At 43.1% G+C, this 59,412-nt stretch overlaps 2 protein-coding genes across 3 annotated transcripts; one reads left to right on the top strand and one right to left on the bottom strand.

The window, feature by feature from the left end:
- The first annotated feature begins 11,744 nt into the window (after positions 1–11,744).
- On the top strand, positions 11,745–15,984 carry LOC146220124 (E3 ubiquitin-protein ligase DTX3L). The gene is made up of 4 exons (XM_084694813.1): positions 11,745–12,337; positions 12,649–13,641; positions 13,893–14,110; positions 14,660–15,984. Exons 1-4 carry the CDS (start codon positions 12,314–12,316, stop codon positions 14,727–14,729), a joined length of 1,305 nt encoding a protein of 434 aa, XP_084550939.1. The 5' UTR covers positions 11,745–12,313; the 3' UTR covers positions 14,730–15,984.
- On the bottom strand, positions 14,992–45,111 carry parp8 (poly (ADP-ribose) polymerase family, member 8). Of its 2 annotated transcripts, XM_084694812.1 has the most exons (26): positions 44,696–45,107; positions 44,033–44,087; positions 35,941–35,978; positions 33,325–33,414; positions 32,763–32,833; positions 32,463–32,531; positions 30,790–30,884; positions 26,891–26,951; positions 26,607–26,697; positions 26,236–26,302; positions 25,906–26,034; positions 25,007–25,622; positions 24,818–24,871; positions 24,506–24,601; positions 23,132–23,224; positions 22,247–22,372; positions 21,702–21,767; positions 20,986–21,053; positions 19,756–19,804; positions 19,274–19,386; positions 19,060–19,132; positions 18,831–18,900; positions 18,056–18,132; positions 17,894–17,963; positions 17,694–17,778; positions 14,992–17,456 (listed from the first exon to the last, which is right to left on the bottom strand). In XM_084694812.1, the coding sequence occupies exons 1-26, from the start codon at positions 44,784–44,786 to the stop codon at positions 17,354–17,356; spliced, it is 2,616 nt and encodes an 871-aa protein (XP_084550938.1). In that variant the 5' UTR covers positions 44,787–45,107; the 3' UTR covers positions 14,992–17,353. The 2 variants fall into 2 exon arrangements, 1 of the variants encoding a protein (XP_084550938.1); XR_014751031.1 differs by lacking the exons at positions 14,992–17,456; positions 17,694–17,778; positions 17,894–17,963 and having other exon boundaries at positions 18,831–18,968; positions 44,696–45,111.
- Positions 45,112–59,412: the final 14,301 nt, after the last annotated feature.

The raw sequence follows: 59,412 nt of genomic DNA on the forward strand, positions 1-59,412 counted from the left end.
GCCAAATCCTTTATTACATTGGCCCTTTCTACCATAAATTGTAATGGAACATCGGGGCAGTAAAATGCTGGGCTCCCTTTGATGTGTGTAATTTGATTAATATCTGGCCCCATCATGCCACAATGCACTTTGCCTTATGCATTTTAAATGGTGGAGGCAAAGTAGTGTTGCATTGAGGAAAACAAACACTGCGTTTTAAACAAACAGGCTTGAGAGTGCATTATGAAATAGCAAAAGAGTGTGGAGACACATTAAAATAAGAACTATTATATTTGGTGTTTCTAAAATGTCCACTTTTTTGGTCATCAAATCAGTGCGTTGTCAATGGCCAGACCTTCAGTTCTGCCTCTTGAAGAACAAAACTAAAAAGAATAATCACTGTAAATATTTATACCTTAATGTGTGTCTATATTAGTACTGTTTGAGTATTAGAAATAAATATACTTCACTTTCAAATACATGTGTGCGCTAAGGGAGAGTTGATCATAGTGAGATTAAGATATAGGAAGGTTTTGTAGGACAGTTGGTGGAAAAAAGTTAAGTAGTCTCCTTATTCTGACGGCAACTTCAAATGTAAACTGTCACTCAAAAATCAAGCAATAAGTGTGATAATTACTGTTATTAAGATGCTCTCGCTGTATTGAGATTATTTTAGAGATCCAGCACAGTTTTTCAGGGTAGTTTTACACTGAGTTATTTTCACCCCTCCAAGACTAATGCATGTACTCGATGATAGTCTCGCCTTGGGGGGAAAAAGATTGTAAACAAGGAAAAGCGTATGTTCAAAAAAAGAAAAAAAGAGAAAGAAAAAGCAGCCCTGTGTGCCTGGTCTGGTGAGTCCCAGGGAGCTATTTTAAACATGTCTCCCAGACACCAGCAGCTGGAGCGCTGACACAGGTCTTGTGATGTTAAATAATTGAGTGCACACCGAGTAGAGAGCAGGAGTGGGGAGGGGAAGGAGAGGGGAAATAAATGTACAGGAGGAATATAGGAGGGGAGGGGGGCATATACAATACTGACATATGGTGCACTGGTAGCAACTTCAGAAATGAGTCTTTGCCCCCATCACCCCCCCCCCTCCCCCACCCACCTCACAACCCCCTATCCCCCACAACCCCTACCCTGATTATAACAAACTCATGGGTTGGGATTACTATTCCTTTAAAAGTGCACATCTGGAGGGCTGTGTGTGTGTGTGTGTGTGTGTGTGTTTGTGTGTGGGGTTAGTCACTCCTCTGTGTGTGTGTGTGTGGGGGGGGGGTAGCTACTCGTGTGTGTGTGTGTGGGGGGGGGTAGCTACTCGTGTGTGTGTGTGTGGGGGGGGGGGGTAGCTACTCGTGTGTGTGTGGGGGGGGTAGTTACTCGTGTGTGTGTGGGGGGGGGGGGTAGCTACTCGTGTGTGTTTGTGTGTGTGTCAGCATTAAAGTTTCAGGCGGCGTGGGCCCCTGGCCCTGATGCTGCTCCTGTTTGACACGTCTGTTTCCCTCCTCGCGCCGAAGCACATGCAGCTGGAAGGCAGCCATGGGCAAAAGCATGTCACAGACACAGACCCCCGTCTCCAGGTGCCTCTGTAGCAGATCCCCCTGTCTGTAAATGCCCCTGCACAGACCTCCCTCTCTGAGTGCCCCTGCACAGACCTCCCTCTCTGAGTGCCCCTGCACAGACCTCCCTCTCTGAGTGCCCCTGCACAGACCTCCCTCTCTGAGTGCCCCTGCACAGACCTCCCTCTCTGAGTGCCCCTGCACAGACCTCCCTCTCTGAGTGCCCCTGCACAGACCTCCCTCTCTGAGTGCCCCCGTACAGACCTTCCTCTCTGAGTGCCCCTGCACAGACCTCCCTCTCTGAGTGCCCCTGCACAGACCTCCCTCTCTGAGTGCCCCTGCACAGACCTCCCTCTCTGAGTGCCCCTGCACAGACCTCCCTCTCTGAGTGCCCCTGCACAGACCTCCCTCTCTGAGTGCCCCCGTACAGACCTCCCTCTCTGAGTGCCCCTGCACAGACCTCCCTCTCTGAGTGCCCCCGTACAGACCTTCCTCTCTGAGTGCCCCTGCACAGACCTCCCTCTCTGAGTGCCCCTGCACAGACCTCCCTCTCTGAGTGCCCCCGTACAGACCTTCCTCTCTGAGTGCCCCTGCACAGACCTTCCTCTCTGAGTGCCCCTGCATAGACCTCCCTCTCTGAGTGCCCCTGTAGCAGATACAGACCTCCCTCTCTGAGTGCCCCTGTAGCAGATACAGACCTCCCTCTCTGAGTGCCCCTGCACAGACCTCCCTCTCTGAGTGCCCCTGTAGCAGATACAGACCTCCCTGTTGCTAGGCGCCCCTGTGGCAGGTACAAGTGTTCAGTTGGAGCCGTGGGGACTGCGTGTACCAGCGGAACACATTCCCTACCCGTGTCAGACCGGATGTGTGGTGGGTCTCCTGGGGTTTGTAGAACACCTCGAAGCAGTCCTTCTGAATTAGCAGTGGTGACACAGAGTTAACCCTAGCCTGGTCCTGTTGGATCTCACACACAGGGACCTGTACTGTACAGAGGTTAGTGGAACTGTAGCAACTCATCGCACATCAAGAATGGACATTTATTTATCAGCTGCCTCCCTATTCAAGTCAAGGAAATTGACCAATTTGTAAAAATGCATCAATGCACTGACACAAACATGCACGGATTTCATGCATTACGTTGAATGTTCCCAGAAGAAATGGATCTGATGTGCTTTAAAATAATCCTATGTCACTGAATATATCCAGATAGTTTGAGTGTACCAGTGATTTCTGAAAAAGTGTACCTTTAAGAGTTTGTTTTTTTTTCCTTCCTCCATTGAGGCAGCTAATGGCACTGGCCAGGCTGAGAACAGTGCCTGAAGCCCAGGCCAGCTCGACATGAGTGTACTAGCTGTACACACACTAAGACCATGCCTCCTCAAACACTGTAGTCAGTAATAAGTATGACCCTCCTCTTTCTCTCTCTTTCTCTCTCTCCACACACACACAACACACAGACACACACATGCATACATCTCACACACGCCACAGGAGAAAATATGAATTATATCGCTTCATTAAAAAATTTTCTTTCTAAATGTACAATACCAGCCTCTATGAATAGGCCTCGTCATAACATCACCGTCGCTGTATAATGACAAGGAAGAGAGGAGAAAGTGTAAAACGCCTAAAATTGCTACTTCAGTCACCAAGAGCTCTGAAGTGGTGTTTTCATCCAATTCTGGCCAAAATAAACATGTATTTTCATTACGCTTCGTGTCGGGAGGTTGCTAATGGATTCGGAATAAAAGAAAACATTTCAACGAGCCAAGGCGCTAGTGGCACATATACCTTTTTACTTCAGCGCATTTAAAAGCTCGACCGCGCGCTTGTGCTTGCCTCGGGGCTCTGCCATCGCTCCCCTATCATTGGTTGAATGAGTCAAAGATGACGACCCCGGTCTGTGTCTGCGCTTTGTCTGCAGTTACAAGTGATTCCCCAAGCTGAACAAAAAGCCTCGCTCACTGATATTCCCTCTATTCAGGGACTGGGTGAATGGAAGAGTGTCTTCTCTGTATGTTTTTGGATCATATGCCAACACGTCCAGTTAATGGTGGAGTGAGGGATGGCCAAGGGTGGCTTTTTCCTCAGGAAGAGCTGCCGTGTTTGTGATGCGTCTCTTTGTGAGAACCCGAAAAATTCCCCCATTTACCATTGGTGACAAATCAAGATTATACAGTGAAACAGAATCAAGGTGACAGAAAGGGGTTTTTATGAAATCAAGAAAGGCCTAGAATTAAGTCGTAGCCTACACTGAAAAAATATTTTGGGTGGTGGAGGGGGGCGAATGCAGCAAAAAGCTGGAACTGGATCTATCGTTTCTCTCAGTCGCTTGTTTTACTACATGAAATAGACCTACTTTCAAGAATCCTATTAACAGTATTTTAAGTACATTAAGGATGTGTACTTAATAATTTAACAGATTAATTAATAACGGATTCTCTCAATTATAAGTAGTTTTTTCCCTTGCTGAATATATCAGTACATCAAGGATGGATATTCCTTCCTGCCCTGTGACTCAACCAGGCCCCAACAGGCAGGACCACACGGCATGCAGCTGGCCAGGGGTAGCTTTCGCTCTGCACTGTTGCGTTTAATTTAAATCACTTTTTCAGGATAACACAGTCAACTTCAACTGTGTACGTTACATTTCATAATAAATGTATTTCAAGGCTTAACTTTACAACAATATTTAAAAACACATTTAACTTTTTTTCCCAATTTGGCTACCCTCAAAATGCACATTAGTCAGTGCTGGTTCTGTGTCCTGCTAAATCTGTCGTTTGTATGTTGTCATGCCTCAACCCAGCTTTCAGCTCGAAGACTTCCAGACTGCACTGCAGCTTCACTGGGGTGTTCTCCACCCCACCCTCCTCGTGTCACAGTCTGACATCCGGCTTGGCTTCATGTCCAAGCAACGATACACACAACGTCTTAACACCTCATTAATAAAAAAAGATGATTTCTTGCTGGGGAAACAGCAGAGCAGCTATAGTGACACAGAATCCACATCACAGAAAATATATTTCCCATATAGAATGATCCTGTCTAAATCGAATAAAGAATTAGGACATGACACGGATATTCTAGCTAGCTGTTCCTTCTACACAGGACTCGGTACTTGAAATATGATTTCCTCTTTTTCTTTGTTTTCAAGTAGAACTAGAGGCTGAGTAATGCAATCATTCTAGTCTCTTGATAAACATTTATACACACATATGCAGCCGAGCAGGGAAGTGTTGGAGAATGTTGTCTCCTTTCTGGGGGGGATGTGAACATTGAACATATTGATGGATGAGTGCTAAATGCCATTCGCTGGAAGTTGTAAATGTGAAAATGACATGAAGGCAAATGTGTACTTTTAAGACGAACACGGTTCCCTGAGTAATCTGAGGATAGACGGAAATGATTAATGATAAGGAGCGGCCGCAGCGAATGTAAACAACTTAGACGTTTTCTCTCATGGAAAACAATATTTGCCCTTTAGCTAGCCAAACCGTGGTTTGTCAGGGAATAGTATTTACACAGTTCTCAAAACTTCCCATTTCATCTGTCTGAGTTTGAAGAGCTCTTGAAGACACACCGTGTCTGTCCTGATGAAAGATAGTAGAGAGTCAAAGCTTTCCTCAAGGCCTCTGAAAATCTGTTGTCTTCATTTGTCACTCTTGGCATCTTTATACACTGCCGAAGGTTGACATGTAAAAAGTAACCTGAAAAGTGACTTCCTGTGCTCGACCACCATTAATATCATACCTTTTAGAGAGGAAACAGGTGGTGGGTAGAGAGCCGCCCCCTCCTCCCTGCTCATTTGAGGGATTTAATTTATGATGGTTACCATAGCAACTATCTCCTTCACCGGGCTTATCCCTACCCTGAAACAACCAGCAGACAGACATCCATTAATAACTCCATCCTGCTTGTTGAGGGAGCGTGGATCTTCCTATCCAGGGCGCGGTCCTAACTAGCAGTCTAAACATAGCATTTGTCAGCCATGTCATTTCACCACCTTTAAGTGATGGCTTCAAGTTTCCTTTTACATAAATGTATCACAGGAGAGTGAAAAATGACTTCACTTTAGCTTGTGGGAAATGGTGTAACGAGTAAAGCAGGATCTGGTTTGCATCAAAGCCGGCGTTAGCTTGATAGCTAGCAATAGGGAATAGTGCATCCAGGCATTAGTAGGCCGCAGTCACTGCTCAGTGAAGGAATTAGTTGGAATGACATTGAAGATTGATAGTGATGTCTTGATATAAAACCTGCAGCAGGGAAGAATGAATCACTTTGCCACACTGCAGCTGTCACCAAAAAGCTGGAGTCACACTAGTAACCGTCACTTTTGTAGAGAAGCAGTATTTCAGGGAAATGCTGAACTATAGAAACCAAAAAGAAATGTATATATTCTGTTGATTGTTGACTCTTGAAAATACACCACCCGGCCACCCGGCCATTAGCTTTAGGCAGAGTTTGTGGTGGAAGCTGTTGTACAGGTCTTCAAAACCTTTTAAAATGCCTGTACATGTAAGAAAGGTTCAGATTGTGAGTATCTCAGATAAAAGCCTTGTACCCCTCCCCCAACACACACTCAGAAACCAACTTTGGAGATGACTGTTGTTCTCTTTTGAATTTGTCACAGTGACAATATATCCGAAATGTCAATCCATTTATGGTCCCTCAGGCACACGTAAATTGGTTTGAGGTGCACCTCTTTCTCTGGAAGTTTAAGGACTTTGCCCAGACTTTCAAATGGCCCATTCCAGCCTTCAGAGGTTACTGTTGAGGAAAAAGTCAAAAGAAACAGCGTTGCGATTGTGAAGCCACCTTTAGTATGGAGTGGACATTGAGGGCTGGCAGTGTTTGAAATCCCCATTAGAGTACTCACATGCCCTCATATTGCTAAAAGAGGGTTAAGTTGGCCTTCTCAAAAAGTATCAATCAAATCTGGTTCAAATTCCATGAACATGTAGGTGACTGTCTTAATATGAGCTGAACATGTAGGTGACTGTCTTAATCTGAGTTGAACATGTAGGTGACTGTCTTAATCTGAGCTGAACATGTAGGTGACTGTCTTAATCTGAGCTGAACATGTAGGTGACTGTCTTAATCTGAGTTGAACATGTAGGTGACTGTCTTAATCTGAGCTGAACATGTAGGTGACTGTCTTAATCTGAGCTGAACATGTAGGTGACTGTCTTAATCTGAGTTTAACATGTAGGTGACTGTCTTAATCTGAGCTGAACATGTAGGTGACTGTCTTAATTTGAGTTGAACATGTAGGTGACTGTCTTAATCTGATCTGAACATGTAGGTGACTGTCTTAATCTGATCTGAACATGTAGGTGACTCTGTAGCTTTCTCTGTCTGTCTGCCTGTCTCTGTCTGTCTGCTGCCTGTCTTTGTCTGTCTGTCCGTCTGTCCGTCTGTCTTTCTGCCTTTCTCTGTCTGTCTGTTTGTCTGCCTGAATCTCTTCTGCTTTAGTTGAAGGCTGTACCTTTGTAGTGTATGAAGCTAGTTTGTGGGAACCTGCATGTCACCGCTCAACACATACAGCATCTCTCCATCTACAGCCCTTTTCTGCCAAAAGGTCATGCAAGAGAATCGTCCATTTGAGAGTATTGTGGTTGCGTTCATTGACTTTTAATGAGGAGTCACGTAAACTATCGACTGCCAATACAGTGACGTCTCATGCAGCTCCAGATCTGAGCCCATGTGTGTGGATGTTAGTCGTGCCGAGTCTGTCTGTCACCGCTCTGCAGGCGGAGCAGGGGAGCTGTGGAGGGGGCTGTCACCGCTCTGCAGGCGGAGCAGGGGAGCTGTGGAGGGGGCTGTCGCCGCTCTGCAGGCGGAGCAGGGGAGCTGTGGAGGGAGCTGTCACTGCTCTGCAGGCGGAGCAGGGGAGCTGTGGAGGGGGCTGTCACTGCTCTGCAGGCGGAGCAGGGGAGCTGTGGAGGGGGCTGTCACTGCTCTGCAGGTGGAGCAGGGGAGCTGTGGAGGGGGCGGAGCATTTGGCATAAAAATATATTTTTTGTACAGTAAAATGCAAGATTGAATATCTGAAATGTAATGTTGTATTTTTCATCTTTCGAACTTTTGATTTGATTTGTTTTACTGAGAATGAGGTGGACGTTGGTTTCCTGATCATGTTAGGATGATTTATTATTAGTGTATTATTTATTGTTATCTGTAATTTAGGAAGTTTTTGTATTAGGGTTAGTATAGTCGATTATTTATTGCTATCTGTATATTTAGGAAGTTTCACTTATTTAAGATCAGCATAGATGTAAATTATGTTCTGTGTACTTATATGTTATGTTATGCCAGGTGCTTGCGTTGTCTTGTCTTAAGAATTTCAGTGCCCAGTCTGACCTTGTGTTGTTCTGTGTACCTGACAAATAAAATACTTTAAAAAACTTGAACTATGAGTGTAAAAGGGGTGTGTTTTGTTTTGTGTAAGTTAAAGACCTTTTGTAAAGATGCATAATGACAACTGCTAAAGCATGAATTAGTTTGTCTGTGCATTCCTGTCTGGAGTTTGTCCCAGAGGTGATGAATGAACGTTTTCCTATAATGCAGTCCAAATGTTACACGGATGCTTAAATCATGCATGTGATTTGTTTGTGTCGATGAAATAATGAATGATCATTATCCAATTAAATTCCAGATAAGAGTTGAGGAATGATAAACTACCCCGCAAAGTCAAGTAAGCATTTGCATGATGAAGACAGGACCTGTTCATTCATGCCATGCCACTACTGGGGCATTTAACTAGCATTAATTATGCTAATGTGTACTCATTAACTGTCCTGCATCTCCTTGTCTTTCCTACCTCCAAGCTTCTACAATAAGTTTCAGCAACAACCCTAATCAATCAAATTGCCTTGCCCCCTTTAGAAACCTCTCTTTCATCCCTTAGTTCCCTCCTTGATGCCTTTACGATCATTATTAATCAGAAGTCAGGGTAAAAAAAAGAATAAAAATAAATAAGTGTTTTTGTCAATAACATTTCAAACAGTTAAGTTATTGTTTTTTGGGGGGATTGCCTCTGTTTCCTTCTGACCATAGTCAGATAATGGATGTCTTAGTTTGCTTGATATGAATTTATCTTAGTCGATTGTGTCAAAGTAGCATAAAATATATTAAAATAAGTGTCCTTATTTCAGTAGCTGGAGGAAAACAATATGATATGTTATAATCTGTCAGGTTTGACAAGATATATGTTTGTGTTTCATGGTTTAGGTTTATCTTGACCTAAACACATCCGTAGTATTCATGTTTCACACATGATTTGGTGTATTAAACAGCTAATAACACAATATAGTTGTTTGTTATTGTGTTACTAAAGAGAGGGGGTTGGGGGGTCATGAAGCAGTGTTATTGATGCAGATTAAAGAGTCTGGGAGCCATTTTGTTCATCTAATTGTTATGAACACAACAGAGTACACTGATCGTTTTGTTTACAGTGTGGCTTCAGAATACTGGATAACCCAGAACCAGCAGGTTGAACACAGTCAGCAGGACACTCCTTATCCCAGGAACAGTCAATAAAGTCTAACACAGCTAGCCAACAGATGCCTCATTTACAAAGAGCACAGAGTACTTTTAGGTGAAAGATGGATGTTGAACATATTGAAACATTTTAAAAGCTTCACAGGGCCGCGTTTAAACTTGTAATTCTCCCGTTCATATATGGGTCAATACAAAGACAGCAAGATTCAGACAGACAAACCCCACCAATATCTGCATTGTAAATAAACAAGGCAGTACCAATAAGTGCATTGAGAATACTTGTTAATTAGCTGCGGTAATTGAAAGAGCAAAGTAACACTTGAGCTTGATGGGTATGTTGTAGTTTATAAGCTTTTATATTCACATTGGTAAATTTTGAACATTGTACCTTGTTTTTATTAGCATAAATAATTGGAACTCAGCTTTTCAGATGGTCTAACTAAAACCAATAAAAAACGAACTCATACTGAAATAATGCATTCAGGATTTTTTGAAGTAATGGAAAATATAAATGTTGTGAGAACTGAGTAAATTCTTAAAACATTAATGATTGCATTCTAACCGTAGTTACATTTCCTGAATGCATTTAATATGCAGAATAGTTAGTTTTTTATTATTGTGTAGTTTGGTATAGTCATCAATACAGGCAGTACAAACCGAAATAACTAAGACAGACAAACAACAACATAATTAGTAGGCCTACATCCAACATGTCGACATGAGATTATAGCGTCGGTTTATTTGAGTCTGTTGTCTATTCTACTCATAAACCCTATTGTTTGACACCAATAGCCTACTTTCCTTGCAATGCGCTCTGTTTCTGCTCGAGATGGTGACCTGTGAAACCACAGGATAAGGACCCCATAGCACGAGCACATGCAAATCACCTGCGAGAAATCCACCTATAACTCATATTCTGTCACAGCAGGAGACTCTTTCAAAACTCTTTCCACATATATATTTTGAAAGTATCGCTTATACACTGTCTGTGACGTGGAGAGCAGACTGTATGTGGAAGATAACTAATAGCTTTAAATTCACGCAATTTAAAATAAATTGTGAATTTGCTTATGAAATACAATTTATCGGATTTACAGCGTACAAAGCAAGGAAGATCAACTTTACGAATTCGTGTTTGAACTGCATGTGACGCTGATCTAGTGTGTGTCGTGTCGCGTGGATGCTTTCAAACTGCCATGTTCTGCTCGATCTTTTTGTGATCAGATTATGAATTGTACTTAATCCTTATTCGGTCTGCCGCCGTTTCTTTGGTTCAATATAACTAATGTCCATTCTATTGGCTGCATTTGACAGATGTCTAAATCTCCCTCTATCCAAATCCACATAATACTTTCACTGCTATTAAATCCACACTTGAGGAGTATAAGCTCAATTGGATATTTTGTGAACTGAGAGTAAAATCCTACAACCAAGATGCGGTGATATCCATTAAGATGTTCAAGTTAATACACAGAATATTTCTAAATCTGCCGGAATAAAATCATGTTTGTCCTTTAAAATAAAAATAAAGTTTAAATGCATAACCAGTTGAGTAAGACCGCAACCTACAGTCCACAAAGTACGATCGCAATAGCGTTGCACAGCGAGACACAAAGGTCCTCACGTCTACCACATCAGAAAAACAATATAACTTTGACATAATAATAATGTAAAATAATAACAGCCTATTATCAATATATTTTTAATGGGTTACCCTAATTACACAAATATTAATTATACAATATTGTAATTATTACAAATATTAGGCTATGATAATCTGTTACATAATTTTTAATATACATATTTATTTAAAAAAAATGTTGTTATTGTTAATTCAGATTCATTATAACCTGTAAACAACTTTAAATGCAAGGTAAACATCTTATCCATATTAATAAATTATATTCTAGATTAGAGATGAAAAACGCACCAAATAGGCTATGAATCCAATCCACATACATTTCCAAATAAAATAAAATAAATCTGATTTTTTGAACGGTTCCTATCTGGCAAGTCGTAGGCTTTTAATTATATCTTAAAAGAAGAAGCTTTTTCAAGTGCTTCTGTAAGACGAAACTAAAGACAACTACAGCCTAAATCTGATATCAGTTACAGACATGGAACATATAGCTGTCACAGTTTCTTCTCCGTCTGTCATTTAAAATTGTAGTAGCTCCATTAGCAAATGGCGACCAACCAAAACGCTATAATAAATATAAAAACTGGACAGATGTAGGCTAGTATATTGCTGGATTTCAATTTTCAGAAATGTTATCGAGATGTCAACTCTAACCCTCCAAACGGCTTGTGGCATACATACTGCGATCCCTGCTCTGGTCCGGCCAGTCGACTACTTTACAAATTGTTCGAAAAATCGCAGTATCGTCGTCCTCTTATAGTGGGACTTAGTTTGTGAATCCTCATGCAGATGGCTAGTTCTGAGAATGGTCTACCGTTTCAATGGCCCAAGACTCTCTCTTGGTCCAAGGCTACCGTATAATTAATTTTAAATTACTTCGAGCACCATATCATTAGGGCCAGAATGGAAGACTGTCACAATTTCCACAGGCCTGCTCATTTCTGTCTGTCTGTGGTAATATTGATGCGAACAGCATTAATCCATATAAGTGGAGCCTACAGTAGCAACGCAACATTTAGATAATGTAAAAAGTCTTTATTGTGTGTTTTTTTTTTTTTGTGAAGCAGCAGAATGTATTTTATTGAAAAACCTTAACTATTGTAGCAATTATAAGTAAAAATAAAATAAAAATGCATTTCAGTTTTCCCATACAACGTTATGTTCAGTTACTGATTGGCTCATTATTTAAAAATTAATTAAAGCCGTAATAAAGAGAGACGGAAACCCAGTGCCTGGGTGTTGTATCATGTTTGGAATTGAGTGCCATCACGCGGACAGATCCACAATGGCGCTCGAGCGCAACCCTCCTCTTGAACCCCTCCACAGTCTCCTACTGACCTCTAGTGGCCAAACACCAGCAGCGCACATCAACGTTTATGTACGAAAACACCTCCCACAGTGACGCAAATCGAAACTAAAAGTTTATCCTACGACTTTGAATTCAAACAATGCAATCTGCCCAACGTCTACCTAAACGAGGTCATGGATAATGGTCTTATTTCAGCCCGGCCCACTTCTATTTGTTAGCAGGATTAGCATAACCATGAAACACAAAGATGTTGTTGTTGTATCTATCTAGGTAGCAACTACGTTGCGTAGCAATATTAAACGCACAGGAAGTTCCAGCACCATGGCTAGATCGTCTATGAAAGAGGTGTGTATAATAACACAATCAAAGTGCTGTGTAGCTAGTTGATGTTGTCTCGTTTTAAGACTTGTTTGATGGATCTATGTCATTCGCAGATCCCTCGCGTTTCACTTCTGAACAATCTTACTTGGCTACGGATTTTCCGTAGCAGTCGACACCCATTTCTTGTCTTAAAGTTTTTTTAATCAAACATATAGAACTATCAGCTGGTAGGCTTTTAGCTATGCTGCTGAACTCAAATAGTTTCATTATGACAGGTGTTTGACATATGTTCGTTTTTGCATATTTCAGTGTCTTCCTTGTGTCTTTGTTTTCAGATATTTTCAGATGTCACGCTCACCGTTGATTTAACCACTTTCAAAGATCCAGACATGGTTAAGGAGATTTTTAAAGGATCTAAGCACAAAATAAAACAAATAACAAAAACGTCACAATATCAAGCTGAAGGATCCTTTGAGGACATTGAAGATGTGTTTGTGAAGTTGTCAAGCTTGGAAAGACACACCACTTCTGGGCACCCACACCAACAACAGGCTCAGATGTCCCCCGATCAGGTGAAACCAGTTGACATACAGAGAACTGTCATGGAGTACATGCAACAAAAATGTTCAAAGGAATTACGCAAAATCGAGGGTAACGATGTAACAATAACAACATCCTTAGGAAAAACAGACAAAACATTTTGGGTGTCCTTCAAACCTCTCGGTGGAAGCAGCAGCAGCCAGGTTTGTGCTCACTTTGCCCGAGAGCGATTCATCACACTCTATCAGCGCACAGCGACAGACCTGAGAGTTGTGTCTCACAGCGTGGCACACCACCACCTGAGCTACTTGCAAAAGAACTTTCCTGAGCTGTGGATTGTAAGCGGCTCTGGGAACATGACCGTGACGGGGCCGTGCGCACACATCAGGAGATTGGAAGAGTTCTTAAGCAGCAGGAAGTCCTCCGCTCCGGGGAGAAACACGACGACGCAGAGACCGAGTGCAGGAGCCTCAGGGGTCGTCTCCGCTGTCAGCCCCGCCCAGCAGCAGGACGACTCAGAGGACACCTGCGCCATCTGCATGGACACGATCCACGAGAAACACAGGAAGACACTCAAGTGCAAGCATTCATTTTGCACGGGCTGTCTGAAGAGGGCGTTTGAGTTCAAGCCTGTTTGCCCGACTTGCGGGGCGTTGTATGGTGAACTGCAAGGGACCCAGCCTGAGGGGGGTTCTATGTCCATCAGCAGAAGATCTTCCTCTTTGCCAGGATATGAAAAGTGTGGGACTATCATTATTTGTTATGACATTCCAAGTGGCACTCAAAAGGTATGCAAACTTCAGACGTGTGAATTACTTTTACAAGATGGCTTTGTTGTTTTTTGGGGTTGTATTCTGTATTAAACATCCTTTATAGTATAATTTGATGTTGAAACAGGATTAAATGGGGCACAGGTCTTCGATGAAGAAGCGTTTTGGGTTAGTGTCAGGCACCCAGGCTGAATCACAGTAGAACAGCTCTGTGATAGCGTCTCGCTGGCAGCTTATGGATGTTGACGTTGTCGACTGTTGTCCTTCAGGAGGAGCACCCAAGTCCAGGACAGCGGTACGAGGGAGCCGTCCGTACGGCCTTCCTCCCCGACAGCCCAGAGGGACGGAAGGTTCTGGACCTCCTGAAGAGAGCCTTCGACCAGCGGCTTGTCTTCACCGTGGGCCGCTCCTCCACCAGTGGAAGGAGCAACGTGGTGACGTGGAACGACATCCACCACAAAACTGCTACACATGGAGGGCCAACATGGTACGAGGCTGTAGAAGTGGGGTCATGTGATCAGTAGTCACACCTGTCCTTTCATAAGCCACAGGTGTGAGCTGCCTCTGGGTGTGTAGAGAGGAGGGAACAGACGGTAGGACCTTGAAGATTTATAAGAGATGAACAAGGAATGAGATCAACCAAAAGGTCACTTTTTGCCAACAATATCTTAACTTTAAATTAGACTAGCCTTAAAGAAACTCATCACATCTCAGTCTAAAAACCAAGTGGTTCTACCCCAAAACACAATCTCTCGCAACTCTTTCAATGGTTTTAGCTGTTTGTAGATTGCATTTTATGGTGGCGGGGTGGAAATTGCAAGGAGAGGAACTGCACGCTATTTGCAACTTTGGTGTAACTTTCTCGAGCATACAGTTGTTGTTGTTGTGTAGAACCATACTGCCAAAGATGAGACGCCTGTACTCAGAAAGTCTTTGTTAGACTACTATCATCTTCCTGTCAGAACACTGTCATCAAAGTGCATGTCATCAATTGGTCTCCCTTAACCTTTTTTGTTTTCATTTCTATCTCTTGCAGTTACGGTTACCCTGATCCTGATTACCTGAAGCGTGTTCAAGACGAGTTGAAAGTAAAGGGAATTCAGTGACTTTTTCTGAAAGGGCACACACACTGGACATAAGCATGAGTACAAGTTGTGATTTTGTAAACTCACAAAACTAATTGATTTAGATGGCAAACGATGGCAAAAGTATAATATGTTAACTGTCGTTGATTGTTTGGAATTCACAAACAGTATGTCTATGAAGACGTATATTTAATGACTTACCCTAAAGCAGGCTAGCATGGGTAACACAACAAGTTGGGTGTCGAGAGGTTAAAACATTGTCGTATTCATCGAGAAAAGCTGATTTCTGAGCAATTTTTTTTGTTTAATGAACATAAACAAGTACATAAGCTACTATGTTTGTAACTTATAAAAAGCCAAAAAAGCCAGAATAATATGCAAAATAATGAAAACGCAGTAAAAACTGAATACAGAAAATATTTGGCCTCCTTATTGTTGTGGCAATATTTACAATATATACAATTTGTATTGTCATATTTGCCATTACTCCATTTCTATAAGGCACCAAATGCTAAATAGCATAATAATACATTTTCACTATAATTGTGCAGAAATGACAAAGTCATTTAGATCAAAGAAACAATTAGATTAAATAACTCACAAAGTGGACCAAATCAAATACACTGTTGATCATATTGTGTTGATTACTGTGGTCTTCATTCACCTGCTAGGGTCATGATATATTTAACATAGTTCAACTGTTGACTGCAAGTGTGCACTTACTCTCAGTCAGATAATGTTATGTCTTTCTCTCTGAGTGTTACTGTATCTGAAAATAGAAGTAAATTCTAAACCAATCTAAGTCCTTATTCAAATGTATTTCTCCAAACGAATGCTCTACTGTGCAGAACTGTAATCACTGAACCATCATAAACCCTTAGCAAGATCCGACCCAATGTTGCTTTCCAGCAGTCGTCCATTCAAGTTCCTCATAAACTGATGATCGTTTTCCACGGTGCATTCATGAATCATTTATCAAATGAACCAGCCCTGTACTGACAGTATATTTGGCATGACTTCAGCTTGTGAATGATCTACGTGTAGACCTCATGAACAGTTGATGAAGGCACTGTTGTCTTCAAACTGCTGTTTGGTTCAAGTCTTTAAATCTAATCGCACCATTTCATATTTTAATCAGAATCCTCACAAAGTCTTTACAACTCATCATTAGTACCCTAGTGCACTTATCCTACCCATGTACTTTGCCTAGGTGCAAAATAATGTTTGTTTTAACTGTGACTTGATAACTTGTGACATAATAAATTTCTTATTTTCACTCATTTGCACACCCTTCTTCTTATGTTTACCAATTTGCGAAAGAATATGATTGTAGTTGAATGTTTGATCCTTTTTCAAAACAACCTTTGAGATGATCTGTTCTTTGCCGACAGACTGTAACACCTCACCCTGTATCACAGGATGAGGCAAGGTACGGCCAGGACCGCGGTCCAGATGGTGGAACATCAGCTCGCTAGCACGTATCATCTCTTCCCAAAAATATATTCACCATGAACACAAGTTGTGTACAACACTCAGAGCACTGATTGGTCAATAATAGCACTGCAATATATAGACAACAAGCAGAAAACACCAATGCTTAATTTATATAGAAATCCCATATCCCTAACAAAATGAAACATTTCAAAAGCTCATCATAGGGTGCCACCCACATATTCAAACCAAAGTACAAAGACACATCTTGAAATAGAGGTGTTTGTTAACACTTCTTTTTGTCTTTTCAAATTCAAGATAGTTGTTTATGGATAGCTGTTCAAAACTGTTTATTAGGAGGCTTGTAAATGAATCAACTTTTTTGACTTGTATCTGAAATATTTACCATTGTAAACCAGTCGATACACTTCAATGTGAAACAACCAATATTGTTTTTTTCCTCAAAGTGGTGTTGTGTTCCGGCCTATCTGCCTACCTATTCTGAATGAGCACAGAATTCCTTCCTGCCCTCTCTGGTTCTCAAATGATCTCTGATCAGAGGATCACTCTGCTGAGGGTAAACATCACCCTCCCTCTGCACCTGTTCATCTCGGTTGAAAATACTCAAAACCCTTTTTTTAAATCTTATTTTCTATGATCATTTTCGAAAATGACCAATGGAAACGGTCTTTTTAGAATATGACCCAATCAGAAGAAATATATTACATTAAGAAAAATAAAGTGCATATCAACACCTTCGGTATAGAGAAAGTACATTGTACTTTAAAAAGGTACAACTCTTAGTAAACAAGGTAAGATGGTACCTTTTCTAGACATGAATGTCTCTTGTAGTTTCCTGAAAAGGCCCTTATAACTATCAGCAGAAGTCGCAATTTTTTTGTTTGTTGGAAAAACGGTTTTACCGTTTATAATTTTCTTTACAAAATGTGTGTCATCCATCAGTCAAACGGAAATGTAACATTGTCCTCAGAAAAAGGGTTCTCCATTTCACCTATAAATGTAGCCTACATTTATAGTTCCTCGATAGCTGGACATATTTTGTTGTAAATGTGTGTCATTTCAACCATGTTTATAAACACCGCAGCTATTCTGTCAACATGTCAACCCTTTCCTAAATTAGGTGTTTTAGATTTATATCATTTCATAGTTCTTCTTCTTTTGTGCCACAGGGGGCAGTAGCGCTGCTCCAGGCTTTATCCCGTGGCTGTCTGGTTACCGATGACTTTCAGAATCTCCCGATGGATGCAGGGGTCTTGTGTGTTGATACTCGTGTCGCCCACCTGCCCATCTTCGTAGCTGAAAAATAGAAAATAGCATCGTTTTTGGGGTGATTCTGGTGTGTGACAGACTTCAGGAGGTCAGTGCGTGCAAGAGATGTTCAGTAAAGTAACATAGGACTATACGGGGTGTACCAAGTATTGACTGAGTCACAGTATACCTTCACTGTGATTAGTACTCACACAGAGAGAAAAGAGAAAAGATTTTGGATAACTGCTTTGATAAATTGAGGGGGGAAATGGATGCCATACTTACACAAAGAAAAACCTTGTACAGACATGATCTGTGTTGGGTACCACCCAGATATCTCCATGCTTGTGCAGATCAGGAGATGTGATGACTGGAGAGAGATATTTAAAGCAAAGATTAAGATCAGCAATAGTTACTGTTTCCAACATACAGTGTATTAGGCTAACGATCTATACAAGTCCATAATATCAACATAAATGTCATACCTTCACATAAGGCTATACACTTAAGATTCCGGCTTTGCAAAAACTGCGGCTGTTGTCCTTTCTTCTGTGACTGCAAACATACAACAGTACGGAAAATAAACTTCACGTAAACGTTTGAGAAGAATATGCTAAGAGTATGAATAAGTACGGTGGTGTCCTGACCTGCAGGTGTAAGTTGGTCTTGCTGTTTGTCACAGTCTCGTCTTTAGATGTCACTTTCTGTTGCTTTTTGTTCATCCCTATTTGTAAAGAAACATATGCTGGTGACCAAGAACATATATATTTTAAATGTGTAAATATTCCTATTGAATGCAATTATGTCCTTGTATTCTACTTTCATTAATATTCTTCAGATGTACCACAGTAATAGTGTTTGACATTACTTTTAACTGACTCCTTACATACGTTTAACTAATTCCTCACATTCTTATTTGTTTCGTACCCGAGTAGCCGCTGGATATGCTAGTTACCGTACCGGAGTAGCCGAAGGATTTACTAGTTACCGTACCGGAGTAACCGAAGGATATGCTAGTTACCGTACCGGAGTAGCCGAAGGATTTACTAGTTACCGTACCGGAGTAACCGAAGGATATGCTAGTTACCGTACCGGAGTAACCGAAGGATATGCTAGTTACCGTACCTGAGTAGCCGAAGGATATGCTAGTTACCGTACCTGAGTAGCCGAAGGATATGCTAGTTACCGTACCTGAGTAGCCGAAGGATATGCTAGTTACCGTACCTGAGTAGCCGAAGGATATGCTAGTTACCGTACCTGAGTAGCCGAAGGATATGCTAGTTACCGTACCTGAGTAGCCGAAGGATATGCTAGTTACCGTACCTGAGTAGCCGAAGGATATGCTAGTTACCGTACCTGAGTAGCCGAAGGATATGCTAGTTACCGTACCTGAGTAGCCGAAGGATATGCTAGTTACCGTACCTGAGTAGCCGAAGGATATGCTTGACATTGGGCTGAGATAGATCCCACTCCCGTAGATGGCGCCATGGAGCTGTTCGGCACAAGCACCGCATGACAGGACCTCGTTAATATACTGCAGTCTGCATTCACATGTCATTACTGTGTAGGGTAACATCACAGTAAGGACTCCAACACAGTGCCAGAGGGAGGTCTTGATTTGGTTTTACTGGAAACTTGAAGCACTTATTACCTGAAGTCTTGTGTTAGATGCCACAACCAAGCCATTCCGCAAAATGGAGTGCCAATTCTCGATGTGAGAACCGCTAAAAAGAAAAAACAAAGTTTTACTCAGCAGCGAAACATAAAAAATAAACATATCCGTACACCCATGTACAGTACATGAGGCAGCATTCTACGCTTCAGTGGAAGCACACAAAAACATGATGGATTAGGGAGACACGTACTGGAAAGCGAACGTGCTCCCAAACAGGTTTTTAGCAGCTCTGAAGTTGGATTCTTTGGCAGGGGGGCTGCTGAGAAGGAGGAACTGGTGTAGCGTGTGCATGAACTTCAGTTGCTGAGTTCAGCAGAGAAAAAGAGAAAAGATTTCATCATAGTGATATCCAAAACACCATCTGTGATATCATATGTAAGAGATTAAGGTGCTACTAAATATGCAAGTCTAAATATAACAGATGTTGGTTCGGTTTATCTATTGGATACAAAGTACTAGGGGTCTGAATTTGATTAGTTTTTGTCATCTTTGTAGAACAACTTAACAGGCATCATGAATATTCTCAAATATAAAACCATAACTTCCTAAAACAGAAGCATTATGCTACTGCATTTGTGACAGTAGAATGACATGCCTAATGCATTGTAGTTTGTTAATGTGAACATTATTATTTTATATAAATCTATTGTCCATTTTAGAAGCTCCACTTACCCGAGTTACTGGGAGCTTGACAATATGTGACCGATTACTGGAAATCACCCTGGACGAAGAGAGAAAAGATTCTGAGGTGAAGGATGAAATATAGTTTGCCAGGCAGTTGGATTTAACTGTTACAGCACATTCCTGAAGCTGTCATTCATGTATTGTTTTCTGGCTCTGTATATGTACTAGTGCTGTACGGTCTAAAGTAGTTCGACTTGCTTATAAAACCATACAGTAGTTTATGTGACGATGCAAAGTGCTGCCAAGCGGATGTATTCATTTTCTAAATAACTCCACGTTCTTATCAAATTAAATATGTTAATTTTCCGTAGTGTTTCACTAGATCCTTATTTATTACTTATTTGTCACTTTGTTGCGCTATCGAGATCAGAACTGCTTTGAAAGCTGCATACGATGGAAGAGATACGTGTTGAGAGAGCCAAGAGGCTTCCTGAGAGACAAGGACTTCTCTCCCAGTCTAGGGGGAAGTCTTCCTCCCCGACAGAGCTGAGCATCATCGGTGCTAAAGGCCAGTTCACACTAGCCTGGTCCTAACCAGGCCCTGTAGGAGGGCAGAGCCAGGCTAAGTTCATACTAGCCTGGTCCTAACCAGGCCCTGTAGGAGGGCAGAGCCAGGCTAAGTTCATACTAGCCTGGTCCTAACCAGGCCCTGTAGGAGGGCAGAGCCAGGCTAAGTTCACACTAGCCTGGTCCTAACCAGGCCCTGTAGGAGGGCAGAGCCAGGCTAAGTTCATACTAGCCTGGTCCTAACCAGGCCCTGTAGGAGGGCAGAGCCAGGCTAAGTTCACACTAGCCTGGTCCTAACCAGGCCCTGTAGGAGGGCAGAGCCAGGCTAAGTTCACACTAGCCTGGTCCTAACCAGGCCCTGTAGGAGGGCAGAGCCAGGCTAAGTTCACACTAGCCTGGTCCTAACCAGGCCTTGTAGGAGGGCAGAGCCAGGCTAAGTTCACACTAGCCTGGTCCTAACCAGGCCCTGTAGGAGGGCAGAGCCAGGCTAAGTTCACACTAGCCTGGTCCTAACCAGACCCTGTAGTACGTAGGAGGGCAGAGCCAGGTTTGTTCACACAGCTTATTAAGAAAATCATATTTAACGTTATTAAAAAACTCTGTCCCACCCACAGTTGAAAACCCTATGCTCCTGCACTCAGCAAAAAAATGTTGTTTTTCTGTCGTGAACAGAACTGGTCCAGGTTTGTGGCCGAGCGGCAAAGTTCTCACCACTGCAGCAACGGGTGAGCCAGAGGGTCATGCTTGTCCATCTGCTTCTTGATCTCCAAGTAAGGAGCCTGGGGTAGAGAGAAAGAGCTTTTTCATTCAAATGATCCTGGCTTCATTTGAATAAAAAGCATGGGGTAGGCTTTAAGCGGGAGATGAAAGCAGTGATGAATTGGGTCATAAACTCGGTGAAATCAAACATCTCCTTATGTAAATCCACAGTGTGTCTGCGCTGCAGACGAGGAGCATCTGAAACAATGCTGGAAAGGTGCTGTTTTGTCTGAAGCACAAACGTGTAGACGAGCACTACTTATATAAATATATAGCTGTATTATATATAAATATATAGCTGTATTATATATAAATATATATCTGTACTATATATAAATATATATCTGTACTATATATAAATATATATCTGTAGCAGAGCTATGAGGTGCTGCTGCTTATACAACATCTTCTGACACACACCCAAGTCTAGACATCTCGTTGTACACTCACAATCTGCATAATAAGCTGCAGTGTTTCATATCCTCGCGCTGTAAAGCGGCAAAGAATGCTTGTCTGTCGAGGGCCTTTGTCAGTGTGTGACGTGACTGTCCGTCGTGCTACGAGCCATGACGTTGACCGTCTCAGAGCCTAATGAGGTGACCTGTCAGAGGGCCACCTGTGTGACGGACAGAGTGCTGGAGGTGAGTGGGGCTGAGAGAGCTGTCTACCTGGGTCATCTCTCTGATAGATGTAAGGCTGTCCAGCGCTCTCATCACCCGATCGTAATCCTTTTTCTGAAACGAGACAGAGAGATGAGTCCCGGCAAGGCAATCATCTAAAGCCAGGTGGTTTGTCTATTTAAGGGGACCGGGCGGTGTTATGCAACACAGCACTGTGTGTGCCAGTGAAACAGGACAAGGTGGAAGACAAAGATAATCTACAAAGGACAGGATAAACAAGATATAAATAGTGGAGTTTTGAAAGTGAGATGTTTTTTTAATTCAATGTATTGACTGATTAATGATTCCGTTTTATTATTAAGAGTTATTTGGACCCACAAATATCACTTCATGGTTAATGGAAAATATTATTCAACCATTAAAGTCAATGTTTTATTTTATAGTGTAGATCTCTCATAGTAATTACATTTTGAAGAACACACCCAAGGTTGTCAAAAAACAGGATATCAGAAAAATGAAATGGCAAGGATTCAACAACAAAAATATTTATATTCATAACCTTATTCATATTAATTCTGTGTTTTGAAACCTACCCTTGGATTGAAGGCCAGGGCCTGGGAATCGTCTGGATCCACCACTGAAGGATATGGCTCAAAGATGACAACTTTCCTGGGAGACTCCAGAGCTGACCGACACATGGAAACCAGCAAATCCACCACCTAGACACAATGAGACGCCTTTCAGACTCAAGTTAGGAAGTTGTGAGGTCATTTCAAGTCTGCTGTATGCCTGTCTGACCTTGCTCCTGGGGAGCAACCTTCATGACTGCGTTTTTACTTCAAGCCTGTATGAGAAGAACCCATTCCACCTCCTCAACCAGCTGAAGAACCAGCTGTGTAGCCTGAGGGGGACTGGAGTGTAAACTGTGTGGCAGGTCCCAGTTAGGCTCTCTGGTCTACAGGAGGTCGTTTCTCCAAGTTTGGTTGCTAGGCATTGCATAGGAATTCACTTAATACAATGTTGTTATTCTGTAATGAAAGCTGTGGCTTACAGTATGTCGGCCGTCATACATGACAAGGTTATGGCGGTGTGTGTGTGAGTGTGTGTGTATGACTGTGTGTGTGTGTGTGTGTGTGTGTGTGTGTGTGTGACTGTGTGTGTGTATGACTGTGTGTGTGTGTGTGTGTGACTGTGTGTGTGTGTGTGTGTGTGTGTGTGTGACTGTGTGTGTGTGACTGTGTGTGTGTATGACTGTGTGTGTGTGTGACTGTGTGTGTGTGTGACTGTGTGTGTGTGTGTGACTGTGTGTGTGTATGACTGTGTGTGTGTGTGTATGACTGTGTGTGTGTGTGTGTGTGTGTATGACTGTGTGTGTGTGTGTGTGTGACTGTGTGTGTGTGTGTATGACTGTGTGTGTGTGTGTGTGTATGACTGTGTGTGTGTATGACTGTGTGTGTGTTTGTGTGACTGTGTTTCACCTGAGCTCCTGTGGCGATCTCATCAGCGGCTTCATTCATCACGCCCAACGTTTGAAAGGCAAACACACACAGCTCCCTCTCACACACTGTGGGCTGTGGGTGGAGGAGACACACACACACACGCTTTAGAAAAGATCATTAACAAAATATTTATTAGTTGCCTAACAGGCATATTTTCCACAGCTAATTCAGTTAGATAGATTTTAATTAATGGGTCTGGAGCTCATTAACAACAAGGTCATTTTGGGTTAAATGAGCCCAGAAGAGCTGACGCAGGCTGTAGTTCTTACTGCCGACTGTGAAATACCGTCAGAGATACACTCATGAACGATCTGACAAACTGAATGAACTCATAAAGATATTTGTTATTGGGATCAGACAGCATGAAGTTATAAACAGGTTTTGGTTTATCTCAAGCCTTGAATAACTTAATAATGGACTTTGTGGAGGTTAATCACAAGCTAAAGGTTCTCCAAAGCACTCTGGGTGCACAATCATATAGTGGTGCACACATCAGCTGTTCCACGCCAACAAACTCAATTCCCCTCATCAACAAACCAGGTGTTAGCGCTGATGTTGATGTATGGATCTCCACAATCCGGATTGGAACACTAATTTGTGCAGACCAACCCCAGCAGCACTGATACCCACTGAAGCATCGCAACCATCCTGCAAAGCAGTTATGAAATGCCTGAAAGGGTTCATAGGGTGTTATGCAAATGTGCATAATCTCAAATTAAATCCTTTACCACTTCATACACTGTCTATTCATCTCATTTGGGTGAATTGTGACCCGTTAAATGTTGTTTTAGTTGAGTATGAAATTGGTCTTGTGTAACAGCACTGTGTACTTAAGACATTTATCTCTTAAGTGCAGTTCGCCTCTAGCTGTAGAAAACGGTAAAATGATGACATCAGTAAATGCTGAAGATGCCTCTCCTTATAAGATCCAACTCACCCTCTCAAACTGAAGCCACAATCAGTGTTACATCTGGATCTAAAACATACACTGGTAATGCTGCTATAGATAACCCAAAATTGGTGATTTATAGTTGTGGGAAAAGCTTTTAGAGTTCAACTATTTGTCACTTTGTAACAGAGACCACATGTGTTTTTATAGGTGACTTCAGTTACAGTTATATTTACCTTTTATAATAAATTCTACAAAATGTCACTTTGACACCAGAACTACTTACCTCAGACATTTACCAAGCTTTGCCCCAAATATAATTTTGTAGTTTACAAAGAATATTTGATTCACTGGAAATAAGTCCAGTGTGTGCTGGCGGAGCGAGTATGGTTCGAGTTACAGTACAGTCCATGTTGATGCCTGCTGGCTCCTGTTCTGGCTGGGTACTGCAGGGTTCTACTCACTCGAAGCATGGGTCCGTTCTGGAACACGTGGGGCTCGTCACACACCACACAGAACTCGTTCAGGACTGGAATCCTCTGCTCTGCGTACTCCATGGTCTGGGATCAGCAGGACAGCAGCAGCAGCAGGATGGGTCCATATGGCAGATAACATAGACAGGTAGGTAGGTCGGTCGGTCGGTAGGTAGGTGGGTAGGTTGATGCATGGTCAGGTAGACAGGTACGATAGATGAATAGATCTATCTGCGTTATTAGTTGACAAATAGGAATATGAGCTCATGGTCTGTGGAATGTGAAGCCAAAGAGATGATTTACCTGGACAAGGAAGCCCCTGTCTCGGACTGGAATGGACTTGGCTCCGTGGTTTGGCTGCAGTGAGAGGAACACATGAGTGAAAATCTGGACATGAATCCACATGATTACAGTCTACGAACCTTCCCTGGGGCTCAAGGACAATACATCAGGTGGTTAATGTAGCTGAGACGAGCAGGACCAGAGACCCACCTGTGGGGGAGACGCGAGCGAGGGGGCCAGGATGCCCATGAGCCCTGAGGTAAGAGACAGACGGTGGCTCTCTGGGGCCGGCTCCTTCAGGCCGTCCTGCCGGCCCATCTTGGTGCTGCTGGAGTAGGAGCGGCTGAGCAGGCGGTGGTGCCTCAGCCCGTCCATCTCCTCCGTCCTGATGGCTCCGGAGCACGACCTGGTGAGCAAGCGCTGAGGCTTCAGCCCTCTCCCTCCGCCCCCGCCCAGACCGCTCACCCCCCCGCTGAGCCCGCCCACGCCGTGGTCGCAGTGGGCGTCCCCCCCGGGGCAGGGGCGGGGCAGCAGCTTGTGGGGGGGCCGCAGGGCAGAGGGGCAGTCCTCGGGCTTGACCGGCGTGGAGGAGCAGGGCCGGCCCAGGAGGCGGTGGGGCTTGGCCGGGCCGGAGGGCTCCATGCGGGGGTCAGCCGACAGGGAGGGACCCAGGAACTTGTGCGTGGGCTTGGGGCAGCCGTCCGCCTCCGCCTGCCGCACAGTGCTGGAGCAGGTCCTCCGGAGCAGGCGGTGGGACTTGGAGTCCTGCTCGGGCTTCAACTTCTTCTTGCTCTTGACGCAGCCTGGGGGGGGGTAGCTGGGGGATCTGGAGGGGGGAGGAGGAGGGGGAGAGAGGGGGTAAAGGCGAGGGTGACGGAGGGATTGGATGTTATGTTGTTACGTTACCTGTCACCTGATGTTAGGGACTAGAAACTAAATAAATAACATCTTTTTTGAGGAATGGACAGCTCAGCTAGCAACCTTGAGATGACTAAACAGAAGACAAGCACACCAATGCAGATCGAGGCTCTCCTGTGTTAAATATCACTTTCCCTTCAGGGAAGAACTTCCTGTGTTGGTGAGCAGCCAGGGCAGGACACCCTCCTCACCTGCGGAGCGTCGAGAAGATGTGGAGGGGAGATTTGACCTTCTTGTCATTCAGCTTTTTACTGTGGGGGCAGTTGAGCTTCTCCTTGCCCTGATGCTTCCACTGCTGGGTGACAAATGTCTGCATGATCCTGCCAAAGATATAAACACACATCTGATTGCTGCTTTGCCACTTCTGCATTTCAAATGCTGTCAACAGAAGCTCAGACATCAGAAGAGTATGCAAAACACTAGACGGGTAAAGACAACGCAGTGAGTCGCACAACAAGCAGTTGACTCAGATACGCAGGGATTAGATGGGGCATGAGAACAGAAAACAAACTCTAACTCACTTTTTCAGCTGGTGTCCAAGACCGAACCGGTCTTTTGTGGACACTTGGAAAACATCCACTGTGGGCACTGAGAGAGAAAAACAACATCAAGCTGTTGTCTCGTTGCAGGCTAAACATGATTCATAACAAACCCTGACTGCTGGGGAATAACAGGCCAGGACTAACAGACAGCTAGCTAGAACTAACGTATGGCACCCTTGCAGTTCTATAGAAAGCATCGATTTCCATTTTGTGTCTAATTAGCTAGTAGCAAAAAGCTAAGAAACATTCACGACTGTGGAACCTTCCCAGGCTGTGTGAACAGTGTCATGTGTGTGTGTGTACAGGGTCATGTGTGTGTGTGTGTCTCTCTGGGTGTGTGTGTGTCCCACCTGGTCCGTTCAGGTACTGTGTTAGTGAGCAGTGGAGCCGTACGATGACCGGCTCTCTCCGGATCACATCCCACGCCAGAGCGATCTCCTCCTGCACACCAGAGGAGACAAACACACTGTCGTGCCTGAGACACAGTCTCATCTGGGGGCTGGAACACAGATCCCCTGCTACATGGGGAACTGGGTCTACATTTATGTTTCGGTAGTTTCAAAAAAAGAATTTGTGTTAACATTCAAGCAAATATCTCGACATTGCTGCTGTGCGGTGGACATGATATACTTACATCAAGGAAACTGACATCGATGTGCAGATCAATATCCACATCATCAATTGCACCGTATTCCCTAGAACAGCACAAGAAAAGTAGAGAAATGTAATACAAAACTCTAATTCACATCTCATGATATTTCAAGCTGCAGCATTACAGGATAATAACACAGTAAATGACAGTCATTAGCTCTGAAAAGTCTGTTCCCTTCAACATGCAGGCAGTGACAATAGATCAACACTAAAACACAAACACAGTCTATGTCAGAATGATCCTGTAAGCGTTATAAACACTCATGTACACGTGACCCATGACACAGAGGGGTTAGTATCTCCAGCAGGGAGCCGTGGGTCGACCCTGGGGGGCCGTGGTGTGGTGAGTCACACAGCACGGCCCTGGCTGCACCATCCATCATCATACTCACTCCACTCTCACACCTCAGCAAGCTGTCCCTGATGAGGACATGGTATGGTTGCACAGCATGACTCAATGCCACTGTTGGTCTAGTATGAATGTGTGCGCATGAGTATCCCTACTAATTATTAGTAAACAATATGCTAATGCTGTTTGTGGATGCGTGGGTGTGAACTCGTGTTTACTGTGATGATCAGATATGATCAGTTATTGATCCCCAGCAGGAAATTCCCTTGTCACAACGGCAAATACGCAACCCGAACACCCTGCATCACTCAAGCCTGAGCAACACAGGTATATAAACTATTATATTAGTATGCTTAGGCAGTACCATGCTACCTACTGTATTTGGTGACAAATATCTGCAGACTATGTTGAATACGAATGCAAATGACCCTTAATGAAAGGGTGGAGGGGAGAGAGGGAGAAAAAGAAAGAGGGGAGGGGGGAGAGGTGGAGAGAGATGAGGGGGAGGGGGAGAGAGATGAGGGAGAGGGGGAGAGAGATGAGGGAGAGGGGGAGAGAGATGAGGGGGAGGGGGAGAGAGATGAGGGGGAGGGGGAGAGAGATGAGGGAGAGGGGGAGAGAGATGAGGGGGAGGGGGAGAGAGATGAGGGGGAGGGGGAGAGAGATGAGGGGGAGGGGGAGAGAGATGAGGGAGAGGGGGAGAGAGATGAGGGAGAGGGGGAGAGAGATGAGGGAGAGGGGGAGAGAGATGAGGGGGAGGGGGAGAGAGATGAGGGGGAGGGGGAGAGAGATGAGGGGGAGGGGGAGAGAGATGAGGGGGAGGGGGAGAGAGATGAGGGGGAGGGGGAGAGAGATGAGGGAGAGGGGGAGAGAGATGAGGGGGAGGGGGAGAGAGATGAGGGGGAGAGACATTGCTGACACAGTGTTGGCAGACTTGACACAGAAGATGACACCAAGCAGAGCGGAGATGAAAGTCCCCAGACGATCATCCCAGAGGTTACAGACCACTCTCTGGCTCAGCCTCAAACTTTCAAACTGTCTTCAAGCTCATCTTTAAAGTTATCAAAGTCTGATCCTTTAGTGATTCAGGGAACAGTGCACATTAAGATGCCAGGGTGTCATGGGGATAGATGAGAGGGGGAATCTTCAGAGACAGGCTCTGTAAGGGTAGGAGTGAAACCCTGTTGTTTCACACAAATGCTGAATGTGTCAAACCACCACACCACACCACACCCTCTCTCTCTCTCTCTCTCTCTCACACACACACACACACACAGACTTCTTAGGACAATTCACTCAACATGATGGACACATTTTCATTTGAATGTAAAAGAGTGAGTGGACAGAAAGGGACCCGTGAGCTTGATTCTGCCCCGTGGGACTCACACATATTCAGAATACCTTCCTTAAAGAGTAAATCATCTGAAACTAAACTAAACAGTGACGGTGTGTGTGAGAGTGTTTCAACATGCAGAGTTCCATTTCATCATCAGCGCTGTGCGCCAAAGGTTCCCTCCATACCGTCATGTTTCATAAGATCACAAAGACCACTTTGTTGCCATGCCTGAGGGCAACTGTCACCATGGTTACACATCACCGTGCCACGATGACGACGGCAGAGGCTGGGATGTGCAGCACGCCCTGGGAAAGGATGAATCCCTCCTAGGAGACCCCTTTCACACACCCCTCTGAGGAACACTCGTTCACCTTCAGAGTCACCTCAGCGTTCTTCACTCAGTGTTAGTCTGTGTTAGAGTCTGAGTTTTATTCTCCTAAAGGAGATGAATGAGACACACTTTCGAACGTCCTCTCCTGTAGTTGCTCACAGACTGGAGATGCCACCGACCAGTTGAACCTGCTGTAAACACTTTAGCTTTAACAACTCTGCACACGTCGCAGAAAAAGTACTTTCCAACTCGTAAAAATGTAGAAGTTCACAGCACTTCTCTGCGAACCCAGGAAGTTGTTTTGTCCTCGGATCTGGGAGGGAGGAGGGGGGGCTCCTTGCAGTGTACGCTAGGTACTACAGAGGACAAGTGATGGGGGTGTTCTTTCCCAAAGAGCTGTTTTTATACTCAACCCTGTGTTCTGAGCACATAATAGAATTTGCTTTGCCGTTGTGGGAAATGTGCACGCTCTGCATCTTCCTCTGAAGCATCAGTCTGGTCGTCAGGCACATCAGTCTGGTTGTCAGGCACAGTCGTGTGCTCTGACAAGTAACGCCGGATGAGATATTGTTGGCCAAGATGTCAACTGACGTTTACAACTTATACATTTATATTTACAGGAATGACCGAATGAAACTTCAACGTTTCGCCACATCTCTGGGTACACAAGAGTTCAAAATACAGGGCTGATTGGAGCCAACATTATATTACCAATTTCCTCAACATTTATCGTCTCATTAGTCTAGTGCCAACCAAGTTGCATTAGTTAAACGTGCTACTCAGAATACAAAATAAGGACTCAGGTCATTCCCTCTACAAAATACTCCCTAAGGACACTGGCCACAAACACACACACTGTCTCCCACCACCATTCTCCTTCACTCCCACCTCTCTCGTTTGGTCCTCGTGTTCTCCCTTTCCCACCCTCCCCCAGGGCCCGGGGGCAGCTGATTGGACGGTTCCACAGCCTCTGCTAGCTGATGACAGATTAGGAGGGCGGGAGGCGACCAGTTAACCTGGGGGTGACCGTGGTAACCCGAGGGCTTAACCCGTCATCACTCTGACAGGCCCTGCTGACTGACATCGTGACAACAGCACCGCCCTGACCCTGAAGGGCTCGTCCACAGCACGCAGAGTGAGGTCGTGTATGTCTGTCTCTCCAACAACACATGACCGTGAGCAACAAACAGCAGACTTCTGCTTGTTTAAACAGAGTCTGGCAAGCTAGTGAGAATTGTACAATGTCCATTGTTTACTACAGACAAACAGGCATGCTCAGGCCTGTGCAAGTGTTTGTGTTTGTAGTGGGAGGGGCTGCATGTCCCCAACCCCGTAAATCACCCCGGTCAGAGGAGCTGAGAGCAGGCAGAGAGGGAGAGGGTGTGGGGGCCTGGAACAACCTACTCATCAATCTCCAGTAACAGATATCCAGCTGGTGGCAGAGCTAGCTAGCGGCTAGCCGCCACCCTGCAGGGCTGGAGAGCAGGTTAGCCTGTTGGGTCACAGGCCTCAGGGGGCTGTCCCAGACACACAGGGCCTGAGGCCTGGGCCTTCAGTCAGCACGGGGCTGTCAGGGTCACCTGGGGAGGGTGGTGCTGTTGGGACTGGAGATCTGCACAGGCTTAGTACAGTACAAAAGAACCAGAAGGGAGAGGGTGGAGGAGGGTTTTCAGGTGAGAGGGAGGAGCCAGCAGGTTGTTTGTGGGTCCTACCTGAGAGACACTCAGCAGGGGGTGGAGGAGAGGGGTCTGGTGAAAGGCCTACCTGAGAGACACTCACAGGGGGTGGAGGAGAGGGGTCTGGTGAAAGGCCTACCTGAGAGACACTCACAGGGGGTGGAGGAGAGGGGTCTGGTGAAAGGCCTACCTGAGAGACACCGCGTGGTGCCCATACAGTTCGCGCACCGCCGCCAGGTCCGCCTCCAGCTGGGGGTGTTTGTGGAGCTCTCCATCGTAGTTCACCTATCAGGAGCAGAGTTCAGAGTCAGCTGACTGACGGACACAGCGGCTTACCAATCACAACAGCCTAGGCCTCTTGTGGGGGTGGGGTAAAGCAGCATTGTCTGGTGAGATCAGAGAAGCGTGGTCTGGGGATGAAATCCCGACACGTGCTTCTCTCCCGCTTTGATCGCTTCAGGAAGAGAGCTTCAGGCCAGGAGCAGGGGCGTGGACAGGGGCGTGGCCAGGGGCGTGGCCAGGGGCGTGGCCAGGGGCTGGAAAGAACAACACCCTCGTCCGAAACACGCAGATTTGGTTTCAGTGGCCGGTCCAATTTCAGAGAAGTGATAAAATGGAATTAAACATTGTTATTACGTTGAATATTATTGCATCTATTCACTCTCCAGCTGGGGACAAATAGGACAATAGCAGGTTTCTCTTCAGTAGATGAAAAACATTCTCTTAAAAGACAAAATAAAGCATTGTTTCATTGTTTCAGATCTCGCATTGTGTAGGCCCACCTGGACTACAAGTAAACATCAAAAACACAGTTTCAATACTGTAAACATTGGGAATCCAAGTGAGAAAACAGACATGTATTAATATCAATATTGCATTTTATTAATATTGTGCTTCATGGTTGAGGCAATCTCTGGCCGCCACAGGTATAGAAAATACACAAATATTTAGTGTATGAAGTCATGAAAGTTAAGTATGAATCATTTATTTTATTATGACTCAGCTCTTAATAGATGATGGTATACTGTCCTGACACACGATGCACATTAAGCCATAAGTAGTTATGAGAGCACAGTTTATCGCTTCTCCTGTAAACTCTATATCCAGTTCTTTAAGACTGTTCAAGGTTGTGTGTGCAGAAAGGATTTATCATATTAGAGCATAATAAATGGGCATAACGGAGGTATTCTGCATCGACACGCCGGCTCAACAGGGTACAATACGTGTCACCAGTTGATGAGAACATTACTGTGACTAACTGTGCAACGGGGGCCCGTTCCCCAGCAGGATCGTAGCCAGACACGGCATCCTAACCCACGCTGCCAGGCACCAATCACTCACTCTGAGGCTCAACTCCATCTCCGTCAAAAGAGTGCAAACCAAGTTCACCCTCGACGTTTCTGGACTGGCGCTAATGGTTTTAGCTAAACAGCCAGTGTGGTTCACTGAGAGAACCATCTCTCGTGGGTCAGTTTGTTTCGGTGATGGAAACGTCCCAGAGGAATGCAGGAGGGGGTACTTTGAGCTGAAATATAGGTGCTTCACACATGATGAGCTTTGTGACGACTTCTGGGAAATCTGCCGTGAAATCAAAAGTTGTCACGCTCAGGTTAGACTCCTCTGTGGAAGCCATTTTTAATTTGGGGGGGGTTAACTGCCGCCTCTTTCAAAAAAGCAAAAACAGAAGTAGACATTTGTCCTAGCGTGACATTGTAAGGTGGCGATTAATACAAATCAACAGATTTCACAAAAGTTCCAGGACACAGGAACTATGTCAACTACTTTTCTAGATCACAAAACCTACGCAACATAAAAGCTTTGACGAAGTTATAAAAGTTCATGAGGATTAAGTTTTGCTCTTACCTGACCCCCATAGTAGAACTCCTCCGAATCGTTGTCCCCCTCAGAATCCTCCTCTACGGCATATTGGCACTGAATAATTTAAGATATTACTTTATACTGCAGGACTCGGTCGATAACCACACAACGACACTCAAAATAGCAAATCTGTGCCAATGCAGTCAAACTATAACACACTGTAAAGCAAAGCATTTGGCATCTAGTTATGAAATGGATTTGGCCCTTCCGACCTTGTTTTGTGAGCGTGCTGGTTATTACTGCTCTGCCTGCATCGTAAGCAGGCCACAGTGCCTTCAGTCTTACCTGGTTTTTGTCGATCTGAAGTTTAGGTTTGATGGATAGGCAGCTGCTGGCATCATTATTGATCCTAATCTCTGTTCACAGCAGATGGGGAAGGAATACATTCAAATGGGTTAGTCAGTAGGTATCGGTATATGTGCCTTATTCATTTAGGCCTAAGATATTTTAGGCAGGGAAAGCAGAAAAGCAATTTTTCAATTGAGTCGAAGCGTTGACATTAATCTGCTCTGCGCTGAAACAATGGCGTATTAATAATATTGTTTACAGACAAGTCAGTGCTTAGACTCTCCACAAAACTGTCACAGTGGAAGTTTGTGCACACAGAAACGTCTCATTAGCAAGAATCCCCCTGCAGGCAAATCAAGTCAGCTTCTTCAAACACACACTATGACTAAGCAAGTAAAAGCCTGGATAATGAATGTGTTTTTTGTTTATAGTTTTGTCAGTTGAAGTTTGTGGATAGGGTTGTTTTTCAACGTTAGAGAACATTAACATTGTTAGTTCCCAACAGTTTACATTCACACCGAATACAGTCTGACTTTGGAATTCTTCAGTTGCATCTTACCTGTTGCAATTCTATGAAAAATGACAGGGATTGGATCTCTGGTGACCAAGACTTCGTCATCATTCTCAGAGTTTGACACATATGTGTTGTCTAAATGTGGATAAAAAAGAATGAATGGGTATCAAAACGGTTTAAAAACAGGAATCATTTCCAGTTATCGGCGAACAAACTCAGTTTTATTGCATGTTAACAATACAGTACTGTCTAAACACAGCCATAAAAAAACAATCATGCTTTCAGAAATTTCCATCTGCTTGCATGAGAGAAATGCATTATTCAGATTAGCTGCATTTTTGCGGTAATAATAGGGTGTCGTTGTGGATCTGCCAGCTGCTTATCCTCCTCTGAATGATATCCTCAACCTCCACAGAGGACAGACCTCTGTGTCTCTCATTTTCCTGGTGTCGCCCACTACACAAGCTGGCCTGGATCAGGCCTGGTTTAGGCTGTGTGATCCTGATTGGTTGATGTAGTTAATTGGTTATTTGATCAAACTTTGTTGAGGTGCGTTCTTTTCTGGTTGACATTAGGACAGTGTTTAGGGGTTCACTGTCTTTTTTTTGTTTTTGTTTTTTTTGTAAAGATCATTTTTCCATCCTACGTTTGAGTGCGGTCCTGTTACATGCCTTGTATCTCTCCCCGTTACTAGGCTGGTTAGACATCACGTGTGAAGACGTCATCCTTGATACGCCCAAACATGCTAGCTGGCCCTCCCCATGTTCATTCAGCAAGCCTATTGATATTTATTTTTAAAACCTTCAAAAAATAACTTAATCAATGAACAAAGTGAACAGGCGTATTCGACTTAAGCAGCAACGGCGGCGCCGACAGACGGCTGCAGCTGCCTTGAAGCTGAGAATGCCATAGGCTACTTCAAGTCAGCCGGGCTGCAGGCGGCTGCAGGCGACGCTGGCGCTGCATGAAGTCGAACACAAGATAATATCCTCATCTACAGTTTCTTCCGCTTAACTTTTTTTTTGAGTGACGCAGTTTGTAATCCATAAAGCAACAGTTGTGCATGATGCGATTAAATTGAGATGAACATCTAACTACTGTAAACTACTATAAACTACTGTTTAATGGATGTGCGTGTCTTTGGCAAGGTTGTTTTGCCAATTAAACATGGTAGGCTAATATGGGACTTCAGTCCTTAACAATCAGAAAATATTCCAATTGAAAAGTTGATTATATTTTATAAACGTAGCCTATAAACCAGTATTACGTTGCAACGCCACTAAACGTTCTTTAAAACGGAAAACCCCTTGAAACATCGTATTGAGTATCTGTGCCTTTCCCACAATCCAGGACCCCTGAGTAATCTTCCACGATTATTAAATTCCGCTGCGTGACAGCCTACCTTTAAGCGGTTTTCTTGTCGCTGTAGTTATAGCTCATTGAGTGAATTAAGTTCTAATGAATTACTTATTCTGGATTGTCAGGCTGATACTGTGATTTTGTCGAAACTACAGCATAATGCGACCAGTGCTCCGGCTTGTTGCACTTCCATGTGAATGTCGCGGGCCTCCGGTAGAATCAATCCGCTCGTTTAATGAGCAGTGGCACAGGAGCAACTTTATTATGTAAGAGGAGGACCGTGTCATGAACGTAGACCACACATTCTGTGGATATATTGCCAATACAGGAAACGGACCAAACAAAACAGAAACGGTTTAGCTTTTCTTAATTAAGATTAGGCGGCATATGTCTGGTGGTTATTTATGCAATAAGCCCCAAGAGGCCGTGTTTTGCGCTGATTTTAGAGTTTGGCACGTTTGGCACGACGCGAAGCGGAGAGCTTTTCTAAAACTGTTAATACAAATATTTGATATGGTTTCATGAATAAAAACAATTAGAAACTAAATAGTTGAATAATAAACCGTCATTCTTCCGCCACTACAAAGTAGACTATTGTTCCTACATAAATCGTTGCCACGCAACAGCCAGATGGACACCTTTGCCGTGTTTTTTTATTTGAAATATTCGATGCTTAGTAATATGAAATGTTAAAGAATGTTATGAGGACACTGTAGGGTTATGCTGGATTTTACAACGGCATGGAACGCGATATAGCCAATCACAATCAAGGATGGGAACAACCAGTTTTAGAATCGCTATTTTTGTGATGCTATTATTGGAAGTGCTCCCTCATATATATATTCTGTTAAGGCCCATATCAGTTTGTCCTCGTTACCATTTCCTTGCATGTAAAAGTGTAATGTGTCTCTCTACCAAGTGGTGGTATTCTTGTAGCCTACACTATGTACCTGATCACAAAAACAATATATTCATAAATGGTCATTTAAAATAATATGATAGTCATTAGTTTATTGTCACATTTAGCTTTGACATTATTAGAAAGTCCAAGATGTCTTCTCAAATGAACAAAATAAATAAATACTATTTGTAAAGGGGTAGTGTGGTTATAAGGTTACACTACCAGCCCAAAACCTATTTCTACTATACTAGATTCAAATGAGTTTGGGTTCTTAATGGGGGCTTATCACAACACCATAGATCATGCACATACAGCTATACAGTAGGCTATGCACAGTAAGTCATTCAAAACTCCATGCAGTGATTGGTCCCCATACATCCCAAGACTGAGAGCATCCTTACCTGGGTAATCATCAGACACGTGGACCGAGTATGAGCCCCTGGGAAGAGAGAGGAGCGGAGAGAGGAGAGGAGAGAGGAGAGGAGAGAGGAGAGGAGAGAGGAGCGGAGAGAGGAGAGGAGAGAGGAGCGGAGAGAGGAGCGGAGAGAGGAGCGGAGAGAGGAGAGAGGAGCGGAGAGAGGAGAGGAGAGAGGAGAGGAGAGAGGAGCGGAGAGGAGAGAGGAGCGGAGAGGAGAGAGGAGAGGAGAGAGGAGCGGAGAGAGGAGCGGAGAGGAGAGAGGAGAGAGGAGAGGAGAGAGGAGCGGAGAGAGGAGAGGAGAGAGGAGCGGAGAGGAGAGAGGAGAGAGGAGAGGAGAGAGGAGCGGAGAGAGGAGAGGAGAGAGGAGCGGAGAGGAGAGAGGAGAGAGGAGAGGAGAAAGGAGCGGAGAGGAGAGAGGAGAGAGGAGAGGAGAGAGGAGCGGAGAGAGGAGAGAGGAGCGGAGAGGAGAGAGGAGCGGAGAGGAGAGAGGAGCGGAGAGAGGAGCACAGCGTCAGTCTGAGAGAACAGTTTGAATTAATCAGCCTCAATCAGCTTGAGTTGACTAATGAGTCAGAAGAAAGTAGTTCCAGTCTTTTTCTCTTCCCAGTGAGATCACAACAGCAGTACTGGGAGGTTCTACTGACTCAGCCCAGGAGCTGGGGACTCTACCAGGTATCAACTCTCCCTGTTAGCCAGACTCCATATTTACATTTAGTCATTTAGCAGACGCTCTTATCCAGAGCGACTTACAGTAAGTACAGGGACATTCCCCCCCGAGGCAAATAGGGCGAAGTGCCTTGCCCAAGGTCACAACGTCATTTGGCACGGCTGGGAATCGATGCAGCAACCTTCTGTTTACTAGCCCGACTTCCTCACCGCTCAGCCGTCTGACTCCCCCATATAAAACTACATCAAGACATTATGACCCCTCCTGTGTCTCCTCCCTCTTTCACTGAGACATCCTGGAGAACAGAGGATTCCCTTTCTGTTGATGGGAAAACACCGTCAGTCTACAGTATGAGCAGTGTTTCTACTGAAAAACACCGTCAGTCTACAGTATGAGCAGTGTTTCTACTGGAAAACACTGTCAGTCTACAGTATGAACAGTGTTTCTACTGGAAAACACTGTCAGTCTACAGTATGAGCAGTGTTTCTACTGGAAAACACCGTCAGCATACAGTATGAGCAGTGTTTCTACTTGACAATTCTTTTAGGAAAAGAAAAGCTATGACTTTTATGTGTATAAATGTAAATCTTTCAATGTCATACATGGGCTGTATAACAGCAGGCCAGGGAGGGCTGGGAAGAGCCCATTTTACGCCGGCTTGTGATCCGGTATATATCAAGTTATGGTGTGCAAATAAACTTGAGAGCAGGTGTTTATCTTGAACATGCCATTTCAAAGCCAATCAAGCATATTGTTGGCTCAAGCTAGTTTTGAATCCAGTGAACGAGGCCCTAGAGAAGCAGAGGGTCGGAGGAAGGGAGAGAGAGGGGTGGAGGAAGGGAGAGGGAGGGACGGAGGAATGCATACGCTCCACAAAGGAGAGAGGGAGAGCAACATGCAGGTACTTTAGGCCGTGGAACGTTTTAACGGCGATGGGTTTGATGTGTACTATAGGGAGACTTGGGATGAACTGCAGCAGATGTTAAATTGGTGTGGTGTGTTCAAACAAAGCCCTATAGGAGTATTAAAACCCTTGGTATAATTTCCAAGCTCAGTGAATTATTTAATCAATACATTTAAATAATTCACATTTGAATTGTCGAGGGATCTCTGCCAATGAACGGCTTTCAGACACAAACTTGTATATATTTTTTTTTTTACTTCCTCATCATATAAGCCTAACATTCCTTTTGATAATTATATTAGATGTACTAAATAACAATCTAAAATTCATTTTTGCTTCTTAAAAAAAAGTTTAGGACTCACCTTTCACATAAATTGTGTTATAAGTGCTATGGAGAGTGTTTTTGCCACCTGCGGTAAAAAGTTAATGGAGTCACTGATGTGATTCAGTGTAAATATGATATTAAGCGATCATCACAAACAAAGTGGAAATAGTTTGATGTAAGCAAAACTTGGGTCAAAGATTGCTGACTAACAGGTGTAGAGCCCCCTTTGACTGCAGCTGTGCTGAGGCAGCTACTAACCTGAACACTAAAAGCTGCTTTTGTTTTTTTTACCATCAGCATTTTGAGCTGTCAGTCCCCCATGGTGGAGAGCAGAGCAGTATAAACTATACAGGTGCTTTCTGTCTGGCTCACGTTCACACTGTTGGTCCTTGGTTATTAAATATGTGTTGAGTGGTAATTAAAATAAAACACGTAATGAAAATCAAATCTTTTTTTCACAATTTAGAGGCATTTGCAGTTCTGAAGCTCTCGTGTGGGAAGTCTGCTTGTGATCTTTATCACAGCTCTCCATTGGTAAGACGAGGTGTAATTATACCCATTTCACACCCTGAACCTGTTTCAGTCTGTTTTAAGTGGGATTAAGCCAGACCTGTTTAAACAAACCTATGTAATTACCATGTTGTCGTCATTCAAGGCTCATTTGTCACCCAAGCAGGACTGTTGCATTTTAGAAGTCTCTAAAAGCAAGAACTGAGAGCTCTTTAACTTGGCCAAACCTTATTATTCTTTTGATACTTGTTTGTGTTGTGTGACATTGCAGTTATACTGAAATACATGAAATGAGGCAGGCCTTGTCCACGCAGTCGCAACAAAAGTAAGTTTCAAGTGTCTGAAACAAGACCTGTATAGTGTTGCATTTCCTGTTTAGACCCACTGCAGTGCATGATGGGTTTAATACACATAACTAGACAGTATGAACAGAGGGTGACCCATTTAGACCCTCTGCACGCCCGCAGTTTAGCAGCAATATTTAGCTGATGTGAAAAAGTGACTAATATTCTTGTAAGAGCCAGTTCTAGAAATCCACTCTGCTCCAAATGAGTTGCACAGCAGAGGTACGGTAGTGAGGATGCAGAAGACGTCATATTAAGCTGCAGCATGGTGCTCTAATGTGCCTCAGACCATAGCGTTGCGCAGCGAGATACTCTGTTACATGCAGAAAGTAAACAAATACTTCCGATCCCACACCTCTGTACAAAGTGACAAGTTATTCATTCTCAGGCAGGCTGGCCTCTTCCTGTTCCAGATATCTGGTGGACGTGCTAGGTCTTTACAGCATATCTAGCAGGCCTGGCTGATGAGCTGTTTGTGAAAAGAGTGGAACACCCGCTTGATTACGGTTCCCCTTACGGTTCCCCATACGGTTCCCCTTACGGTTCCCCTTACGGTTCCCCTTACGGTTCCCCTTACGGTTCCCGTTGCGGTTCCCCTTACGGTTCCTCTTACGGTTCCACTTACGGTTCCGCCTCTCAACAACACTGAGGCCTGATGAGGCTCTTTCATGTTTTCAGACTCATGCTGCTTTTAGATGGCAGAGATTTACTGTCAGAATCCCATTGTGACCTCATCGTTTAAAAGGATTTCAAGCCAACAACTTCCATATAAAATGTGAGATAAAACAACTGTCACTGAAGAAAGCCTGGGTCTGGTTACGTCCACATTGATTCACGACAGTCGATCTTGAAAAACACAAACCAGGGAATGGAGCTAGGGAGGTTGTTCACTCGTATAGAATAAGACTAGAATTATCATTCCCAAAGATGTATGCTTTACACATTTGTTAAGCAACACAATCTTGATTTGAAATAAACCGCCTTAACATTTCTCTCAGATTCCTTCGAACTGAATGTCGGCACTTGAATTCACACAGATAATGCTGCCACGGTTTCATCATTGAGCATTCCTGTTAGTCACTGTGTGTTTTGGGTTATTATTTGGATATAGTTGAGACAACTGCCATTTTAGTCCTCCTTACAAAACTAACTGCACACACAGTGAAAACACCCAGGTGAGGTCTGTCAATAGCACCTGAAGACACTCCTGGACACCACAGTGTTTATGTCTGCTCAGTGTGGTGAACCACAATCTGTCATGACTTGGATTACGTTTTTCCACCACCTACACATCTGACTGTCAAGTCTCTGTTTCCTGTTAGGGATGGTCATCAAGGCCTGGACCCAATCACGGCTGTCTGACCTACTCTCACACTCTGCTCCACATGCAGCATAACCCGTGAGTACGGCCTCCCTGAAGACGCTCAAAACAGGAAGTGATCTTTATGAGACAGCAAGGAAAGAAACCCTCTAGAACAGAACATAAAGATCTCAAACATCTTACACACAGCTGTAGCAGCCTGGGAACCAGTCTCTCTCTCTCTCACACACACACACACCCCCTGCACACCCAAACAAGACATTCCTCATCTTAGGTACAGAGCAGCCCATCATTGTGGGAGTTTGTTAGGAGTCACAAAGCCACCAGAGTCCATTTGAGCATGAAGTGCCTGCCCTTGTTGATTGCTGGTAATCACAAACTCAACCTGGAGTGCTGAAATTAGATTAGAAGAAATGACTTCGCAGTGAAGTCGCCTTAATCCACTGATGAAATATGCTCCACGGGCGGGGGGGAACTGAGGACAGACGCTAGACAGGCCTGGCTGGTTGTGTGGGGCCTGGCTGGCTGGTTGTGTGGGGCCTGGCTGGCTGGTTGTGTGGGGCCTGGCTGGCTGGCTGGCTGGCTGGCTGGCTGGCTGGCTGGCTGTGTGGGGCCTTTAGAAAAGTGCTTCTGCATGGCCTTAAAATAATATGGTTTCCTCTCTCCCATAACTTTGACATGCTAAGTTGAATAATTTCATGCAAATTTATTTAGAACAAAGGCAAAGTCACCTTGTCAGGGTGCCAAAGCTAGAACTTTAGCTGAGTATTTCCCATAACATTCCAAGGAAACCTTGACTTCACTGTTCAACTTTTGAATAACTCTCCTAATGTTTACCATCTGAAACGTACAGTAATTCATGAGAGGCATGTCAAGTAGTGGTTTTAAACTTTTCTAAAAAACCAGTGAGCTTAAAGATTACTTTATGGAGACACAGTGTACTGCAGTTTTCTTTTCCTTGAACTCCCTGAGTCTAAAAAGATACACAGACAAGCCCTAGACTCCTCTGAAGAGTGCTGGCTCGGCTAAACCTAAGATATTTACTGGATCTTGTCATGTAGTGAGTTGGAAGCCAAAACATATTTCGTATATATATTACGTTTGTATATTACATAACTTTTTGTTGTTGCTTAGATTCATGTCTATTAATATTGATATTCTTATTGATATAATATTTTATGATTATAACATTAGCATCCTACAGACACTGAGTGTCTGGCTATTTGGCTCTGACAACAAGACTAAGTGATTTACTGAATTCTAATGTAATTTCTTATTTTCCAACTGCAAGACATTTTGCCAACAAAAATATAAGTGACGTTATCCACACAGACAATTATAGCACAAGAAAAGTATCATTTTTAAACTACACCATTATGATAACACCTATTCTTAAAAAGCAGGAAGTAGGTCTGTCTCAAAGGAGGACGGGTGAGGATCAGGTACAATCAATCAGGCACAGAGGAGGTGTGTGTGTGTCTGTCTGTATGTGTCTGTCTCTGTGTGTGTGTGTGTGTGTCCTGCAATCCAACCTCCAAAGCGTGTTTCATCTCCTAAGATCCCAGCTACGCCTCTTAGAGAGACAACAAATCAATTCAGGATCAGCTTGGAGAGGAATCACCTGGTGGGAGGCTTCCCTTGACCTTCCCGTCAAACTCTACAACCGCCCAAGTTCACCAACACAGACACAGTGAAATACCCACATTCGATTAAATGGAGTTTTACAATTAAACTAAATATCAATTATTTATTATTGTAATTAAAATATATAATTTTTTAATGAATTATAGTACAATCTTTTGGCGTAAGACTGCTTCAATACGAAGTGGAAATGTGAAGATGCCCTGAGGATGTACCGGGTTACACTAACACAAACGCTGCCATCCATCAAGGTGCCTTCCGTCTAGGGTCACAGATCTGTTCCCGTTGTCTAAATGTCATCACAAAATGGGTCAATGCACTGGAATGTCCCCAACTTTACGTTTATCCATAAAATGTATCTTGGGATTTTCCTTTCTTTCAAAGAACAAAATGAAAAAATGCGTTTTCATCAGCAACAGTGTTTTTGTGGTTGTGAACAGGAAATGACCAGCTTCCTTTTTCCAACACCTTAGAACTCTCTTAACAGCACCTGGGCTCTCTCCACTAGTGACAATTGTCACTCTGTGCTCATTTCAGTTATCAATTTAAGAAGTCAGGAACAATTTGCTGGTAATGTTTCAACAGATTGTTCTGATCTGCTCACTCTGACTTTAATACCTTTCTGTCAGTTCCTTGTACACAGTACGTCTTCTGATTCTCTGCGCCACTGACATTTCAAACTTTCTCTCAAGAAATACTTTATTTATTAAAAGTGTATATTAGTGTTTCGGCATTCATATGTGATCATTCTTCATAGAGCATTCTAAAATCTATATTTAAAAACATTTGAATTACTGGAGGCATTTAAATGAATGGGGTAATTATTTGTCTTTTATTGTCTTGACTCAAGTCAAAAGCCTTGGAATTTTTTTTTGCTTTAGAAAGGCCTCGAAATATATTCTATAAATCGGATATATGAAATGAAAAGGGAGCATGTTTCATTGGCAATGGGTGTGTTAAGCCGGGGGAAGAGCTTGGCTCTTTAAACTAAGCAGAGGAAATCCAACTCTCTTTTCCTCCAGGGCATCACTAGGTACAACTTCTATCTTCTCCTGAATCTAGACTCACATGAAACAAAATGACTCAACAAGATTGAACTCAGCCCGCTCCTTTCCTGTGCGCCTGGCTTCTAGTTGGCAGTTGGGCGTTCTGAACAATATGAGCGTGCAATACCTGGCTGGCCAAATATGAGCATGTGGCACTTGGGACATTCTGTGGTTCTTAGATGCAATGGCACATTAATGATGCTGAAAATAATCAAGTTTAACGGCTGCACAGTGTCTCTGACATGGGAAGCAAAAATGATTTCAGGCTGAAAAGTCACATCATGTTCCTGTAAGACACGGCTAATGTTAGATTTCAGGCTTGACTGACTTCACTCAAAAATAAAGAGCTACTAAAGCTGGCTGGAAGCAGAGACTGGGGCTATTGATAACCTGTGTTTGGTCTGTGAGAGCTTCATGACATTACCTGACGAGAAGCATATTCACGCCCGATCAGACTGAATGTAGATCTTTGCATGCATACAATTATAATTAAGTCTCTATTCCATGAAAAGTCAACATGTTTGTTGTGTATGAAGGTGATAGTGACTCGTAAATCCCGTTTCCAAATTAATTGTATGTTTATTCAAGACTGAACAGGGGGGAGCATTCTAGAAGGTAATTTGATCCTTTAGTCAGTATCATTTTTCAGGTGTTATATTGGTGGAAAGATAAGTGAACAGCCACAGTAAGACTTCCTGTTGGCTCACGCCAGACTATGTACGATACACATATACAGAGCCAACCATCGACGCGTCAGACATTTATGCCCAACTTCTGAGTATGGAAATGACTTGGCAGACTACTTGTAGTCTAGACTTCCAGTCTCTTAAAAATACAGTGTCATCCATTATTCTGCACTGGATTATGTCTAGTAAATCTCGTTCAGTGGAATTACTTATCTGGGACCGGCGCAGGGTCTAGTGAGCAATGGGTGCACTTGCTTAACACCTCATTTAGAATTAGCATATTTATCATGATGATGGCCTGCCCGATGCAGAGGAGACCAGGGCACTACTTTGTGCCATGTGGTGAAGGGGCTTCCACTGAATACACAAGCATTCTACTGTATTACTGCTCTTCCTGGTTGATCACCAGCAACTAGGCCTGGTTATCATGCAGCCCATATGAATCATACCGTGGTATTAACCTTGATGAACAACGTGAGCCTTTTCTCTCCAGGTCAAAGTACATTGTTTAGCCTGAGGCTTAGTATTACTGTAGTCTGGGGGTAGAGACAATACCGCCAGTGTGGTTCAGCCCTGGATGTTGAAGAACCTCAAAACGACATAATTGTGACAAATCATTGAGAGGATTTACCTTTTGGATCCTTTGGAATAAGTGAATGTGAACGTGGCGTCAGTATATCTAAAATCTGAAATGAAAGGAAAATGTGGATTAGTTAGTAACTAGAATCAATCGGGCGGTCGTAGTAAAGGGGCACGCCAATAAGGACCACAAGATAAGTCCCTTTCAACAAGTGCAGTTTCCATGGCAACATCATATAGGCTAGGGGTTTCCACTGACAAAAGATGTAAATTGATAAAAATTGTTTACATATTTACAGAAGCACGTAAATCTGAACTATGTTGGGTGATTTCGAATTGGAATTTGTTGGTTGCCGTAGACAACCCGTTACAGACTAGATGAGCTAAACCGCGAATGTGGACGAATGAAAGCCAAGCCTACTGTCAGCATGACAAGCATATTAATGTTATATTTTCTGCTCTATATCCCACCAAGGCCTGAGTATATGAAAGCATAGAGTATAGGAATATTTATTGTTAGCCAATTTCCAGATACGAAAGCCCACCTTCAGGGATTACAGAAGGATGTTCTTTGGGATATCATATTGCAGTTTCACACTTCTGCTGTTTTTATTTAATTTATAAACTATGTGTTATAATGTGTTCCATTGGATAGGCTACACATAGCCTACGTTTACCCCACCGGTAAGGAAAACATCACTAAAGATCAACTCACCAGAGAAAAGGCAGTCTTTCTCTGCCTTGCACCTTTGAATTACGAGGTCGACGTCTTTTTGTATTCTCTCTTGCCTTGAACACATCCCCATGAAATAAAACCCACTGGAATGGCTTTTTCTTATAATAACAGCAAAATAATATCCCTCAAAAGGAATAATGTACTCCAGAGACTGTTGTCTTAATCGAGCGTGTTGAGACTGCTTTGGTAAAATCCCAGGTGTGTCCAACGCACCGTGTCGTTTCAGTTTTTACAGGCAATCATCTCGGAAAACAATGGGTTGTGGTAACGTGCTCCGGTAGTTGGCAGTTCCACACCTCGATCATGTATTTCATAAAGAGAGCCTGCGTTACACCGGAAGACCCTGTCTCCACTACTCATCACTCGGATGAAACCAACAATGGCGATTTCGAGCAACGGTTAGAGCTATTACCAGTCTTAAAGTGAAACCACCACCGCTATAAGAGGATAGGAAAGAGGAAGGGGCGCGTCACGAGGACACGATTCAGACAGTTTGGAATCAACAAACAGTCCCTTAATTATATTATTATTATTGTCTGACCATGATGGGTTCCATCTGCCTCTCCCATCATTTATACATTCACGAATGACAGGTTGTAGGACCCCTATTCAGTTTCAGAAGTGCAGAGTAGGTTACATGAAAACTAATATCTGACATTCTTTTGGTCCAAATACATCCGGATAGAAAAACACAGTTATTTTTACAGCCAACCAAAATCGAGATTATGACACCTCAAAACTTATCTCTGGGAATTCTTTAACTGAAGTCAATTTATGGTCCACGGCTCAACCATTGCAACTTTTCATCAAGTCACAATGAATACATGACACCAGCACCATGGTTATAACCAGAGGAAAATCAACTTTTCACCTTCAATGGAAAGTGAACAACAGTTCTCACATACAGGGATATTGGAAGGTTCCTGTGAGTCAGTGTTGGAAGCTGAGTTGCAAATCCACTAACAGATGGATGATATAATAAGCTTGATATAAGAAGTGAATGTGTTATGGACATATGGCTATGCATGCTTTTGACGAAACAAATTAATCACCCTACATTGCAAAAGTGTTTTTGTGTTCCAGAAATGTCTCCTTAGGTGGTAAACAACGTGTATTAACAACCCCGTCAAAAAGACAAAATCTTCTAAACATTATAAATAAAGGAGTTTATTCTGCAGGTGTGGAAACAGGTGAATAATGTGTACACTGTTGTTCTGTTGTTACAGTGGTCAACACTGTCACTACACACAACCATACAATGCAAGCCTTAGTAACGGCAACACCCTGTGCCGTGCCTGTGATGCAAACACCCTGTGCCGTGCCTGTGATGCTAACAGCCTGTGCCGTGCCTGTAATGCTAACACCCTGTGCCTGTGATGCTAACAGCCTGTGCCTTGCCTGTGATGCTAACAGCCTGTGCCGTGCCTGTGATGCTAACACCCTGTGCCTGTGATGCTAACAGCCTGTGCCGTGCCTGTGATGCTAACAGCCTGTGCCGTGCCTGTGATGCTAACACCCTGTGCCTGTGATGCTAACAGCCTGTGCCGTGCCTGTGATGCTAACAGCCTGTGCCGTCCCTGTGATGCTAAGACCCTGTGCCGTGGCTGTGATGCTAACACCCTGTGCCGTGCCTGTGATGCTAACAGCCTGTGCCGTGCCTGTGATGCTAACACCCTGTGCCTGTGATGCTAACAGCCTGTGCCGTGCCTGTGATGCTAACACCCTGTGCCTGTGATGCTAACACCCTGTGCCGTGCCTGTGTGCAGCAGATGACAGTGTCTGGGAGCTGAACCTGAAGAAGAATGTCTTGTGTTTGTCATTGCAGGACGATGCTAGGACAGATGGCTGGAAGCCTTTGGTCTTCACATGAAACACACGAAGAAGCGAAAGGTACGAGGAGCTGGGCTCTGCTCCCCTGCTGCAAGGTGAAAGTTGTCCTCCACTGTGTGGACAGGGTGCTGCACCCTGCGGCTGTCTGTGCTGTTCAGAGGAGCTGTGTGCTTCTGTCTGAGGAGGGCCTACCACTACAGTGAGTCATCGCTGTGTGAGGAAATGGTGGAGGAGGATCTTGACACCCGCCTGTTTTAGTTTGTGAATAATCTGCTCATCCACTGTTGTTAATCATCCGATTTGTACTTTTTTTTATCAGTGTTTATTTGTTATTAGTTCTGGTCACAATGCAAGCTATTGTTCTGGACAAAAGCCTATAACGTTGCACTGTCTTGTTGCTGTGATGAGGTCATTTCATCTTTGGGCACAGAAAGGACAAACTTTATACCCTGTTTGTCCGTGTTTAGACAAGCACTTAAAAGACCTTGGCTCCAGGCAGTGGAAGATTATTTTGGTACTGATCTACTGTTAACTTCTACAGCACAGGAATATAAAAATAGAGAGGGGGTGAGATGGAGAGAGACAGAATGAGAGAGATAGAAAGACAAGGAGAAAGATAGCTGGGGTGACAGAGAGCTGGGTGTGGGCAAGTACCAGTAACGGATCTCCAACTGGAGCCTGTCCAATTTGCCCCTCTGTCCTGTTTGGCTGTTTCAGACGGTGGCTAAATGATGAGTGAATTAGATGCATTATTCATTGGCTGGGATTCTGGCATTTCCCCACGAGGAACAGTGCTATCCCTACTCTAGCTCAACGGCCAGCACCCAAGTTCAAATCTCCCTTCTGTACATCACCTTAGCAACTGCTAAATTAATACATTATTATCATTATTATACAAGCGTCCAATAGCTGTGACACACCGAATCTCCCTTTTCCTTCAATAATGCCAGTTAATGTTAAATCATTAATTATGTAATGGATTATTTCTTAACTAGAGAAGAAATAAGATTGGTGCCAACCTAATGACTGTCGAATATGAATACAGGAAAAGTCCTGGTCGCCTCATTGTGATTCCACTGCTTTAATCTGTTCATAATGAAATCATTTTAAAGCAAAGCATTCGTTTCATTAGCGTTCTTGAGAGCCTAATTAACAGTTTTATAGATAACCCTTTTTGACAATGTCCCTCAAAACGGCATAATGGGTAGCATAGATTTGCATGGAACTAACTAACTTTTAGTGATTCAATCTCCATCCAATTTAAGAAACCCCAGCTTTATATGGGTCAGGAATTATTGTGTGGAATATAAAGCATACTGACCCGTAATTGGATGAAGGATGTTTTATTATGCTGGAGAAAATGGTCTGCAGGAAACTTGATCAAAAACTGGATAACTGGGGGGTCAGATGGCTGAGCGGTTAGGGAGTCGGGCTATTAATCAGAAGGTTGCCGGTTTGACTCCCGGTCATGCAAAATGACGTTGTGTACTTGGGCAAGGCACTTCACCCTTCTTGCCTTGGGGAGAATGTCCCTGTACTTACTGTAAGTCGCTCTGGATAAGAGCGTCTGCTACATGACTAAATGTAATGTAAATGTAAATAACATCCACCTGATAATTTGGAATCCTTTAGAAATAAGATCAAGTTGTGGAAATATCACAGGACTGTGAAATGGAAACATAAGACCTATTTTGCTTAACTGCATAAACCATGTTAAAGTACTTATTTGACATCCTGCCAGCCCACACCAGACAGTTAACTACATTTGTGATGCTGTAGACCTAATAGGCTTTCTGAGAATAAATTCACATGCTGCACAATAAACTTTTCCACCAAAAGTTACCATGAAAGCATAAAAGTTATTCCTGATTTTCAGATCCCAAGTTCCCAAGTTCAATGAAGTTTAGCAAGAAACAAAAATCCGTCAGAGAGGACCGAATTAATTATTAAGGGGAAACACATTCGAACTCTACGAGGACATGGAGGAAACAGCAACTGGCGGAATTACCAAAAGTGTAAAGTAGGGTACTCTTTCCCCATAGGAAACAATACATTGGGTGGAAATGAATACTGAGATGGAAGAATGAATGTGCAGATTTCAAAATTGGGCTCTGAGTAATGTTTCACCCTAGAGAGAACGAATGGGCATTTGTCCACCCCAAGTAATCCTTTCTTCTTTGTCGTAACGAGGCGTACTTCCCTTCTCTTTTCCTACCTCTTGCGTTCCTCCACTCCAACTGTTTACCTCAGCTTGTATTAGGGTGATGTATGGCTGCTGTCAGCTAGAGACCCCAAAACAAGGTCTCCCTTAAATGTCTCCAATGGGGATGGATTGTTATTGTGGTTTTTCGGTTGGTGGGGAAAAAAAAGGAAGTAAATTGATATGTTTTCCTTGCATTTCCAACGCATGGTGTTGCTTACAGTACAGGAAATATCAACATGTACCTCAATGTATAAAACTCCCCCGACAGTAAAGTAGTAGTACTTGTATTACTGTAATAAATCTTAACTTTACAAACAAACAGCTTTTTCTGTGCTTCAGCTCATTAGTTTGAACTGTACACAGGCTCCAGACAACCATGTCATGTTAATCCATGTAGGAACCATGTCATGTTAATCCATGTAGGAACCAACTATAACCCAGACGTGTTAAAACACACAGCGTTAGACGTTGTTCTTCTCTTGAACACAAAATATGATCGAACAGATCTTGTTTACTGCACAGGATTACAAACACACACACACAAACAGACTAACACAAACATCCACAAACTGTACAGAAGTTGACACACTCTCGTGGCTAAGTAAAGCAGCATGGAAATGACCGTCCTCTTCCCCCATCCTGATAACAGAACCCATCTCCCTAGAACCTTCTTGTTCTAAACAGTTCCACTCCAGATCCAGAATAATCATTCCCAAGGTGAGGCTGAGTCATTCAGATGAAGGAGCGCAGCAGTACCGCTAATGAAATAAGTGGTCTTGGGGGCTCCAGTGAAACGACCCGGAGATACCTGTGTGACTCTTTCAGTTTCAATTTGAGAGAGCAAGAACTAAGCTGAGGGGGGGGGGGGGGGGGCTCTTTGAGTTTCTGTTTTCCCTCCCTTGCCTAAAATATACCCCAGAGCACCAAGAGAAAGATGGAGAGGTGAGGCAATTTAAACAGGAACAAAGCCGACTAAAGGAGAGGCGTTGGCAATGGTACAAGAGTGGCGAAGTGGCTCTGCCCTTATGAAGTGCTGCTGCACAGGCACCGTGACATTAGGATGAAGCTAAGGGCCCAGGTCAGACAGGATCAGCAGAACCCCAGACTTTCCTGTGTGATTTTCATCTTTGGGCCCCGAGTACAAATGAGCAAGGTGGCCCAGAAACCCTTTCGGCACCCCTGGTAGCATGTGTAAAATGAAACCTGTTTGGGACATGTACATTTTTCTGGCAGAATAGTAGTAGTGTGGGTATTGGAATGTAGCAACACACTTTGTTGTGTAAACAGACGGATAGGCCTACATTGTGTAGCCCAACAGACATGGCCGCGCCGCCGTAGGAGGTACACTCGGCCTACGAACCCGCCACCTACGTCATCCCAAGCGCGACAATTACCCGCTACTTCAACAAAATACTAAAGCTGATGGTCGGTATACATATCTAAGAAGTGAGTTTACCCAGTCTACAACAGCTACGCTTGCACATTAGTAGTTTTAAACTTTAGACGACCTTGTAGATTCACTTGAAATACAGGTTCATGACACGATTCATGCGGTTGACTTCCTCACACAATCCTACAACATGGAAAAATACAGCGATATATTAAGACTGTACTTAAGTGTACATGAGTACACCGGCTGGACAAACACCTGGCTGGCTGTTTCCTTTGATCATGTGACCGAAACCCACAGACTGAATAACAGACCGCTTTACTGTGCACGTAAAGATGGAGGTGTTTCGTAACAGTCATGGCTGCTCTGTGATCTCATCAGGATTTGCATGGGTGATGAAATAAGTTGAGGGGTTTGGATGTCAGCTCATTTGTTTTTATGTTCACTCTGATGAATTATTGATTTGTACAAGACTGCCAATCATGAAAATGGTTTCTATTCATTTGATGATTTATGATCCCCACAGTGTTGTGTGGCTACAAATTATATCTCTGGGAAATATTGTAAAGGCTCTATTGCTTATTGTTTGAAACTAAGACACACACTTATTTTATAGGATTTGACACAACTCTTTAACAATGGTGTTCCCATCAGATATTCTTTCTGAAGCCTTCGAATCCCTCCCTCTTTGGATAGAAATGTCAGCTAAATAGACACAGTAGTAGTAGTCGTAGTAGTAGGCCTATTGGTACTAATAAAAAAAGAAGACTTAATGTAGGCTAACTAGTAGTTAGTAGTATTAGTATCAGTAGTATTATACCAGGTGGAGTCAGATGGCTGAGCGCTGAGGGAGTCGGGCTAGTAAACAGAAGGTTGCCGGATCGATTCCTTGCCAAAAGGCGTTGTGTCCTTGGGCAAGGCACTTCACCCTACTTGCCTTGGGGGGAATGTCCCTGTACTTATTGTAATAAGTAATGGATAAGAGCGTCTGCTAAATGACTAAATGTAAACGTAAGAGTACCAATGTTTCACCAGGAGGCGCTAGACCACCGTCTGTGACCATTCTAATATCAGTACATTTGTATCAGTCTGACTATGGTGACAGCGGACACGCTGGAGTTCAGTCCGACTAACATCACTCTGCTAGGCTGCTAGCTAGGCTCTAGCAGTATCCTGAGACAACATCGGGACTATCCGTTGAGGAAGCGGCCTCTCGAGGCGCGACGTGACTGACAGCAAAGCTGCTGACGGTCTTATGATGAAAACCTCGCACACAAGTCTAGAGGGACACGTGTTACACTGTGGCTTTGACCCTGTCCTGTGTGACCCTGGTTGTGTCATTATTTGAGAATGTCAAGGCATGTGTAGGCTATGTCATGCAGCTGTCTTACTGAAGTTTACATGCTGAGAAAATGTCTGGATCAGACAGTTGTAATTACAATTACAAATAGAGAGCGCCGGCAACAATCCAGTGCTTCTTTTCACTGCCCGGTTTTGCTTGTTTACATTCAACTGTTCCCTAATTTGCTTAAACCCACGTCTACACCAAAGCGCTCACGACGTGATGGCTGGCAGAGAAACAGTCACCTGCGGTGGCGTGTATGTAGCAAGGCCGTAACCATGGAGTCAACATTGGGGGGGACTTGTTTATTTATTTATGATAATTTCGGACAGCGTGCGTGGTTGCCTGTCGTAGCGTAGCAAATTAATATTTGCATATCAATATATTGGGGGGGACATTTTGACCAGATTTGAACATCCCCCCCAATATGTATTGTGATTACGGTCTCTGTAGGTAGGTTTTATATTCACCAGAGGATTGTGCTCTTAATACCTTCTACAGAAGTGCTTTACTCTCATCAGTGTCAAAAACATGACTGGTTCTTCTCTTGTCTAACCTGCAAAACCTGTGTGCACGTCATTTCTGGTCAAATCTATTTTGGAGCAGAGCTCATAGTTGTGGGGAAGTTCAAACCATATGGCTTGGAAAACAGGCACCTGACTTACCGTATTTAAACGTCACTCTGTCAGGTTGAATATGGGGTTACTCCCTTCGATATTAATCACAGTAAAGCCTAGTATATACTTATGTCGCCGACACTTTTGAAATGGTCGCAGACGAAGAAAAAAAAGTGTCGTTGAAGCTGCTGCATTTATACTTCGGCAAACACATAGCTATGGTTACATTGTTTACGCTTTGTAGCCTAGGTGATCAATCGGAGAAAAATGGCTGTAGCTTATTTTGACAGGCATTATAAAGGTGTGGATATGTTCTAACTTGCTCTGCCAATCTCTCCTCTTTTCCTTCCATCTTAAACAAATTATGTGACGACATCAGCGCCAGTAGAAATTTCTCCTGGTAGGCGACACTTTCAAGCGACGGTTAAAAGTGTCGACCGTGACGCCATTTCTGTCGGCGACCTTTTGAAAGGTGTCTGCGACCTAAGTATAAATTGGGCTTAATTCACTATCAGAATGGGAATAGCAATATGAGGATTCTCATATTGCACTTGTGTTTTGAAAGTTACATTCATAATTTTTTTTATTGATGTGCCAAAGTTTTGACTGCTTACAAACCCCCTTCCAATAGCAAATAAAACCAGCAAGGGGCGATCTACCAGTTTCTTCTTATTAAGACCTTGTTAGATTACTTTTACATTAGACCTTAAGCGTTGTTGGCAGTGGTGTGGAAAATGAAAGTTGTTTGCATTGCAAATGTGACGTGTCAAAAGTGATGCAAACATGTGTAACTTGATTATTCAGCTGTATTGTCAAAAGTTAAGCAATCGCGTGGAGAACTTGGATTGACACACATCTTGTCCCACTGAGATTCCCACAAAATCACAGAATCCTGTGAAACAACAAACGTCAAGAACATGACAGAAACACAGAATCTTCTACACAAATACCTAGATTGCAAAATAAAACGAGTGATGGAATGTACCAGAGGCCTCTTGGTCTTTGCCCCTAATCCTCCCTGGTCAGCACGCTTCAACTACACCTCATTGGAAGAATTAAAAACATGTCATTCAACATGAACAAATAAATACAGGAACCAATATAGGACTAACAATAGTCACAAAAACACTCATTAAAGATCTGAAGTTGTTCTGTGAGGCAGGAGGAGGATGATTGACATGCAGCCGTGGTACTGTGATACTGTGATAGAGAAGCTGCATTGTAACATCACCCTCTCAGTGTCGCCTCAACCTACTGTCCACACACCATCAGTTATTTATAAGTCTAAATCTTCCCTCACATCTCACCCTTCATAACCTTTCCCCTACTTCCTAGTAGTACCAGAGACCTAATTATCTAGATTTACATTAAAGTGACTATCAGTAGACAGCTAGCAGTCACCTTGTTTCTTGACCTGGGCTATTTTACATTGATGCCTCTGTTGTATTACTCAGTGGTTTGAAGATATTGTATTGTTGTTGTGTCCAAGTCCATATCAAAATAGATGACAAAATGACACAAATTCAGAAGAGCTTACTTTAGGATATACCATCCTCCACTATCAAAAACAATTCTACTGGATTGCTTGTTTGATAATTGTAGATATCTATAGGATTCTTTTTAGATGTTACTTTACTCTGCTTGTATGATTGGTTTGTGCTTAAGGCTTCAAGTGAAGTTTAACAAACAAAAAGGATTTCTAACGTACATGACATCAGGGCTGCCAACTCTCACGCATTGGCCGTGAGACACGTGCATTTCAACCAGTTCTCACACTCTCAAGCCACACCTTGTATTTCTCACGCTGAAAAGGTAATGCCAACCAAGTAGCCCTGCTAACATTGTAAACAGTAATCGACAAGGCGCAGCAAAATTTGGATTGGCCCCACCAAATCTCACTCCAGGGTTTTTAGAAAAGTTGGCAGCCCTGTGACATACTATCAGACCAGGAGCCATGGGGTTTTCAGACTGCCACAAGCAGACAAGTCAGAACATGTTACCAGTCCACGTAGAAGGAAGTCCCTGGAACAGCTGCACATAGCTCCAGAGAGACGGATGGTTTGAACAGAGAAGACAACAAATGTCTGAACATCAGCTGACAAATTGCGAATCAGAACCCACATTAACAAACCGTAAAATAACTGTGAATGATACTACATACATTACATACTAAATACATACTACATAGTACATTATGAGAAAAGGTTTGAAAATGTGAACTATGACATTACTTATCGACAATGTCAGTTGTTTATTGTATGTATATGTAGGTATGTATCTTGACATCTAGTTCAAGAGATTTTTCTTGGTGATCGTCCTTGTTCACCAGACGACCATCAGAGGTCAAAGGATATGCTCATGTTTTTCATTGTCAGTTTTATTACTTGTTTCTGACCTCATTGAGCCAATGACCAAAAGTCATCGTCAGTAGCACAGTATTTACAGTGTCCTATAAACTAGCTAACTTTATGTGCTAAATTGGGTCCTGTATATTACTGAGTTATTTCACGAGACATAATCAATGTTATACAGTAAAGATTCTGTATCCTTTTTTTCTGACGCTTGATACTTTAACCTACTTCCTCGTTGAAAGTGCCCTTACATAATCCAGTGTTGACAGTAACTGCAGTGACTGCAAAGACACGGACATAAAAGAACCTGTCTGTGACATCGCTCTAAGTTACTGGTATTAAGACACTGCTACCATATTTTTAATAATGTTTATGATGCACACACTTGGAAAAGTCCTGAAATTGATCGAAACTGAGAACTATCACATTCCTCCATGTCATCTTATGGAACTTTGGTGTTGCAAATTTCTGGAATAAGTAAATGTTTGTGATAGAATTGCTGGACACTTTTAGTACTGATTTGGGAGACTAAATAAACTGACAACAGTTTAAGTGCAGAAATAAGAATGTGGATCATTACTGTCTTTATCATCCTCTAAAATCAGCTTTGTAACCAAAGTCAGTATGATTGAATATGTCCCTTATCCATCTTAACTACCCCTTAACCCATTATAATAAATTTTGTTTCAGTTTACAACAAACTAGATCAGTTTACAACAAACTAGATTTGTTTGTTAGATTAGTATATAATGTCCATACCCCGGTAGACAAGTTAATTTACATGTGTCTATGTAGAAGATGCTTAAAGAACAGAAGGTGTGGGATTTGAACCCAGAACCCTGACAGAGCAGGAGGGATGTGGACTTCCTGGACTGAGGGATTCAAACCCACTAATCACAACAGGAGTCACATGGACATGTGTGACTAGCAGGTGCTTCTACTGCTCTTCAAAACAGGAAAATATGTAAATAACCCATCAACAACTTGGTCTGTGATATATATATATATATATATATATATATATATGTGTGTGTGTGTGTGTGTGTGTACATGTGTGTATAAGAAACTCCAATATACAAAATATATAAAAAGGCAAGCCTTCATCTGGAGCAGATGGAACAAAACCAGGTATTAGCAAGAGGAATGATAACATACTGAACTAAAACCTTAATAGTGATTCTAACAGGGGACTGGTGGTCGTCATTTTCTTTAACAATTATCATACTTGTATTGTTTAGTTTGTCAGTGTAAAATTATATGGAACCACCAATGATAGGATATATTGTCAAAGTTACTTGCTTTCTGTCTGTTGCAGTGAAGGAAACTGTAATAATGATTACAAAAAGTAGACATTGTTATTAATAAACCCACAAACGTCTTCAAAGATATTTCCCTAAAAGGCATTACACACTTCAAGGAAAGAAAACAACATGTGAAGTGGGAATCCCCGAGAGTGACGTAGACTTTAAAGTACCGCCCATTAAATGTGCCTACTTAAGGCGCGTATTGATACAATTAGTTGGTTGTTTTCAGAAAGTGGGACAGTTACTACGAAGTTACTACGGTTGCTACTTAAAATCTCGAAAGTCAGCTCTATTAAAAAAGCAACAATGAAACTGGAACCGAGAAAATCTTCTTTTAAGAAGTCGGAAAGCCAGAAAGCAATGAGCAAAGGTGAGTTAATCAGTTTAAAGGAAGTGTCTTTGCATTGTACTCAAGTCAAGTTTAACGGCTTAGGATATCTTCTGTTGTGTTGAATGAATCTTCACAAATGTTTCTATTTATCCAGACCAGAAAGCCATCCAGGAGTGCGCCCAACAGCTGCGTAAAATTGGCGACCTCCTCAACCTCAAATGCATTCTTGCGGATATGCTGGCGAAAAGAATCACGACGACGGAGCCGAAAGTCAAGTGAAAGCTGCTTCTCTAACTATGAATGACTAAAGCTGAACACCTGTTGCCTGCTGTTTTAGTGAAGAGAATTCTGATTCCAATCCAATGGGGAACGACGACTTATCCCGAAATGGAGATGGACTTTGCTGAAGAAAATACTGGACGATATTGCCCCTTGGCTGTCATGTGGATACAGACACATCGTTACCTCCGTTAAACCAAAACAGAGAGAATTTCTACTCTAAATGGAGTCTGGAGCCTAAAACAACGTCATGTGGTTTGTAATTGTAGGGGCCATATCAAACTGATTAAGAACCAGAAGTGCCACGAAGTGTGGTGATGGAGTCGGAAATCTCCCTCCTCCTTGCCAATCCAACCCTCTAAGCTGTTTATCTGAATGTTGGTGATTTGCAAGCTTTCTGCTACTTACTTCTTATTTATTCTAAGTTTTTGTAAAAAAAAAAAACTTTATTTAATAAAAACGTATTTATATAATTGTTCATTACGACTCTTTCTTTCTTTTACATTTACACAAATGTGTCATGAAGCTTCCAAAAGGTGTAAAAGGTAAAGGGGTTTAAATACAAAGACACTTTTAATTATTTAATGATGCCATCCTAATCCTGGTCATTTTATTCAAAACACACACGTTAACCCCTTTGGTCATTTACCCCAAAACACACATGCTAACCCCTTTGGTCATTTCATCCAAAACACACATGTTAACCCTTTTGGTAATTTTATCCAAAACACACATACTAACCCCTTTGGTCATTTAACCCAAAACACACATGCTAACCCCTTTGGTTATTTCATCCAAAACACACATGCTAACCCCTTTGGTCATTTACCCCAAAACACACATGTTAACCCCTTTGGTCATTTTATCCAAAACACACACACTAACCCCTTTGGTCATTTGATCCAAAACACACATACTAACCCCTTTGGTCATTAACCCCAAAACACATTCTAACCCCTTAGGTCATTTTATCTAAAACACACATGCTATCCCTTTGGTCATTTGATCCAAAACACACATGCTAACCCCTTCGGTAATTTACCCCAAAACACACATATTAACCCCTTTGGTCATTTACCCCAAAACACATTCTAACCCCTTAGGTCATTTGATCCAAAACACACATACTAACCCCTTTGGTCATTTGATCCAAAACACACATACTAACCCCTTTGGTCATTTGATCCAAAACACACATACTAACCCCTTTGGTCATTAACCCCAAAACACATTCTAACCCCTTAGGTCATTTTATCTAAAACACATACTAACCCCTTTGGTCATTTTATCCAAAACACACATGCTAACCCCTTTGGTCATTTACCCCAAAACACATATTAACCCCTTTGGTCATTTTATTCAAAACACTCCGTTGGTAATTTTATCCAAAACACACATGCTATCACTTTGGTCATTTGATCCAAAACACACATGCTAACCCCTTTGGTCATTTTCCCCAAAACACAAGTTAACCCCTTTGGTCATTTTATCCAAAACACACATACTAACCCCTTTGGTCATTTGACCCAAAACACACATCCTAACCCCTTTGGTCATTTACCCCAAAACACTCATGCTAACCCCTTTGGTAATTTTCCCCAAAACACACATGCTAACCCCTTTGGTCATTTTCCCCAAAACACAAGTTAACCCCTTTGGTCATTTTATTCAAAACACACGCTAACCCCGTTGGTTATTTACCCCAAAACACTCATGCTAACGCCTTTGGTCATTTACCCCAAAACACATTCTAACCCCTTTGGTCATTTTATTCAAAACACACGCTAACCCCGTTGGTAATTTTATCCAAAACACTGATGCTATCCCTTTGGTCATTTGATCCAAAACACACATGCTAACCCCTTTGGTCATTTCATCCAAAACACTCATGCTAACCCCTTTGGTAATTTTCCCCAAAACACACATGCTAACCCCTTTGGTCATTTTCCCCAAAACACAAGTTAACCCCTTTGGTCATTTTATTCAAAACACACGCTAACCCCGTTGGTTATTTACCCCAAAACACTCATGCTAACGCCTTTGGTCATTTACCCCAAAACACATTCTAACCCCTTTGGTCATTTTATTCAAAACACACGCTAACCCCGTTGGTAATTTTATCCAAAACACTGATGCTATCCCTTTGGTCATTTGATCCAAAACACACATGCTAACCCCTTTGGTCATTTCATCCAAAACACACATGCTAACCCCTTTGGTCATTTCATCCAAAACACACATGCTAACCCCTTTGGTAATTTACCCCAAAACACATTCCAACCTCTTTGGTCATTTCATCCAAAACACACATGCTAACCCCTTAGGGCTTTTACCCCAAAACACACATACTAACCCCTTTGGTCATTTCACCCAAAACACACCCAAACCAGAGTGTGACTTATACAATGACCAGGGCGTAAAGTAATATTAACAATTACAGGTAAGAAGAATCTATAAATGTATTGACCCCCCTGACCTGTACCTCTTTTGGGGGGGGTCCAAGTGTTAATTAGGGGGTCAAGCCCCCGTCATACGAACCCTGCACTGTTGCTTGTTGTTTATGATCATTGACCTATGCACTTTGTAAAGCTGTCTCTTGGAAGTCTGCTAAATGAATACATGTAAATGTACAAATACTAGGTTACTGGACTTAAGTAGATTTTTGGGTATCAGTGCTTACCTCACAATTTTTCAGACAATTTTTTACTTTCACTCCTGAAATTTTCAGCACACATCTGTACTTTCTGCTTCTTAAACCAGTCTTGTTACTTTAGTTTTTATCTGTATTTGATGGCCTGATCGATATTATTTTGTCGGCGTCAAAAAAGGTTTCCTGGTGTAGTGTGGTTACCTGGTGTCTCTCGTATTCATGTATTAATATGATATGAGGTCGAGTTACTACCTAGTAGTAATGGCTACTTTATACTTATGTCAGAGCCCATACTTCTTAACTATAATTTGAATGCAAAAGTTTAGTCAGTTCTTCTACTTTTACTAGTCTTTTTAAACACGAGTATCAGTACTTCAACCTGAGAGAAGGATGTGTGCT

Source organism: Hypomesus nipponensis, chromosome 28 (genome assembly GCF_054491055.1).
Source record: "Hypomesus nipponensis isolate SF chromosome 28, ASM5449105v1, whole genome shotgun sequence".
In the NCBI taxonomy this organism is placed as follows: domain Eukaryota; kingdom Metazoa; phylum Chordata; class Actinopteri; order Osmeriformes; family Osmeridae; genus Hypomesus; species Hypomesus nipponensis.

Coding starts and splice junctions, on each gene's coding strand:
- parp8 (XM_084694812.1), bottom strand. CDS start 44,786: ATGGGGATGTGTTCAAGGCAAGAGAGAATACAAAAAGACGTCGACCTC. Junction 19,805..20,985: donor GCTCACCCGTTGCTGCAGTG/GTGAGAACTTTG, acceptor CTCTTCGTCCAG/GGTGATTTCCAGTAATCGGT. Junction 17,457..17,693: donor TGTACAAGGTTTTTCTTTGT/GTAAGTATGGCA, acceptor TCTATTTTTCAG/CTACGAAGATGGGCAGGTGG.
- LOC146220124 (XM_084694813.1), top strand. CDS start 12,314: ATGGCTAGATCGTCTATGAAAGAG. Junction 12,338..12,648: donor CTAGATCGTCTATGAAAGAG/GTGTGTATAATA, acceptor CTTTGTTTTCAG/ATATTTTCAGATGTCACGCT. Junction 13,642..13,892: donor TTCCAAGTGGCACTCAAAAG/GTATGCAAACTT, acceptor GTTGTCCTTCAG/GAGGAGCACCCAAGTCCAGG.